The following is a 72,089-nucleotide window of genomic DNA, read 5'->3' as shown; positions in this document are numbered from 1 at the left end:
ATATAAACATATAACTGTGACAGGAAGAAAATAATTGTACTTGTGTATGGGTCTAAATTGATGTTTTCTCCTCTTTTTCAAGTTCTCTTGTCTGAATTTTTACTGTTGGGTATTTTGATTTAATGAAGCACCAGGACTAACTTGTGTTTTTCATTTTACCAGCCTCAGTCTAAGAGTGGTGTCAATAGCTTTGGTGGTCTTGGAGCAACATTAGTAGATTCTCTTGATACGTTATATATCATGGGTCTTCATGAACAGTTTCAGAAAGCAAGAGAGTGAGTTGATATTTTCATCTTTATTGTTTTGATGATCTCATTTAGATGCCTAGAATAGACATTCTGCATTCCACTTTTGGTGATAACACGATTATTTGGAAATGAGTTCTGCTCGCTGTAAGCTTCTTTCTTCATATAGTTGTATATATTTGCTCAAGTCAATCTTAATGTCCTCAACTTTGGTCCAATTTCAACTCTGGTTTCTGTGATTGTCATTTTATATTATTATTTTAATCTTCTTTTATGGTACTTTAATTCAAAAGTTTACATTTTATTTTACATGCTTGCGTGAAATGTTGATATTCTTTTCTTGTTTATCCATTTGATATCCAATTCATAATTATGTGATACTTTTTGCAGGTGGGTTGCAAATTCATTGGATTTTAACAAGAATTACGAGGCTAGTGTCTTTGAGACAACCATAAGGTTGCATTATAAGGTTTAAAATGTTGTTGGTCTTGATTGTTTTCTTCATGCGAATGAATTATCATTGGATCTTAGTTTTCTAAGGCTTTCAATAGTTATTGCAGAGACAACTTTAGATGCTCTTTCTGACATCTTTTTTATTTTTTTGGACTCTTTTCACCGAGATCCAGAGTTGTAGGTGGTCTTCTTAGTGCATATGATCTGTCCAACGATCAACTTTTCCTTGATAAGGCTAAAGACATTGCAGACAGGTTGCTGCCAGCATGGGATACGCCTAGTGGAATTCCTTACAACATTATCAACTTGGCTCAGGGAAGGCCACATAATCCGGGATGGACTGGGGTAAGTCGTTACATCTCCAATTACTTGAAGTTTGATCTTGTATTTTTGTTGAATTGATTTGTTAATATTTGATAGAGAAGTGCTTCATAGTAATATTGTCAATAGACCAAGTGAGTCGTGCTCTAAATATACTGATATCATTTAGCAATGTCTTTGTAGCTAATATATGTTTTGTACTTTATTTGTTTCCATTACTGGCAAAGACTTTTAAGAGTTCAATTAACAAACGATTATTGTTTGCTCTTAGGGTGAAAGTATCTTGGCAGATTCTGGCACAGAGCAGTTGGAATTCATTGCTCTTTCTCAAAGAACTGGAGATCCTAAGTACCAAGAAAAGGTTAATGCTTTTTCCCAATTCATTTACGGTTGTGAATAAATGGATGTGAGTAATGTGACAAAACATGTTTGTTAACTCGTTATGGTTGGTATCTAGCAAACTGTAACTTTGATGATGTTATAAGTTTAAAAATTGTTCTAGGAGTTTAGAGAACTAAGACCTCTGAAATATCTCTGGAAATCTATTTAATGACACCTAAATGATTAACAAATCTAACGGCATATAAATAAATTTGCTAATCCTAGCCTCGCTGAGTCCTAATTCAAATAAAAATGCAAATAGTACGATTAAGCACTGCAGATTATTTCTCCTTATTTATTTTCCTCTCGATGAGGATTCCTTATTCTCTCTATTGTAATTTATTTTTTCCTTTAACAAAAGCTTTTTGTTTCTAATGATGTGTGGGTGTGCGCTCATAGAACAGTGAGCTGAATTATGTCCATGTTACTTTTCCAGGTTGAGAATGTTATAACACAGATAAAAAAAATATTCCCTGATGATGGTTTGCTTCCCATCTATCTTGACCCACATAGAGGTACAACCGCGTACTCTACAATAACGTTTGGTGCTATGGGAGACAGGTACTGCAATTATTTAATTGATGTTTCATAATTTTCATTCAGATCCCTTTATCTAATAAACTTCTCTGTACTGAATTTGCTAACCTGTGCAGTACCTCTTTGTTTTTATTGACAAAAGATATTGTTTGCAGCTTTTATGAATATTTGCTCAAAGTTTGGATACAGGGGAATAAAACTCCAGCTGTAAAGCGATATAGGTAAGTAGCTCTTGCAAAATGTTCTGTTTATTTATCGGCTTAAAATAAATTATTGTATGTAACTTAATCTTGTGACGGAATCAGAATAGAACTTCTGTTTGCTTTGATTGTACTACTGCAAAGTGAATTTTGAATTATCACAATTTTCTTCTCATGTCAATGTTTTTATTTTTGGTTTATTTTTCATATATGATTTGTTTGGAAAAATGTTTGTAAAGAAAATAAAGAAAGATCAATTCTTTTATGTAAATCTGTAAATAGTACCAATATATTAAGTTAGAGGAGCAAGAATATGGCAATATGTCTTGCCATTTTGTGAAGTTTAAAGATGTTTGAACTGAAGAATTAATTTGTCTATGCTGATGTTACATCAATTTGACATTTTAGTCTTTATAAATAAGTTCGTTTTAGTTATTATTTTTACCATATTATATATATTTCTTTATTGGAGCTCTAGTTCGATGAATTTGTTTCGCGGGCTTCTGAAAACAGGGAAATGTGGGAGCAGTCAATGAAAGGTCTGTCGAGTTTAATTAGGAGGACAACACCATCATCTTTTACATATATTTGTGAGAAGAATGGAGAGTCTTTAAATGACAAGGTGTGTTTTAGTATACTACTTATAGTAGAAACTATGCCAGGATAACAGTAATACAATAATATTTAAACTTCCTTCTTTTTTTTTCTTCAACTAATTATTTGCAGATGGATGAGTTAGCATGCTTTGCGCCAGGAATGCTGGCTTTGGGATCAACCGGCTATGGTCCTGAAGAATCTCAAAAGATGCTATCACTTGCTGAAGAGGTGCTTAATCATACTATGAATGAGTTGATTTATTTATTTTTTACTTGCATATTTATGTCTCTGATTCCTTGACATTTGTATTAAAATGTTCATCAACTTAGGAGAGTTAATGAAAATCTAAGTTAAGGTTCGTAAAATTGATCTTGAGAAAGCATTTGATCATGAGTGTTGAGAATTCCTTGGTTTTCTTATACAAAAGATAGATTTTGCCAATAAGTGGATCAAAGCCTTGAGAGATCATTGGTTCATTGAGGCGTTTGAAGCGAGTGGTTCCTGTTTATGTTTTTCTTTTCCTTTTTAACTTCTGTTGTTAATCTTTTTTGGGGGGATGGTTTAGTAATCTGTAACGGTCAGTTTTAGATCACTCATTTGCAGTTTTTAATGATACTTCTATTTCAAAAGAAAATTACATAAATTCTTTTGTTCTAAAGATCATCTGTGATGTTGGATTAAGTACAAAAGAGGCTGTTTTACTAAGTTTTGTCACCAATTCGGGATTTTGTATTCACTCTTACTCTTTGAATTGTTTAAGCATATTCTATTGAAAGAGAAGCATTTAGATTTTTAGGAACCGGTTGAACTAACTATATGGCTTAGTCACTTAGAAAGGACTTGACCTAAATTCTCTAAGCTCAGACTTAGAAAACGATAAGACATCCTGTGAAGTGGTCAGGAGGGGTGCTGGTGATCATTTGGCTGCTCAGGATTTGGTTTGAATGTTGTAAAAAATCCAGCAAGGACACTTGACTTTTTATATCGAAATGGTTGTGGTCCTTTAGTCGAACCCAACCACTTGAGCTAGCCTTAAGTAGCTAGAGTGAGGCAAGTCCAGGGGGGTTTTATCGTCAATTTTCTAGGATGTTGGGTGGTTGATTCTGTTGTATTAGTTAATTATAAAGCTTGTACTTTTCTAGCAGTTCCTCTTATGGCAGTTTTGAATTACTGATGTTTCTTTCTTTCTTTCTTTTTTTTGGTCATTCAACAGCTTGCTTGGACATGCTATAATTTCTACCAGTCAACACCAACAAAGTTAGCCGGTGAAAATTATTTCTTTCATGCTGGGCAGGTTAGTTATCCCGTCTATTTATGTGTTTTATTTCTTTCTTTCTCTTCCATTGTTCGATTTTTATGTTTGATTATAAAATAAAATTCAGGACATGAGTGTGGGTACATCGTGGAACATATTGAGACCTGAAACTGTTGAATCACTCTTTTACTTATGGCGTATAACTGGTAACAAGACATACCAGGAATGGGGTTGGAACATATTCCAAGCATTTGAAAAGAACTCCCGCGTAGAATCAGGATACGTCGGACTGAAAGATGTATGTACCTCTTCACTCCCATCGCTAATCGCTCAAAATCCTTATTCAAGCTTTCTTTTGCTTTTATTTTGTGGTGAAGCCTCAGTCTCATTTCGATAACTTGTTCCGGTTTATTATCATCAGGTAAATTCTGGTGTGAAAGACAACATGATGCAGAGCTTCTTTCTTGCTGAGACCCTCAAGTATCTCTATCTTCTTTTCTCACCTTCTTCGGTCATACCCTTAGATCAATGGGTGTTCAACACCGAAGCTCATCCCTTAAAAATCGTTGCCAGACACGACGACAACAGTGGAAACGATCTTAAATCCTCCACAGGTGGGCAACAAAGGCCAAAGATTAAGTTACGTAGCAGGAAGGAGGGTCGACCGTGAGTATGAGCTAAGTAGGGGGGGCTTTATTCGAGTGCTTATTGTTTCAGGTTGAATCCGTTCGATTTCATGAAAGATTGGAAAATGATAGTGGCTCATGAAAATCGGATGTTTGAGCGATTCCCTTACGAAATAATGGGGGCTCGGGCTTTGGCTCTGGCGATTTCATTTCATTTTTCGTAACCGGGAAAGGTTGCATGGCATCCTTGTTCCTTTATAGTAAGTAAAGAAAGAAAAAAAGAAACATGTATGCTACTCTTGTTAACTCATTATGCATATGTAACATAGGTAATATTTCTCTTACTCATTAATTCTTTTTTCTTTGGCATCCTCTTTTGGGTATTTTGGTTTTTGGGGAAAAAAACATTTTTGTTTCCTATTTTGATACTTGTTTATTATGCCTTTTCTTTTTCCTTTCTATTTGTAATTTTTGGTTGGAATTTTGAACAAATGGAAAGAGCATACGAATTGAATTAATTATTATTATGTTATGGATTTGTTTTAACATCATATATTATATATATATATAGGAAATTTGTAGTTGAAATTAACAATGATTGTGGTAATTTTAGTTAATGCAAACCAAAAACTTAACAAACAATAGAATTGTACTATTACATTTTTTGGTTGTATGATTAAGCAGTGAATTTATATAATTTAAGAAAGATTTATAATTGTTAAAATGTATTATTAGTATTTAATATTTAATCTTATATAATTTTAAAAAAATAATTTTTAGAATATATAGCTAACTAATTGTTTAGTACTACTTATAAAAAAATATTGAGCATCACTAGTTCTCAATAGCAATGCTTCTTAAAAAAAATAATATTTTAAAAAATATTACTAATTAATCGTAGAGTACCACTTATAAAGAGTGTAGAGTTCGATTAGCCAATTATTTATTAATAATGTAAAATTGGTATCTTGGTGGCTTCTATTATTTGTCAATTCTCATCTTCTTCTTCTTTATTCAATGCCCTCTAAATCTAATTATATTCTTGGAAATATCTGGATTCTTCCAGAAATATCTATTGAGCATCTATGTTTAAAGATACCCTATATCTAATAAATGTGCTCACTTTAAATGGGATTTGGACCAACATATCCTTCACTCTCTAGATTCTAAATGATTTTTCTAAAATAATGAAAAGGGTAATATTACAATAAGAGTAATAATGCATGCACCAATCTAGATATTATATATTGTTAAATGTAGTCCTACTACATTATTGTGTATATTGTTTAAGAAATGCACCCTTCATTACTCAATTAATATTTATCTCAAATTTTCATCTAGTCTTAAAGTTAAAATAGAGCCCTTTTTTTAATGTTACTTTCTATTTTTTTAGTTAAAAAATTAAAATAGAAAATTATTTTTATTAAGGGTTTTTCATTTTTACACTTCAAAACAGTTTTTTTTTACATTTTTACGGAATTCTACGTAGAAATCTCTATTGCAACTAGCGCTACTGTAACGCCCGTATTTTAATAATAATAAACTCGGAAATTAACTTAAATAATTTATATATTAATAAACATATGGATCGGGATCCCGAGTATCAAAATTTAGGTTAAAAGTACTTTACTATTAATTATGCATATATATATATATATATTTTTTTAAAGTGTTGCGGACATGCATCATCAAAATACAGACTCCAAACTATTTATAAATCGAAACCCTTCAGGTTGCACTGCCGCAATATGTACAATCATGCCGAGTTCCACCTCACTGTTCTTCCAGCTTTGCTTTTCCTTTACCTACACAAGGTAGCAAACTGATGAGTCAACAAACTCAGTAAGATATGCAAGAAATAATAAGGTAGCACGGTGCCAGCTTTATGATCAAGCTGCCCTGAGCTTAACAACGAAGCTCACCAAATGATTAAGAACGTTCTTAAGGGTAGTACGACTACTATACCAAATGCACTAAAGTACCAACTCCGTACTTGTGTTGGTAGAGCCCTGATTGTACTCCCGAGAAATACTAAGTGTTGTACCACGAACACGACGTACCTTGGGTACTCGTGTTGGTAACACCGTACTTATAATAACATCCAAAACAAGCATAAACATTCATATATATAAATATTCTTACGCTATCTTACCTCGTTCCTTGCTCAAGTGTGCGTTGGCCACTGAGTGGAAGTGCAGCCTTTCGACGTTTTACTGTGGCCCTAAACCATAATATTCAAAATTCGATGAGAGACTCGCTAAAATACTTATCGGGGATTTAAAACGCAAACTAAGCTTAGCCCTATCGATGAAAAGGATGACAACACCCTAAAATACTTAAAAACGAAAAATTAGTGGTTCGGAAAACCCCAACCCAAGCAGTCGGCTCCCAACCGAAGTCCTGCTCCCGGGGACCAACCTGCCGATCGGTTGACGCAGTGCTCCCGTGAACCGAATCTTGCCTTCCGTCCGGGAACCAAAATTCCAACCCCCACAACTCAATTCATCCCCAAATTTTCCAATATTTTCCAGAACACCTGAATGCACTAAAATAGACCAGTTCCAAGCAACAAACCTCAGCAATTCATTAAATTTTCAAAAACACCATTAGAGGTCAAGGTTTGAGTTTTCAAACTCAAACCTTGTCAAAACCTTACTACAAGCAACAAGGACAGCAAGAAACAACTCAATTAAACTCACCTAATCTGGTAAATCGATTCAAACAACAACTAAAGCTACAGAACCAAAGATCCTAATTTAAACCTCAAAACCTAACCTTATACTAACTAGAAACAAAGAGAAGGAGACAAGGAAACCATACCTTAAGCAAATTCTCCTTCAAGAGATTAGGAAGTCAGAACAAACAGCAATCCACACCTTAATCTTGCTGGGTTTTCTAGGGTGCACGAAAGAGAGAGGGAGAAAGGATAATTCCCAAGCTTGATCATCAATTCTCACTTAATTCATTCTCCTTAATAGATTATTATTATTTATCTATGTATTACTTAACTAAAGGAAGCTTCTACTTCCACTAAAAGCCAAGACTCTAAGGTAAAAAGACCCATTTACCCTTCAATTAAAATATCACAACCAAACAACTTAAGGGCAATTTGGTCAACTACTAATCCCCGAAAATTCTAACGCCTCTACTAACAAACAATAATACCCCGATAATATTCTAAATTATAAAATGCAACTTTCTAGGCCCAACGTCGCTTTCCACAAACTGCCTTCCGAACACAATCGCAGAAATTAGGTAATTAAGCATAAAAGACATATGATATATAATATATTTCTAAAATATGCATTCCATAATTATTAATACATAATTCTTAAATAATTAATAATACAAAGTATTCTTTCATAGGCGGTCTTTACAATTATCCCCCCGTTAAAAAGATTTCGCCCCCGAAATCTACCTGAATAATTCAGGATACTGGGCCCTCATATCAGATTCCAATTCCCAAGTGGCTTCTTCCACTTTACTGTTTCTCCAAAGTACCTTGACCAATGATATGGTTTTGGTTCGAGAACCTTTTCCTTTTATCCGAATTTGCACTCGGTTGTTCGTCATATGATAAATCAACAGTTGCAATTCCAAGTTGCTTCGTAACTCGTAACATGCATTGGATCGTACACATACTTCCTCGCATGGAAACATGAAACACGCTATGCACGCCGATAAGGAAGGAGGTAAAGCTAACCTATAGGCAACTTGTCCAACTTTTTCCGTAATTTCAAAAGGTCCAATAAACCTAGTGGCTCGCTTTACCTTTCTTTCCAAAACGTCCGACTCCCTTCATCTAGGGGATACACGCAAAAAGACATGATCACCAAAGTTGGAATACAACATCCCGTCGCTTAGGATCCGCATAACTTTTCGCCTCGCTTCGAGAAGCAAGCATCCGAGCTTTAATCTTGTCTATTGCCTCATTTGTCTTTTGGACTAACTCAGGGCCCAAATATTTTTGTTCTCCCGTTTTGTCCCAATGAATTGGAGAGCGACATTTCCTGCCATAGAGTAGCTCATAAGGAGCCATTCCTATGGAACTTTGATAACTATTATTATAGGAGAATTCAATCAGAGGCAAATACTTACTCAATGAACCTCCAAAGTCCATGATACAAGCTCGTAACAAGTCTTCAAGTATCTGGATGGTTCGTTCGTATTGCCCATCTCGTTTCGAGGATGAAAGGCCGTGTCGAACTTCAAATTAGTTCCCATAGCCTTTTGCAAACTCATCCAAAACTTTGAGGTAAATTTAGGGTCCCTATCCGAAACGATTGACTTCTACCCCATGAAGACGGACAATTTCTTTTACATACAAATCAAAGATACCGATCCATCGAATAGGTTACCTTAACAGGTAAGAAATGTGTTGACTTTGTAAAGCGATCTATAATGACCCAAACTGAGTCGTACATCCCTGTGGTTCTGGGCAAACCGACCATAAAATCCATTGCAATGTCTTCCCCACTTCCATTCCGGAAGTGTTAATGGCCGAAGTAACCCCGTCGGTCGCCGATGTTCAAATTTGATTTGCCGATTGTGTTAAACATTTAAAGTGACATAGTCTACTACATCCCTCTTCATCCCATACTACTCGTAAATAGGGCTTCAAATCTTGATACATTTTGGTGGTTCCCGGATGTAATGAGTAAGGGGTAGCATGAGCTTCTTCCAAAATTTCTTTCTTAAGCTCATCGATATCGTGACACACACCCGTGCCTTAAACAACAACATTCCATCGTCGTAACAGAGAAGTCCTTAGCTTTGCCTCGCTAAGACATCTTCTCGGATTTTTACCAATTCAAGATCTTCTAATCGGTCATTCTCGATTCTTTTCTAACAAATCTCGACGGAAGTGTCGGATTAAATAATTCTCGCTCACCAACTCGATGTTTGCTCTAGTCATTTCCGAGGCTAATCGAGAGGAAATCATAACCATGTTGGATATCCGATCGTGTCCTTTTCTCGCTAAGGCATCACCACAACATTTGCCTTTCCAGATGATACAGATTTCACAACCATAGTCTTTCACCAATTCTAACCACCTTCTCTCGTCTCATATTCAAATCCTTCCGAGTGAAGAAATATTCGAGACTCTTTGTGGTCAGATAGATCTCACACCTTTCACCATACAAGTAATGTCGCCAAATTTTCAAAGCGAACACCACCGCCGCAAGTTCTAGGTCGTGAGTTGGGTAACGCCGGCTCATAATCTTTCGCCTGCCGAGAAGCATAAGCTATGACTTTATCTCATTGCATTAACACACAAACTAAACCCCGCCTTGAAGCCGTCACAATACACCACAAACTTTTCTTGATTAAGGCAAGGCTAGAACAAGTGAGCTCGTGATCAATCGTTGCTTCGGCCTCTTGAAAACTCTTTTCACACTTATCTGACCATATAAATCGCCGATTCTTCCTAGTTAACTCGTATAACGCATGGCAATTTTGGAAAATCCTTCCACAAAACGCCGATAATAACCCGCTAAACCGAGAAAACTTCGAATTTCAAAGGATCGTTTTAGGTCTAGGCCAATTCTTCACCGCTTCAATCTTTCCCGGATCAACCATAATTCCATCTTTTCCAACAATATGTCCTTAAAAGACACTTGTGATGTACCAAAACTCACACTTTTTGAACTTTGCATAGAGTTTATGATCTCTAAGTCGCCTAACCATTCGAAGATGTTGCTCATGTTCGCTCGACCGATAATACACAAGAATATCATCGATAAATACAATTACAAAATTATCGAGGAAATCCTTGAATACCCTATTCATGAGATCCATAAAAGCACGCCGAGCATTTGTTAACTCAAAAAGACATAACCAGAATTCATAGTGACCATAGCACTATTTCGAAAAGCCGTCTTCTGAATATCCTCTTCTCGAATTCTCAATTGATGATACCTGCACCTCAAGTCAATTTTTGAGAATACAAATTGCCTCCCCCGGAGTTGGTCGAACAAATCGTCAATTCTCGGGCAGGATATTTATTCTTAATGGTTAACTTATTCACTCCCGTAATCGATACACATAATGGAGTGGTTCCATCTTTCTTCTTCACAAACAACACAGGGGGCTCCCCAAGGTGACACACTAGGCCGAGTGAACCCTAGATCCAACATCCCTGGAGTTGTATCTTCGCTTCTTTTAATTCAAGAAAGCCATTCGATATAGTGCCTTTGAAACAGTGTTCGCTCTGTGAATTAAATCAATAATGAAATCTATCTCCCGCCGAGGTGGTAATCCCTGAATTCCTTCCGGAAACACATCCAGAATTCCTTAACCACATTAACCTCTTCGGGCCAAATAACACAGTTTACTCGGAATCCACTACCATCGCGAGAAACCCAACACATCCTTCTCGTAATAAATCCCTAGCTTTCAATGCCGAGATTCTAGTGGACACGAGAACCTTGAACCGAACCAACAAAAACAAAAGGTTCCTCATTTTCCGGCTCAAAAGTCACCATTTTCCGTTTACAATCAATACTAGCAGAGTATTTAGACAAAAAGTCCATACCAAGTATAATGTCAAATTCGGCCAATGGCAACTCCACGAGATCAAAGATTCAATTCTCTATCTTCAATTCTAATTATTACCGACCTAATCCACTTTCTTGAAATAATTAATTCCCCATTAGGCAAATGTGGTTCCAAACCCCGTCTCAAGAATATCACTAGGTCTATCAAACCGATCAAGAAGTCTTGATGACACATAAGACCGAGTAGCACCCGAATCAAATAAAACAAGATAAGCAAAACCATTGATTAAGCCGACTCGCAACCACCGAAGGACCGGGCAAAGAAGACCGCCCGAGTTATAGCAAAAACACGAGCAGAGCAGTATACGTGCTCGAATTTCTAAGCCGGCTCCTCTTCTTCAATCGAGGGCGTCTTTCCCGAGATGTCCCACCGAACCACACCGAAAATGTGCTCTCCGTTACAAGCCCCGGATGATGCTTTTGCAACGCGGCACTCGTGATAAGAATAAGTCCGACGTCCCTCTATTCGGTTTCCTCGAAACCTTTTCCTTGCCCCGAACTTCCCGAAGATGGAAAAGTTCTTTTCCTCTCGTTCAAGGGTGTAACCCCCACTCTCCTTTCAGACCTCGACAAAGGGAGAATAGTAACCCCACCAACACCAAGACTCCTGCTCTTTGTAAAAATTTCCCCACTCGCCCCTTCGCTCGAAGAGCCTTATCAACCATTTCGCATAAGTCGTTGTATCGCTTGTTGTAATAACCAGTCATGTCCGATTTTGGCATTCACCAACAAATACTTTTTCTTTCTTGCCGAAATCCGTTGGTACAATTCCGAGGCTAATTTAGCCAAACATCAAACTTGGTGGTATACCTGCCATCGACATACCCTCACTTTGTACCAACTCAATAAATTCCTTCCGCTTTGCACCGCGGACCGCCTCGTTGTAATACTTGGCATTGAACAATTCCCGAACTCCTCCTGTGTCATTCTCGGTCACATCCCTAGGTGGATACCATTTCCCACCAAATCGTGGCATCCTCCCGAAATTGGAACGTGGCACATGCCACCCTATCATTTCACCACTCCCATAAAGTTCGCATTTCTCTCAACAATACCTAACCACCGCTCGCCTTTAAGAACATCGTGGCCTCCCGTAACATCGGAGGCGCTTGCTTTTCGAACCTTTCATACAAAGGCTCCATGCGTTACCAAGAACATATTGCTCACCGGCACCGCAGTGGGGTCAGCAGTGGATTGCAATGGCTATGCGGGAGGCTCAACAGTGGCATCCCGTTGCTCGAGTCGCCGATCTCTTCCTCTGTTGCTCAATTCTAGTTTGCATCTCAAAGCAAACCTTTGTTCCCAATCAACAGGGCCCGAGGTGGATTCTCCCGTCCACCTCTCGGACTCGACCGCGGCCTCTACCGCGTCCACGGGGTTTTTGGGGATTTCTGAAGACTCGACCACCTCCGGCCTCAACCAATTCACCCCCGCCTTCTAACGTTTCTCCTGTCGTCCATTATTTAGGACTTAGCTCGCGAACCCACAAGGCACGTAGGTCGATACAAGGTCAAAATACTTTCAAGACCGCAATTAATATTTATTTAATCATATATACAACACCACATATCTTAAAACAAGCTAAAAAAAGTAAAGCTTACGGAACCGTGAGTTGAACTCGACACCGGCCTTGATTGTACATATCTTGACGACGTCTTCGTGACAACCCAAAGGGCTTCGATACCAAACCGTAACGCCCGTATTTTAATAATAATAAACTCGAAATTAACTTAAATAATTTATATATTAATAAACATATGGACGGATCCCGAGTATCAAAATTTAGGTTAAAAGTACTTTACTATTAATTATGCATATATATATATATATATATATTTTTAAAGTGTCGTTGACATGCATCATCAAAATACGTACTCCAAACTATTTATAAATCGAAACCCTCCAGTGCCAGCATCGCCGCAATATGTACAATCATGCCGAGTTCCACCTCACCGTTCTTCCAAACTTTGCTTTTCCTTTACTACACAAGGTACAAGAACCGATGAGTCAACAAACTCAAGAAGATATGCAAGAAATAATAAGGTAGCACGGCACTTTATGATCGTTCGCCCCGAGCTTAACAACGAAGCTCACCAAATGATTAAGAACGTTCTAAGGGTAGTACGGCTACTATACCAAATGCACTAAAGTACCAACTCCGTACTGTGTTGGTAGAGTTCCCCGATTGTACTCCCGAGAAATACTAAGTTGTTGTACCACGAACACGACGTACCTCGGGGTACTCGTGTCAACACCGTACTTATAATAACATCCAAAACAAGCATAAACATTCATATATATAAATATTCTTACGCTTATCTTACCTCGTTCCGCCTGCAAATGTGCACACAGTTGGAAGTGCTCGACGTTTAAGGTCTTCTAAACCATAATATTCAAAATTCGATGAGAGACTCGCTAAAATACTTATCGTGGATTTAAAACGCAAACTAAGCTTAAATTATCTATCGATGAAAAGGATGACAACACCCTAAAATACTTAAAAACGGAAAAATTAGTGGTTCGGAAAACCCCAACGGCAGCGTTCCCAACCGGAAGTCCTGCTCGGGACCAACCGGCCGACCAAGTTGACGCAGTCTCCCGTGAACCGACCGTTCCTGTCCGGGAACCAAAATTCCAACCCCCACAACTCAATTCATCCCCAAATTTTCCAATATTTTCCTTAACACGAATGCACTAAAATAGACAGCCTCCAAGCAACAAACCTCAGCAATTCATTAAATTTTCAAAAACACCATTAGAGGTCAAGGTTTGAGTTTTCAAACTCAAACCTTGTCAAAACCTTACTACAAGCAACAAGGACAGCAAGAAACAACTCAATTAAACTCACCTAATCAGCAGAAATCAGATTCAAACAACAACTAAAGCTACAGAACCAAAGATCCTAATTTAAACCTCAAAACCTAACCTTATACTAACTAGAAACAAAGAGAAGGAGACAAGGAAACCATACCTTAAGCAAATTCTCCTTCAAGAGATTAGGAAGTCAGAACAAACAGCAATCCACACCTTAATCTCAATGGTTTTCTAAGTGCACGAAAGAGAGAGGGAGAAAGGATAATTCCCAAGCTTGATCATCAATTCTCACTTAATTCATTCTCCTTAATAGATTATTATTATTTATCTATGTATTACTTAACTAAAGGAAGCTTCTACTTCCACTAAAAGCCAAGACTCTAAGGTAAAAAGACCTATTTACCCTTCAATTAAAATATCACAACCAAACAACTTAAGGGCAATTTGGTCAACTACTAATCCCCGAAAATTCTAACGCCTCTACTAATAAAGAATAATACCCCGATAATATTCTAAATTATAAAATGCAACTTTCTAGGCCCAACGTCGCTTTCCACAGCTTCCGAACACAATCAGAGAAATTAGGTAATTAAGCATAAAACACATATGATATATAATATATTTCTAAAATATGCATTCCATAATTATTAATACATAATTCTTAAATAATTAATAATACAAAGTATTCTTTCATAGGCGGTCTTTACAGCTACAACCTAAATTATAACAAAAAATCGTATAGAAACCGTTATTGCAACTAGCACTGCAACCACTTTTAAAACCCAAACGGTAAATTTAAAAAAAAAAGTTAGAAAAATAATATATGGGATAATTTCCCTTTTTATTATTATTGCTCCAACCATATTCTCTAATATAGTTAATGTTTGATTATTAATATATTTATAATTTAAATTTATCAAATATAAATTAATTCATAAAATAATGAAAAAATAATAGTACTTTTAATTAAAATATTATTTAAAAAAAAAAAAAAAAAAAAAAAAAAAAAAAACTCTCTACATATAGAGAGTCGATTGTAGTTCACTTTTTAACTATTTTAACTAACTGAGTGTGCTTAGACAACATAATTAGAAATGCTCTAACTAAATGTTAAATTCAAACTCGACTTATTTATTATAATTAGTATTACTTGTTTATGACCATCTTAATTAACTTTTGGTCTATTTTGGTAGGGGTGAAATTGTAATTTGAGAAAATGATGGATAATTGGACCCTTCAATAAATGGGCTTAACAGAAAAGTAGTGGGCCCAATTAAGTAAAAAGAGGGCCCATTCTCATTAGAGCTTCTTCCTTTTGCAGTGGCAATGCAAGACTCAAAAAAGAGTGTTTGTTTGTTTTAATGGTTAATGCCTTCTTCTTCTTCCTTCTTCTTCTTCTTCATAATCTCCAAACCCTAATCCCCAAATTCACACACAGAAGAACCCAAATGGAATAATACAATACAATCATAGCATTTGCTACTATGCAGAGGAAAGCCACCCACCGCATTCTTCTTCCTTTCCTCTCCCGGACTCCGGCTCCGGCTCCGACTTATAGCCACCACCGCTTTTCTTCTCTCATTCATTCTTCTCGCCCAATCCTACTCTTCCATTTCTCCGACCACCATACTCCGTCGCGAGATCGCCAGAAAGGACCTCCACAGGCACCGGCCTCGTTTGCTTCTGTTGATTGTTCAAGACGCTTCCTTTTGCTTGAATTTCTTTCCTCTAATGGTTACTCCCATAACCAACGGCAACGGCATCGGCATCATCTCTCTTTTCATCGCAGTAGGTTTTATCTCATTGTTCTCTTTTGTTTATTTGTTTGATGAAAAGAATTGATATTTTTGTGTTTTGTAGATTTTTTCACCAGAGCTAAACAAGTTCAGAGGATTGAATTCAATGATCAACACAGGTACAAATTTGTTAGCTTTGGCATTTGTTGAGTGAATATTGGTGCTGAGAATTGAATAATTAAATAAAAAAGAAGCCAATTTTGCTGAGAGTAATGTTGATTTACCGTTTTGATTTTTGGTAGGCAGAAATTTGATAAGTGCTTGGATTGTTGACCAATTTGAGGTTGGATTTTTTCCACATTTCTAATTTTTTGTTGGTTATGTGGGTTGTATCTAATATGTACCAGTCAAAGGGCAGTCACAACTGCCTTGTGGTGCAACTTTCTTGTGTTTTCACTCAAGTTTGGGGTCTGGTTAGCTACCTCAAGTCATGTTATGTTGGCTGAAGTAATTCACTCAGTTGCAGATTTTGCAAATCAGGTATTTTCGCTTAATTGTGTTTATTTTATATTAGTTGAACTTAATGGGATTAAATGTGGAGAAACTAATTTGCGTTGACATTGTAGGCACTCCTTGCTTATGGTCTGAGTAGCTCGAGGCGTGCACCAGATGCTATCCATCCGTAAGTGGTTCATATCATGAAATACCTTCTTTTTTTTACAAATGTAGTATTTTCTTATTGTTATGGTGTATCAAGTTGGTTATATTTGTTAGAATTTGAATTGTATTTATGTTCAAAAGAGAATTTTATGAGGGATGAGTTTGTAAACTATAGGTGAAATTATTAGTAATTGACTAATTGTACTCGTAAAATTATCTCTTGAGTTCTATTGATTTTTCAACATGGGTAGTGAGCACCCAAGAGCATTTAAGAAATCAGTCCCAGTTTAGATTTAGGACGACATATATATTTCTTTTATTTTAGTGACATGCTGAATTGACACTTTTGGCATTGTACAGTTATGGCTATTCCAAGGAAAGATTTGTTTGGTCTTTGATATCGGCTGTTGGCATATTTTGTCTTGGTTCTGGGGCTACTATTGTTCACGGATTTCAGAACTTGTGGACTTCACATGTAACGTTTTCACTCATTCTCGTGTTTGTAAATTCTTCTTTCTTGTCCAATATATTTGTATCCACAATATTTTAATTTCTTATCTCTATGGATGTCATCAGCCCCCTGGAAACATTAAGTACGCAGCTCTAGTGATTGCTGGTTCTTTTATTATTGAAGGTATAATTCATTATTTTAAATGATTAGCTGTCCATTTTCATGTTTTATATTTCCCCTTTCTAAATTTTTGCATCCATTTCTCAGGTGCTTCTCTTATTGTTGCTATCCAAGCTGTCAAGAAAGGTGCAGCTGCTGAGGGAATGAAAGTAAGAGACTACGTTTGGCGTGGTCATGATCCCACATCTGTTGCAGTCATGACAGAGGTACTTTTCCTAACCTTTCTTTACTTCCAGTTATTAGGACAAGTTTCAACCTCTTCTAGGTATTCATTCACATAGAAGAGTATGAATGGAAGTCGAAAGCTAATACGGAGAATAGCAGGTGAAAAGAAAATAAGGAATGATAGTCAGAATGAAAAGTTATAATATGTAGCTACACTAACTAGCTGCTTGTTGGGCCTTTTGGCTTGAAAGAAAAAGTAGGAATTTTATGGACACATAAGATAAAAACCCAATAGGGGTAGCTGACTCGAGTGGTCAGGCATGTGGGAGAAGTAATGGAATAAGGAAATGAAGGATAAAAAATGATGGTTGTGACAAAAAATTACGAAATTCAAAGAGGCACAACAATCCAAACGGTAGCAATGTTTCATCGAGAGGACTCAGCATTTCATGCCTAGTTTACATGTGGTTTGAATTTAACAATTTCTCGAGAATGATTTGAACATTCCTCAAGGCAGTCATATCTTAAAAATGGGAATTTTCATTACTAATTAGAAGTTATGAAGTCGGATAATTTTTGAGTACTAGTGTTTTTGCTTGAAATGCTTGATCGCTAAGTTTGTACAAGTCTCCCAAATAGTCCCCTGGGAGATGATCTTAGTAATCCTCACTAATTAAGTTGATGTCTACATTGTCACTATATTGAAGACTTAGAAAAGAAATGCACTGTGTTTGGTTTAAAGAATATTGTGGTGGTTTCTGAGTGTAGCTGTTTTCCTTTGGGTTGATCATGACTTGTCAATCCTAGTTGATCTGAATTAGTATTTAGAAAAGTGTTGCAGAGGTGTTTAATGTGTGGAATTTTACTATGTAGATGAGATTTTTTATTTGCTGTAGAATCTTGGTCTTCTCTAGGTCTTTTGTGTACTTCATTTTTCTGACATATTTTAAGTAACATCTGAAGGTGTGTTTCAAGTGCTTATAGGGTTTATATGTCTTTATTTATAAGTGTTTATAATATTTTTTATTTAGACATGATTTAACAGGATTTAGTTTGATGCAGTAACAAAATGGTTTTATAGGGTATATGCTTAAAGGTTGTGATTGACGTTTGTTCTTGTACTTTGTTTACTGTATCTGACAGTAATATTATAATTTTCTTGAAAAAAATAAAAATACTTAAATATGCAGGATGGAGCTGCTGTTGCTGGTCTTGTTATTGCCGGAGCATCACTGGTTGCAGTAAACATTACAGGGAATGGAATTTATGATCCCATAGGCTCGATTATTGTTGGCAACTTACTTGGAATGGTATGTGATGTTTCTTGTTCGTTTAATCTTTTTCATTAAATGTTTCAAGCTGTTTTATAATTTTATTTTCCGAAAACAAATTTAAGAAACAATATAATAATGTAAAAGATGACAACTTATCATCTTAGATTAGAACCGAAGGTGTCAATTATTATTCAGTATCAAAATAGAAGAAGCTTAAATCCCTAGTTTAAAGGACCGAAATAGCCACCCAACTTGTAATTCTTTCCCAAATGAATGTAAGACCGTCTTCCACATCACAGATTTCTTTGGGGAGGTTTCCAAAAATGATTCTGAATTTTCATTGACAGATAATTTTGTGCTACTCATGTTTATGTTAATTTTTCAAATAATTTTTTGCCTCCCCATATGAAAAAGGAAATTGTATTCTGTATATGTTGTTATTGATTGGTGGAGTTATGAAGAGCAGTTGGAAAACTATTGATTGGAAATTACAACCTATAACAGACTACGTAGTGGCTTCTTTATACTTTATATTAGCTTTACTTTGTAACAATTCTGATGATAATAGTTCGATGTTTTAGTGGTTTTTGTATACTAATAGACATGGAATGATTTGGATGTTTTGAAGTTGAATAGAATATAAATAGTTCATAACATATATGAATGTATGTATATCTATATCCGGTGATGTTTCCCCATAATAAAAAGGCTTAATGAATGTTGTTGACCAGGAAGAGAGTAGTAGTAAAAATTTTTACCAGAGTGATAGAAGAAAAAAAATAGTTTGCAAACCATACTGCAATTTGTTTTGCTTTTTAAAGTATATGAACCGAATTATTTTGCAGGTTGCTATATTTCTGATCCAAAGGAATCGGCATGCTTTAATTGGTAGAGCAATGGATGATCACGATACAGAGAAGGTCCTCCATTTCTTAAAAAATGATCCGGTATGCCAGATTGTGGGATTGTGCTTTATTTTCTTGATTCATGTTCATGTTTCTTAACATTTAGACTGTAAACTGTTTTGTTATAGGTTGTTGATTCTATATACGACTGCAAGAGTGAGGTTATTGGGCCTGGGTTCTTTCGGTTTAAGGCTGAAATAGGTGATTTTTTTCTTTTCTTGTTTAGTTTTATCTTTCACAGAGGCAGAAATACCGTGCTTATCATTTTATTGGCGATATATTAAATGATAATCGACAATATAATCCGGTAGAAAGAAAACAATTGTAATTCCAAACCTTTACGGAGACATACAAATTAACAGATGAATTAACATTGTTCTTCTCTGCAACAGATTTCAATGGGGTGGTACTTGTGCAAAATTATCTAAAAAGGACCGGTCGGGAAGAATGGGGAAGACAGGTTAGTCATCACATACAATATATAAATATGAATATGTATATATGTATGCATAAATACTTTTTTTTTGTTTTTTCTGGATTGATAAAAAAAAATTTCTTCGTGAGCTTTTAACATTTGATGCTCATGCAATTCCTTTTCACCAATTCTCTATTCGTGCTTATATCAATTTCCTCATAAGAAATTCTTTGTCATGCTTCAACATAACTGAAATTCATTCCTATTAGAAGTTTGGGTTTGCGTAATCAAGTCAATCATATTTTCTTACTGAGTAAAATTAAGTCAATGATGAGTTGACTTCAGTTTTGTAAAATGATAATATGCATCTAAAGGTTTCTCTTTGCTCTGAAGCTTGACAAAGTAGTGCCTATCATTCTCTTCTGTTAAATTAATTATAGCATGAATACCATGCTGAATATAATTTTTCACATAACAGTTCCGCGAAGCAGCTATGGAGAAAGACGATGATCAACTCCTCAAGATCATGTCAAGTTACGGTAAGATGAAATTCCACGAAATCTCTGTACTCTTCTATTTTTGATGGCTGAGTAAGTCAAGTCAACCAGTTTTCTTTATGATCGTTGCTAAGAACGACAAGTTTGTGATTGCAGGTGAAGAAGTGGTTACAGCTTTAGGAAGTGAAGTTGATAGGCTTGAAAAGGAGATCCAATATCTGGTTCCGGGCATACGACATGTTGATATCGAGGCTCACAATCCAACTGATCTATTACCATGAATAATAGACATTTTTCTGGATAGCATCGGTATGCATTTCGGTTATTATTTTTGCATTCTTTTTTTTTTTTTCTTCTAATTATAGTGAAAACGAAGATTGCCCAATAGTTAATAATAATTAAGGAGATTGTTGGTGAGCTTCGTTTGATTATTTTCTTAGTAGTAAAGCATGTGAGGCCATTGTAGATTGTATATAGAAGGGGAATTTTCCATTCCTGAGATTAAGAAAACATTCATTCATTGCATTCTATTGTAATGATTTTCCTAATTCTTAAACACAAAAACAAATTGCTTTTTTCTCTTCTTTTGTTCAACTTGGACTTAGTCCCATGTTCCATGTTTTTGTGTACAGAGAGAGACTTGTATTATTTTCTTCAAAGATTTTTCTAGGTATATTGCAATGAGAGTTGAATGCTTTTTTATTATTATCATTAGAGTAATTTGCGGCATGAGTTTAATTTTTGGAAGACAAAGTGTCAAGTAAAATGTCTTGTGTCAAGTTTGATTGGATCGTATCATTAAATTTTTATTTTTTATTTAAAAATTAATTTAAATATACTAATAACTTAGATATTTAACTGCAAATTATTTTTATTATTGTTATTATTTAAATTAATAAATAAGAAAAATAGTAGCACCCTCTTACATATCAATATTGTTATTGGTTTAACTAAGTATTGAGTATTATATAATTTAATATAATAATTTTTAAAGAGTATCGCTAACTAATTGCAAGGTGACGTCTAGAAGATATTAGACACCACTAGTGCAATGCTCAATAAATAAATGTTAGTGGATTCAATCAAATTCATAGCTTGTTTGACTTTTGTGGCATATTAGAGTGAGTTCATATGGGGTTTTCTCTTTGGAACTTTCCTGTAATTTTCCACAATACAAAAAAGTCAAGTGTTTACATTTCTATGATTATTATTTTGTATAATCATTCAAAGCATGTTTCCCAATTCAACATTTGTTGCTTTGTTTAATAGGAACACTTTTCAGTTACAACCTCGAAATTCATTGCCAGCCTCTGTGTCATGCAACTTTCTTGTCATTTTCCAATGACCCAAAATTTGGTATACCTAAAACTTGTCTAGCAATGATACATAAATCTTGCTCTGGAATTTTCAGAGTATAATAATTGAATCGACAGAATTAAAATTCAATGAATTTTACAAAGATCTTAGTGTGAACACTTTCAAGTTTGGTCATTGTTTTTGTGAGTAGTACATAACTACTATATATATAAAGGACTTGTTTTGGTGACCCAAATGAATCAAAATAGAGAGAAGAATGGGAGGATTGCAAGTGTTTAATTTGAGAGAAAATGTTTTGGGTAAAAAAGGAGTTGGAGTAGTTTGCCCTTATTGTGGAGGACCTGTCTTAGCATGGAATTTTGATACCCATTTATTGCTTTGTTGTATTCCAATTCATCATAAACTTAAAACCAAATTTTATTGCACCATTTGCTCCACACGATTGATTATTTCTTCTTCCAATTTATAAATTGCACTAAAACTTTATGTTTATTATTTTTATTATTGGTCTTTTCAGCTCAAGAATTTGATCATTCTCCATGTCCAAACACATAATTACTATATTTATTTTAGTGTGAGTTTTCCTATTTTATTTTGTATGTGTAATAGAACATTCTATTTGTGTAATAATGTTGACATTTGTTCTTAATTCTTGTTTGGAATTAAACCTATGAAACAATAAATATAATATATATTTATGTATATATATATTTGAAAAATAGCTTTAGAGAACACCACCTAAAGAAGCATTGCTCTTTAAAAGGGCCAAGGACTACAAATGAATATCATGAAAAGAGGCATCAACTACATAAGGACTAAGAGTTTTATTAACTATTACATGAAATTAACAAATCATACTATAAGATAGCTAGTTATTCCTTTAGTTACTCTAAAGATAGCTATTCTTATTTGAATTTTTCCCCATTTTTTTGTTAACTTTACCATGAAAAGCCATGAAAATGAAAATGAATAAGCTGAAGAATATCTCTTTTTTGTATCTATTAATAAAAAATACTCTTATATTATATTTTATTAAATTCTACTCACTTTTATGAGTGGGTTGCCTAATATATCCTTACTTTCTATTTTTTTTTTTTTCTGAAATGAAATAGCAACTTCATTGAATTAAAAGCATTTTGAATACAATAGAGCCTTCTAATCAGGCCAGACATTATACTCAAAAATGCTACAACTAGAGGAAATTCGAGCATGTCTAGCAATAGCATGAACAACTCGATTTGCTGATCGTTTAATAAAATGTAACTTAACTTCAATTAGAGACAACAATAACTCATGACAATCTTTAGTGATTAAACCAAAGGTGGAGAACATATCTTGGTTAGTTCTAATAAGTTGAAAATACTTTTTGTTTGTATCTATTAATCAAAAATACTCTCATATTATATTTTTATTAAAATATACTCACTTTTTTGAGTGGAATGCCTAATATACCCTCATTTTCTACTTAAATGTAGCATATAATTTACATAACCTAAGGCGTCTTATGGGAACATCATCCATAAAAGTGGGTATATCTAAAAAAATATGAAAATAGAGGTAAAAATTGAAATAAATAAAGTAAAGTGGGTATACAATGTAATTTCCTCAAGGGCTTAAGGTGAATTTAGGCAGCCCACAGTCTTTATCTAAATGGGCCTCCACAATTAATAGTTCGGGGGATTTTCATTTTTATAGTTTTTAAACTATAAGTTTGTAAATTATGATATTTTTTCCAAAATTTTATTTTATGAGATTTTTTTTAAAAAAAAAAAGTGAAAAAAATATGGGAAAAACCAACACAAAAGAAATTGGTTATCCTCTTATAATAATTGGTTACTTGTCTAGTTATTGTAAAAGTACTTGATTATCCTTACCTAATTTTCCCTTATTTTTAATTTTAGAATTTTTATACCACATACTAAAATTTTAATTTTTTTTTTTATTGTGGAGTGGAATTTTTTAAAAAAATATTATATATTTTTTTTCAAAAAATACTGTATATTTTTCATACTGTGTATTATGTTAAGTTTTCACTATTGTTTTATGGTTATTTTTTAGTTGTTTCACTATTATTTTAATTGTTCTGTTTTGTTGTTTTACGGACGTTTTATAAAAAAAATTGTATTTTTGTAAAAATTCTATGTGATAGTAAAATTGTAAACTTTTACAAATATATATCTATATATATTTTTTTTTTTTTTGGGTAAAACACCCTTCAATTTTTCATCAATTTTCCCACATTCTCTTCATCTAAATGGGCCTCCACAATCAATAGTTCAGGTCCAGCCCATCAAACTTCTTCTTCATCTGTTTTTTTTTTTTTTGGATAATGGTTCCCCTTCAAAAAAAAAGGAAGCATTTTTGTTATCTAGGGTTTCACCTCCATTAATTTAATACCCAACCATTCCGCCTCAGTATTGTCCACCACAAATTTCTTTGTTATTCCAAAAGCTTAGACTGATCTCAATTCTCAATGGAGTTGATTCAGTAGAAGAAGAAGAAGAAGAAGAAGAAGAAGAAGAAGAAGGAGGCATATTTCAGGTTTGTGTGTGAATCTAAAGCATTCTCAATCACTCTCACCAATTTCAATTTGGGGATTTTGTATTAGTGTGCATTAGATTCACGCACAAACTCGTAATCTTCCTTTTTCAATTATTGATTTTTTGAAATTTCAATGGAGCTGTAGATGAACAAGATTGCAACTTTGATCTATACATATATATTTATATATATATATATATATATTATTATGCATAATCTTTGTTTAATCTTTTATGATATCACACAATATATCTTCAGTGTTTGAAGGATGTGAAGAACAAGAGAGAAGGGAGAATCAAAATCTATATTTATATATAATTTTTATCAATTAGTTTTTTATTTTATTTTTCTTTTGAATTTGATTGCAATGACACAATATTTTGATATGATATTAGGAAATTTTCTTATAAGTTAATAACCCAACTGAGATTCATTCCTATTAGATGTTTGGTTTTAACATGTGATGTTGTTGCATTCCCATTTTACCAATTTTTCTATTTATGCTTTTATGAATTCTCTCATAAGAAATTCTTTGTCAAGCTTTTCAACATTAGATGAGATTCATTCCTACCTATTAGAAGTTTGGTACACTTTTTGGTTTTCTTTTTTATTCTAATCAAGTCAAAATCATATTCTCTTAGGGTCCTTTTGGTCCTATATTAAATTGTATTATGTGTTATGTTTCTATATAGTCCTGTGTTTGGTTTTGATTTGTATGTGTATATACAAAGTATTATTTAAAATTATGAAATGATATACAACACAATTCATTCCTATTAGATGATTGGCCACTAATATAGTAAAGATTGTTCTTTTTTAGCTAGTGTTGTCCAAAGGTTTCTTCTCTAAGTTCTCTTGTGTTAGTTATGAGCATGAATATCTTTCTGAGTATAATTTTTCAATCAACAGTTCCCCGAATCAGCTATGGAGAAAGAAGTAAGTTCTCTACAATCGTTGCTAAGAACAAGAAGTTTTGTTTTTGATTGCAGGTGAGGAAGTGAAGTTGATAGGTTGGAGAAGGAGATCCAATATCTTGTTCCATTACTAAGTAGTAATGTTTATGTGGTGCCATTGTACATACTACATTGTGTTTATATATATATGGTGAATTTCCATTCCAAGGTTAGAAAAACATTCATTGCTTTCAATTCATACTGTATATTGTAATGATTAGGAAACTCACTTTCCTAATTCTGAGAAAAATCCATTAAACACAAAAACAAAGAACTTAGTGCCATGTTCCATGTTTTTCTTCAATGATTTTTCTAGGTATTACAATGAGGATTGGCAATGTCTTTTCGTATTATTATTATTCTAAGCTTGAATTATAAGAATCTTGAGAAATGTTAGTGGATTCAATAAAATTCATAGCTATTATTTTGATTTTTGAGGCATATTATAGTGTTGAGTTCTTAATGGGGCAATGGACCAATTCAACATTTGTTGCTGTCTTTAACAATAACATTTATGTCTTGCAACTTTCTTGTGATTTTCCAATGGACCCACAATTTGGTATACCAAAAACTTGTAAAGCAACAACTCAGAAATCTTGTTCTGAAATTTTCAGAGTATAATAAATGAATTTCCTATTTAAACACTCTTCCACTTTGGTCTTTGTTTTGTGTGTATATAAAAGAATTGTTTTGGTGACTCAAATGAATCAAAATAGAGAAAGATAAAGAAAATGGGAGTTTTGAAAGTGTTTAATTTGAGAGAAAATGTTTTGGGTAAAAAAGGAGTTGGAGTAGCTTGCCCTTATTGTGGAGGACCTGTCTTAGCATGGAATTTTGATACCCATTTATTACTTTGTTGTATTCCAATTTATCACAAACTTAAAACCAAATTTTATTGCACCATTTGCTCCACTAGACTTGTTTTTTCTTCTTCCAATTTATAAATAGTACTAAAAAATTTATGTTTATTATTTATATACTATGAAAGGAGAAAATTTCCTCAAAAAGAGACAATTACTATATTTTTCTTAAGGGTGATTTTCCTATTTTAGTGTGTATTTATTTATCCTTTGTGTAATTGTAATGTAGACATTTGTTATTAAATTTGTTTTGGAATTAAATTATTATTATTATTATTATTTTATGTAAAATTAGACATTAAATTATAAGAAAATTTTACAATACTCATACTAATGTACTCATATTTGGTTTTGTATTTAAAATAATTTTTTAGTAAATTTTTTTTTCTCATAATCATATACATGTTAGTATTTAAATATTGTATTGCACACATGATTATTCTATCTTATATGCGGGTGAACTAGACTGTTTGAACACTGCTTCTATGTTGTAAATTATTTCAACTTTTTAAAATTTTGTTTGATGTCTTAAATAATTATAATGTACACAAATGTAAAAAAAAAATAGATTAAAAAAATTTTTCGATCTAGAAACAGGTAGAGAGTGCATTACTACATTCTTTTCACTTAAATATTGCTAACATTACTATTAGATACTGTCGTATCCAAAATCACTAGAGGTGACGTTTTAATAACAATTAACAGTTATTTATAATTATTATATTAAAATATAAAATAGATACTAATTTGTTCCATCATACAAATTGTGTTCAAATTTATTAAAATTATTAGAGTAAATAGTATTATTTGATACCCTAAATTGCAATGATTAATTACATGTTAAATAATTAAATTTGAATTAGATGGTTTGTCTTTTTTTGATCATTTCGAATTAGATTGCGAGTCCAATTGAGTAGGAAGAAGTTGAAGAATACTTTCAAATTAAATTTAATTCATAAATATCTCTTTTTATGAGTATTATATTTAAATTATTCTTACACAGTCACATGATTAAGATATAATTTCATATACAATAAATTTGTATTATTTGAAGATGGATGTGTAGGTTTGTGGGAAAATTAAAGTAAAATTTTGATTATAGATGAATGAAAATTATCGTAAAGTGATAAGGGTAAAACTAGTACAATAATTAAAAAAAGAGGTAAATATAATAGATTTTAAAGGAGAGGGTAAAAATTAGAGACACCAAATTAAAAGAGGTATATAGTGTAATTTATTCAATTGAGTCTGGGTTTCTCAGATAGTTGGGCACACTCCTCCAACAATAGGACTGGCTCTAGCCTAAGGGGGGTTAGGCCCGCGCTTAGAGTCTACTCATTTTAGGGGTCCAATTTTAACTCTGGCGATCCTATTTGATAAGTTAGTAGCATTTGAAGTTCGCTAGACTTTGAAGTGATTAAAAAAAACTAAAATTTATTTGATATTTGGTGTCACATAAAGAAAAAGAAGACAAAGAAATATATGAAAGATAAGGGAATAAAGGGGTATGAAAATATAGTTTACATAGTGGGTAGGAGAGAAAATAGTATATAGCAGCATATACTTTCCTTTTTATATAAATATAATTTATGCTAATTATTCTTATTCATATTCTTTTTACTTTTTTTTTTTTATTTATTATTTTGAGGGATTATTCTTTTTACTTTGATGTTATTTACTTATTTATGCTTGACTTTTGGGTTAAGGTAAGCGATATGTTATGGCCTCGGATATTAAAATGGGCCTTCTACAATTAATACTTCAGCCCAGCCCAGCCCAGCCCAGCCCATCGAACTCTAGAGTCTTCATATTTCTCTTCATCTATTTTCATTATATATATCTATATTTATATTTTCATGGTTTCAATATACATTGATGATTATAACCATTTGAGAAAAGACAAAAAAACAAAAGAGTCAAGACCGACTTGGAGAGCAAGCAAATTTATATCTATCAACACAAAGTTAAGTTAAGGAAAATAACAAAAATGAAGTTTTGAGTAATTTTGCAGCAATTTTTAAGTATTTAGTAGTAATAAACTAAACAAAATTGAGTGTTTATATGGCAAAATTCCCTTTATCTAATAAGTAAACAAAATTATGTCTAATAATTAATAATTAAAAAATAAAATTAGTACGAGGTGATGTCGGTTGAAAGTGAAGTGTGTCTTGTCTTTTTTGTTTTGATTGTTATGTATCCAAATCAATAACACTATCATGCAACTAATTCCCCACATGTATATGCATCAATTATTTAATATTACAATTTATTGCGTAGTGTTGTAATTTGTTATTACGGGCCGACGTTTTTGACACAATATGAAACTAACATGAGTTCGGAAGATATAAGTACGATTAGGCACGAAAAAAATATAGATTTGAGTATGACACGATACGATACTATAAATTAGCACAACACGACATGAAAAATGTGTTCTTAAGCACGACACGTTACGAGAAGTACAAAAGGCACAACATGTAAGCACGCAGCCTGAAAAGCACGACACGCAATAAGAGTTCGAAACGCACCACAACTCCTTTTAAAAAGGATTATGCTTGGCCCATCTGAAGGCTAACTTGTTGTAGGTGATATTATTTGAGAAAATTACACTCTATACCCTTTTTATATTATTCTCTTTTATTTTTACCTTCTTTTTTAAAATCTATCATTTTTACCTCTTTTTTTAAACATTGTACCAATTTTACCCCTGTCACTTTAAGATACTCTCTATGTGATTCTCTTATGTAAGGGTATTTTGGGTACAATACATATAAAAAGAGGTATGTTTCAAATAAATATAAAATTAGAAGTAAATTTGATTAATTGATGAATAAAAGAGGGTATTTTTCAACTTACCCCATATTATTTTGAATGGAAAGCCTCGAGATATTATCAATGATCTAAATTCGGATCTGTTTAAGGATGGGGCTGCATGGGCACACGGCTAAAGCCATTCCATCCAAATTCTAGACCTTAAAAGTCATTTAATAAAAAGACTCCAAATTTATTTTTTAAAAACATCATATTTTGTATTTTTATTATTATTTACTAAAAAATATAAATATTTTATAAAAAAATACTTAATTTATTTTTTAAAATACTGCATTTAATATTTTATGAAAAAAACAGTCTTATTATATTTTGAAAATACTATATTTTAAATTTTTACAATTATATATACAAAAAACCATAAAAAATTTTCTTATAAAAAAAGCCCAATTAGAGTGTTCAGCCTAATAGGCCTAATTAGCTTGAGACAGAGTCTGTCCAATCAAAAGATAGGTTAAGGTATAAAGCACTTATATTAAGTAACATCTTGTTCTTGAAATTATAGAAAGATTGAAGAAGTAAGAAAGAAATGCACCACCCAACACATTCGACACGTGATTCCTTTTTGTTCAAAAAACATGTGACAAACACCAAACTTAATATTAGCTACTACTACTAGTGATCAACACGTAGTAGTACTTCTTTCTTCTTTATTTGACAAAAACAAAAGAAAAAAAAAAGTGATCACAAAAAGATTTGATCTCTTATTGTTATGGACCCCCAATAATAATATATATAATATATTCTAAGCGTCTTGCTCTTTGGTTCTGGTGACGAGGCTTAAAGTTTATTGTCATTGAAAGTGATTCGAAGGTAGTGATCAACGCTTTTAATGGGAAGGAGTCCTGCTGGGGAGCTTAAGAACTATGTCTCATTTTGTGTTAGATTGTATTTTCAAACATATTAGTAGACATTATAATTTTGCAGCCCATAACGTAGCTAAGTGGGCGTTTTTCCACCAAAAATTTGGCTTACCGATGTCCTCTATCCCCGACAAATTCTTTTGTAACGATCGCGAAATCTAACTGTTTTTATATATATATATATATATGAACGTTTTTTTTAAAAAAAATATTCTCATAAAGTTTGAAGATATATATATATATATATATATAAATGTGAGTACTTGTTATATATGTATATATTTTACAAATTTGATATTTATATAAAATAGAAGAAAATATATATTTTTTCTGAAACAAAAATAAAAATTGACTAGCACTCAAGAAAAGCCAAATAATTAGTAACTTTTTGGTTATAATTTTCTTTAAATTGCCGGATTCTTAGGTTATAAGGATCTAATATATTAATTACAACAATAATATGATTATAATAATTGACTAATTAATAACCTAAAACAAACCAGAATTCTAAATGGTGATATGACAACCACTCATTGGTTAATTATGTCCAAATTTCTAAAAAAAATAATGTATTTTTTTTTAATTATCACAATTCTACAAATAAATTAAGGGATTATTTTAAAAATACTCAATAACAACTAAATATTTATATTTTTATAAAATTTGAGTTTTTTTTTACTTTATTACGAATTTTTTTTCTTATTATTTACATAATTTAAAAAAAAAATTATTGTTTTTATGTTATGAAAATATAATATAACTTTGCTACAAATAAAAATAACATTGAAATAAACACAAAACCATACAATTGTAAATAAAAAAAAATGATTATTTTTAAGTGTATTATTTAAATTTTCTATAATTAAATTCTTTCGTGTGGATTATTAATACATAGACTCAGATCATATATATATATATAATATTCGATTGATGAAAAAATATATTCCGATTAATATTATTCAAAGAAAATATTATGTATTCCACACAAATATATAAATTTTTATATATAAAAAATAATATTTATTCATGAACGTACTAAATTTAGTTAAAATTAAATTTTCATTATTTAATTATAATCTGGTATATATATAACTGTAACACACACATTAAAACATTAGTAATATTTATTCGATGAATTTTTTTTTTGTAGCAATTTATTCCATGATTTTTATTTCTTAAGCGTAGGGGCATATTTTTTTCTTATTAAATTACAAATAAAAATTCCTTTTCAAAAAAAAAAAAATTACAAATAAAAATAAAAATTAATATTCTTGTATATGATCATGAGTCATACAATAATTTAACAAATATAAATCATGCTTTTGTTGGTGGACGGTGCAGAATGGCATCTACTTTGATATGATGTATAAATATAGACAAAAATATATAAATTATAACATTATATAAAATAAAATAGTAGAGTTATATACATCAACACCTTTTACACGTACTATGTTTCATCTTGTTTAATTTGTTTATTTATTTTTATATAAATATTCATTACTTTATTCAAAAAATTATGACAATTAGTCTACATAATATTAATTATTTAAATATTATAAAAATAATTAAAAATTAAAAATATTACAAAAATTTCTTCTTCCAACAAGCTCCATGCTTCTCTTTCTACAAAATTCCTAAGTTTGAAAACTCAAAAAACCTTTGATCATGAGATTTCACCTTATGCCACTCTTTTAGAAAATTGATCAAATCTAATTTCGAAAGATTCCAAACCTCAATCAACAAAAACATGATCGGATTCCGTCTAAGAAATTATATAAAAAAAAAACAAATGAAGCAGTGAGATCTTGAAGAGAAAATTGATAATTAGATGTTTATTTCAGTGGAATTGCCACGGGCTCTCCAAACAGGACGGACCTTGAGTTAAAATGAGTCATAGGAAAATAAATATTTTTGGGCCCTTAATATAAAAATAAATAGTATTTTTAAAAATTACTAAAAAGATCGATATGTATATTTTTTGGGACCCCTAAAATGAGTGAACTCTAGGCGCGAGTCTAATCTGCCCATACCTAGGGTCAACCCTGTCTCTAAAGATGATCTTCTATTGAGACCATCTACCTATATGCATCAATAGTACTTAGTATAATCTATAAGTAATATATTGTAAATATAGTTATAAATGATATTTCTTAATAGAGAAATGTTAAAGGGCATCAGTGGTGTCTAGCATCCTCCTATGTGTTAACATCGCTATTGGTCCAACTAAGTATCGGGTCCTATATAATTTAATATAATAACTTTTAGGGAGAATCGTATCGTTAGCTAATCGCAACGCGACATGTCGCAAAAATACTAAATATCACTGGTACTTAATAGTAATACTCTTCTTAATAGTTACTCCATATTTAATTATACTAATTAGGACACTTCACATTTAGTATATGGGTAGGGAACTAGTATAAGGAGATGTGTAGGATGTGGAAAAGCATTAATTCTTGAGTGCAGACTTGGTCGACATGCTCTGCCGACCTAACTATTTGGTTTAGAAATTAAGCACTTATAGACTTATAGTTGACTTGATGATCAATAAGAAATGCTAAAATATACTTAGTATTAGTACAATTAAATATTGAGTACCAGAAAAAAAAATTAAATATTGAGTCTCATATAATTTAATATAATAATTTTTACAAAGTATTATTAAAGTAACACATCTAAAAAAAATATTAAATACTATTGGTGCCCAATAAAAATTTTCTTTCATAAATTCTTAAATTAATATTAATCTTCTAATTTCACAACTCAGAGGTCATAATTTTATTAAGAGTGCTTATATTATTATAAATTATATTAGAGGTGTCTAGAACCACTTAAAAGTGACTATTTACTATTAATTAGTGATATTTTATGATAAAGTTTAGTATTTCTCTATTAGTTAACTTAACTAATTATGATTCTTCAAATTTGCCAAAATTTTGGTTTAATAGAACATCTAGCTTAACTTGTATATACTTGATTTATTTTAATTTGATTATAAACTCAAATATATATTATATATATTGATTATGATGAGTCCCATGAAACAAGGCAGGAATTAATCCGGTAATTAATTAAACTATTTATATGTACATGATATGCACGTTATATTAATTTATTTGAAAGTGTATGTATGCTGTCAAATTAATTACTATTTAATTATTTATACTTATATATATATATGTAATGTATGTATCATGACTCATGACTCATATGGCTGTAATATATATTGAACAGTGGCATGCATTAATGTGCTAAATATATATATATTTGTTAATTATTCAACTTAATTTATATATGAATATAGCTGTTACATTCCATTTACAGTATTAGAATAAAATTGAAAAAAAAAATTATAAATTTTAATTAATTACGACATATACATAATATTAAATTATAGGGAAAAAAACAAAAAATTACAAAAATACTTTGGGCCGGCCCATTAAACATTTATACATGTCCACATACAAATATTTACAAAAATACCACATGTACTAAGCCTTCAGCTGTACAGAGCAAACCATGAAGATGAAAATACGCGCTCGTTTCAAAACCGCAAAACAACCAAAATGAAACCAAAACGAGAAAAATACAACTATTAATTCTGGCAAAATCAACTGGAAAAGAATACCTGCAATGATCTAAACTGAAAATGACGAAAAAAAAAATCAGAAAAACTGTGAAGAAACTGAAATTACACATTTGTTTTCTATTTTATTCAATCAAAATAACTCCCCCTAATATCGAAATCTATATTCATGAAATGTAGATCTGTAACAAACAGATCTGGAGCTCCCACTAAATCCAAAACAATGTATGATGTGAAAATTTTAAAAAAAAAACCTCATGAATAATACATCTACGTTATATACAGTTGCATTTTGATTTATTTTTTGTTTTGGTTGCCTTATAGTTGCATTATCGTTTTATGATAGTTTATATATTATGCAAGAATTTAATTTGATGGGGACTAAGAAATAGTAGTTATACATAGTAAGTTTTGTGCAAATAGTTGCATATTAATTTTATAGTGAAATAACATATGCAAGTAGCAAAACTATAACAAAACTACAAAATAATTGTATGCAAGTGCAAATAGTTGCCTTATAGTTGCATTATCGTTTTATGATAGTTTATATATTATGCAAGAATTTAATTTGATGGGGACTAAGAAATAGTAGTTATACATAGTAAGTTTTGTGCAAATAGTTGCATATTAATTTTACAGTGAAATAACATATGCAAGTAGCAAAACTATAATAAAACTACAAAACAACTGTATGCAAGTGCAAATAGTTGCCTTATAGTTGCATTATCGTTTTATGATAGTTTATATATTATGCAAGAATTTAATTTGATGGGGACTAAGAAATAGTAGTTATACATAGTAAGTTTTGTGCAAATAGTTGCATATGAATTTTATAGTGAAATAACATATGCAAGTAGCAAAACTATAATAAAACTACAAAACAACTGTATACAAAGTAAAATACAGGAAAAACTCTTTGAACATCAACATCCATGATAAATCTCATTGTTACCCATTGATGATATAAAAATGGGACTGACCAGGTTAATCTAATCTATTAGCTTTGCCACCTTCACTCATAAATCTTAATCATGTTTGTCCTAATACTTTTCTAATATTAATTTTATAACTCTGCTCACGTCAATACTACTATAAGCATGAATTAGATCGTTTTCTTTTCAAGTATAGAATATCATCGGTAATTGTTTCTTATTATTTTATTTTGTTATCTAATTATTTCGACGTGGCTTTGAGCTAGTCCGGCGAGAATGAAAATGACATTAAAATTGTACGAATTTATTTGTACATGCTTATATCAGTTGAATGGCCTAGTCAAAGTCTTCTCTTTTGTCATGAAAGTATTTCAGAAGTTGTAAAGTTAAACTAATAAGTTAAAAAGATTTAATTAAAAACTGAAATAAAATTAAAAATAAAAAGGAAAGAAGAAAAAAAGAGAGTGAAATGATGGATTGATTGATAGAAGTCAATCCTAGACCTAAGCAACAATATATAAGAAACTAGCTTTACAATTAAAAATTAAAAATAAAAATAAAAGAAGAATTGTTATGGAAAAAAAATTAAAAATTAAAAACTGAAAATAAAAAATTAAAAACTGAAATAAAATTAAAAATTAAAAATTAAAAGCTGAAATAAAATTAAAAATAAAAAGAAAAGAAGAAAAAAAGAGAGTGAAATGATGGATTGATGGATAGAAAATGAAAAAAGAGAGGGAAGAAAGTAGGATTTGATTGATGATGGATGGAATGATGACTAAGTGGTATATGTGTAATAAAACAAACTTTGTAAGTAAAAAAGTAGGTATAAGCGTGTATGAGTAATTTTGTAATAAATTGTGTAAAATGGATTTTTCATGTAAAAATTTCTAAATTATATTACATATATAATATGTTAATGATTTAAATTAATTGAACAAAGAACATTTTTTTTTAAATTTACTTTTGCCTCTCTATTTAAATTTTGAGATTATGACTTTGAGATTTTCAGAAAACAACAAAAATAATTGATAAACGATAACTAACTTTTAGGTTCTAATAGTTTTGGTTAGATATTTTGAAGAATAATAAAGTAAAAAGAAATTTATGTAAGTGCATCAAATCCAATTGGTTCAAAATCTTTCTTTCTTTTCTTTTTTTCTCACACCAAATGTAGGTAAAGCAAAATTGATGTGAGTGTACCAAATCCAATGGTTTGGAATCTTTCTTTCTTTCTTTCTTTCTTCTTCTTCTTTTTTTTTTTTTTTTTTTAAGTATTTTATAACATAAATATAAATACCTAACTTTCGACTGTAAATAAATACTTAATTTTAATTAATTTTAAACAATAATAATACTTGAATTATATTTTTCGAAACTTTTATAGTATTACTTAATCGTTAAATGTTATGTCAATAACCACGTGACAGTCTCTGATTAGTCTAGTCACTAAATTTTTTATTCAAAAATTAATTTAAATATACCAATAAGATCAAAATGACATTTGGATAATGACTCGAAATTTAACCGATTAATTATATATATACTGAAATTTATTATTATTGTCAAAAATTAAACTTAAATAAATTAATGTAATTTTAACCAAAAAAATAATTTTATTTACACCTTAAATTACTCTTTTCCTTTCATTATTTGTTCTTCTGCACGAAATGTACAAGCGTATTTTATGAAAAGAAAGAAAAAAGGAAAATGTGGCAGTAACTTTAAGCATTTTCCAAAACTTAAATATACTTTTTTTCTATGTGCATGCCTTTGGCCTCCCATATGTACTTATAAATTTATATTTATAAAAAGACTAATTAATTAGTAGACTTTTCGCACTTAATTTTGACATGTATTAAATTATATTTTTTTAAATTTTTAGCTGTTAAAAATTTTCTTGAACTGTATATTGATATTGTTAGATTTAAGGATTTTATCCAATTTCATTCAATTTTAATAATTTAGTCATTGTACTTATACTAAATCACACTCTCAAAATTTGATATTTATGTAATTATGTCCCTCAAACTTTAAAATGTATGAAATCAAACCTCCTACATTTTATTTATGTTAGATTTTTCTTATTTATAAAATTAGATCAGGGGCCGGCCCTAATTTTTAGTGGGCCATAGAAAAAAAATTTATTTTGGACCCTTATTTAGAAAAAAAATATGGTATTTTTCAAAATCAGTAAAAAAAGATTGTATAATTTTAAAAGGGAAATATTTTTTTAGGCCTCTGGGCTAGGTGGGCCCTAGGCACAGGCCTAGCTCGCCTATGCCCAAGGCCGGGCCTGAATTAGATAAAAGTCTTTAAATTTAACAGTCTCAATAATTTAAAGAAATTTTTAAGAATCTTCAAAATTCAAAGAGCATAATACACATTAAATTTTGGGGAATAAAATTTTTAATTAACTATATAAAAAAGAATTTAAATATTCAAATTTTAAAGTATATATATTGACGTTGACCGCCGATAATTAATTTAGGTGGGAATAAATATTTGAGAGATTATTAATTATTATTTAAAAAAGTACGTGCGTGTAGTATGAGTGAAATCACATGCAGTGCATGCACGTATGTACGTACTTGCATTATTATTAATTAATACTATAGTCATCAATATATTTCACGAGATCGATAGAAAGAACACACAATCCATACATTTTAATAACCTGACTCACTTATATTCTTATCTCTCATTTGTCAATTCATACATTAATTTGTCATTTTGATAAAATTATAAGGGGGTGTACTAATAGTAATGTATCCCTATTTATTTCCGTATCACAAATAATTTTTCAGTCTAATTTTTTTTGTGAGGAAATTAGAAGATTTATATTTTTTTATATGTATTGTCCTCTTTTATTTTTACTTTCTTTTTTAAAGTCTAATATTATTCTTACATCTTTTCTTAAATATTGTACCAATTTTGTCTCTGTCACTTCAATATATATTCTCTATGTGACTCACTTATGTCAGGGTATTTTGAGTACATTACATACCAAAAAAATTATAAGTAAATTTAGTTAATTGATTAATAAAAGAAGTATTTTTTAACTAATTACCTCTCCTTTTTTCATAGTCTTAGGTAGGCCTGGCCATTTCAAGTTAATTAAGAGTCTTGAGTTAAAAAATTTAATTAGGCTTTTTTATTTTTATATGAAACTTTTTATGTTTTTTTATGTATATAATATTTTGGGAATGTAATTGGATTTTTTAATTCTTAATAAAATATTAATATTAAATGTAGTATTTTAAGAGCAGCTTCAACACGCGTTGTTATGCGATGGAGTTGGAGAGGTTCTGATGAGCACCTCTTGTTGCTACACAGCAACAACTAGCTATAATTTCGATTTTTGTTTATATTTTATTTTCTAAAAAGAAAGTAAAAATTAAAATTGAAAACAATAAGGGTATGAATTTAAAATAATGTTATATTAAATAATATTGTGTTAGGTATGGTGGCAACTTTTAAAGTTTTAGTGTATTGGAGTATTATTTTTTTTTAGAAGAGGTTGAAATTATGTGGATTAGAGATGCTTTAAAAAATAAATTACATATATTGTTTTTAGAAAATAATTATGATTTTTACTAAATAATAATAAAAATATAAAATATGATATTTTAAAAAGTAAATTTGAGACATTTTTATTAAAGAAGTATTTAAGTTTAGGCAGAGGGCTTTGAGCATGGACCTAAGCTGTTCCACCCTTAAACCGGCCATGATTATTAATTCGTATTATAATTTTGAATAATAATCCTATACAAATAAATATTAATTATAGATATAAATATTGTAAATTAATTGTTATACAATTACCAGTTTACCAAGGGATTGACTTGACCCAAGACCAATTTAATTAATTATTTTGATAAAACTTTACAATAATATGCATGTACGTACGTACGAAATTTCAAAAAAGTAAAGTCTTTTAAATATATATATATTTTTGATAATAATAAGTTTGTTTAATTTGTTTTTTTTTATTACATATATGTTATCTCATATGTACTACGTAAGAGTGTACTGTCATAATGCATGACTAATAAAAAGTATATTAATTTCACTTTATTTAATCACAAAAGTGGTTTTCACTTTAAATTTAGGCTTAATTAAATAATAGTCCAATTACCTAATATTTCTTTGTGAATTATTACAAAATTTAATTAATATTAAATAAATTAGAAAGGTATGTACATTATTTTTTTATAAATTTATTAATAAAATAAAACTGGTGAAATAAATAATTTGGTAAAGAATATTTTTAATCAATCATTTGGTAAAGAATAATTTGGTAAATAATTTGGTGAAATGCATAATATTATTTATAAACTCTCGTCAGTTTAATTTTAACTGATGATTATTTAGAACAATATTAGCTATATATAATTTAACTTAATTTATCATTATATTATCTATTTCATCATGTTTTGTAGGTGCCGAATTTATGAACAAACAATAATAATTTATAGTGCCTATAAATTTATATATATATATATATATATGTATTTCTGAACCTACTGATCAACATTAATAATTTAATTAATTTTAATTAGGTAGTAATTAAGTAACTCAAAACTAATTACACGATTATTATTAATATGACTCTTGTCAAAAGAGTACTCATTTTATTTATTTATAAGATTAATTAGTAATTAATCACCTACCAACTATAGATTAGATCGAGTCATGAAGTCAAAGTTATATAACAAGATAAACATTTGTATATATATATAAGTCATAGTGTATAATTATATATGTTTACCAAAAAAATCATAATATATAACAATACCAAAAAGCCATGCAATAATATATATTGTAACATGAAAAATATTAATGATGTTGTACTGCTAACTACTAACGTAACGTTATAATTATAAGTTTTATTATACAAAGACCCGATTTATTAATTATAATTAATTCCCTTCTAAAATCAAGATTAAAACAAAAATATGTAATAATTATAGAAATATTTTTAACAACGTACATATATTGAAAGTATCTCACAAAAAGAAATAACATAATAATAATTTTACATATGGTGCTGATACAATTAATTTGAATATGACAATTTATAAATTTTATAATATATAATTAATATATGGACTTTAATTTTAAATTAAGTCAATCATTATATATAAATTAATTGCATCATGATATGTTCAGCATTTTTACGTCACATATATAACCACACTCTTTTAATTTATTAATTATTGACAACTTTATATATAGTCCACGACAAGTTTATTTTTTATTTATTTTAATTTTATTAAAATATATATATATATGCTACTTTTTTACTTTTTTTTTTTTTTTAAACGGTCCCAGCCCACCATCAAAGAGAAAATTTCTATGAGCAAGAAGAACACACAAAATTTAAACTCATTTGTTACTTGCTTCGTGTAATAGTTGAGTCACTGTATATATTTTACTAATATTTTACTAACAGTACCAAATAAAGTATACTTAACCAAAGTACGAGCGATTATATATAGCCACACTAAAATTATTTAAAGACAAAATAAAATTGTTCAAAACAAATCCTAAAAAAGATTCTAACAACAAAATGATTATTAAATTTGAACACCAAATTAAAATAATATTATTAAATTCAAAGCATTCGTATTTTTTTTATCAAGAAAGAACAAATTTCATTAATCACAAACTATAACACAACAACTACAACAAATAGCTCGGCTATAAACCATCTATTACATAAAAATTCTCTCTATGTATCTCTTCTCATGAACTTTTAAATTTCTTTTCTTGGCTATTTGTAATCTGTAATACACTATATTTTTAATTTTTTGTGTAATCTTTGTTGCTGTACTCAATTGTTGAAGATGCAATTGTTCTTATTGCTCCAAATAAGGCTAGCTGTAAATCATGGCTACCAGAATCGAAACATGAATCTGGTGCTTCTTATCCTTGCTCTTCTGTAGCAGCCACTCTGCCAGCTATGAAAACCAGTTTGCCATCTCTTAATTCCCAACCAATTACTAACTTGATCCATAACCTGTTGTGAGAGATAGTAGTCGAAAAAAAAAATGAGAGTTACTCTCAGCTACTGCATCACACACCGGACAGTTGATGATGTCAAGGGTAATCTGAAATTGAGCAAACTTATCTCAAGTTAAAAGCTGAGACTTGATTGCTTAATTGCCTGAAAATGAATCTATGCTTCGGCATGTTTATGGAGCTCCATACATACTTGCTAAAATCGAACTGAGTTTGGGGAATGCAGCTGTTGTATAACAGATTTATTTTAAACCGATTCACACCAGCCCCTGCCTTCACAATGTCTGCCCGAGTGAACTTGTCCCTTAGATGACAAAGTTTCCTCCAATACCAACTATAGTATTATTATTAAGATCATAGTTCTAAAAAGACTTGTTCTTGAGATAAATATTATTGACCCATTTCACTTAAAAAATATCTCTTTTAGATGAAACAACCCAAATATATTTAGCAAAGAATGGCTTGTTTCTATTTAATTCCATTTAAGGCACACTTTTTCCCAACAAGTCACGTGAAGTTTACTTCTACTCCCATTCCAGCCCCACAATAACCCTCTACACATCATCCGTATTTTTAATAGTCAAAACTTCAACGATTTCAGATAAGAAACCTTCATCCACAAACCTAGATGCCAAAGCCAATACCAAACACATTTATTAGTCAAGTCTCCAATTTTTTTACTTTTAGTGCTTTATTATATATTTTTTTTTCTCAAAAATTTTTAGTGCAATTATAAATTAGTCTTTTTATTTTCTATTAAAGTGACTGGAATTTTCAGTGAAAAATCATATTAATTAGAGATAATAATATATAGTGCCATTTAAATTATGTATATCATTTATAAACTATATTCATTTTTAGTATATACTACTTTTCAATAATGAAAAAATAAAATATATAAATAAAAAATAGGAGGGCCATAATTTAAATTTTCACAAATAGTAATTTTTCCCCAAAATGTATCTTTATATATTAAAAGTGCCTATCTAACGACATTTCTTGGTTTAACAGAATATACTTAAAAATCAAAGAATATTCTGTTAAATTTAACGATTAGCTTTGATCTCCCGTTAACAAATAAACCCAATAATTAAACCCAAAACATTAAACAATCTTTTAAATATTAATAATCTCTTTTTAAATTAAAAAAATCATCTTAGCCACATATCTCTCTAACTAACTTATCTTGGGAGAATATTAATATTTTTTTTTTTTAAAAAAAAAAAAGAAAAATATAGATATTTACCTTATATGTTTGTGATTATTTTTAGTTTTATTTTTAATTTTACCACCAAGAGGAGAAGGTTGAAAAATATTAGAATATGAAAATATTATTGGTGCTTATTAGTAATTTGCAAAGAACGTGAAAGTCTATAAATATATAGTTGTGTAGCTATTATTAGATATGAAATGAGATAATAAAACTTTTTTCAATTAGAAGATTAATGTACATTTTACTATTAATAATATATATTATTATAACACAATTATGTTTTACTTATTAAATATACTGATACATATTTTATTTTTTTAAAACAAATCGTTCAAATAATTATACTATTTTAATTATTAATTAAAATAAAAAAATTAAAATATTAAATAAAACTAACAGTACGTGGCTTGGCACGTAACGATCACCTAGTTGTTATAAAATGTAGCAAAAATAATAGGATACTCATTGGCCGTTAAGTCTAAAAAATATATAAATAATTTATAAATCATTAATTATTTAGGTTTATAATAACATAAATAAAAATATAGTTTTTTAAATATCTTTATATATTAAAAGTGCCTATCGGCATTTCTTGGTAATATACTTAAAAATAAAATAATATTCTGTTAAATTTAACGATTAGGTTTGATCTCCCGTTAACAAATAAACCCAATAATTAAACCAAAAAAATTAAACAATCTTTTAAATATTAATATTCTCTTTTTAAATTAAAAAAATCATCTTAGCCACATATCTCTCTAACAAACCTATCTTGGGAGAATATTAATAATTCTTTTTATTTATTTTTTTAAAAAGAAAAATATAGATAAAATGTATAGATAAATATATATATGTGAGACTGTATATGTAAGAGAATTTAATTAAAAAAAATAATATAAATAATTACAGAAGGAGCAACTCATTGATATTCGGGAAAAAAAAGATTGATTGTGTTGGTTTAGAGATTTTTGGGCTTGGGCTTAAAAAAATAAAAAGAAGATAAAATAGGCTGTAATTAGTATTTACCTTATATGTTTGTGCATTTTTTTAGTTTTATTTTTAATTTTACCACCAAGAGGAGAATGTTGAAAAATATTAGAATATGAAAATATTATTGGTGCTTATTAGTAATTTGCAAAAAATGTGAAAGTCTATAAATATATAATTGTGTAGCTATTATTAGATATGAAATGAGATAATAAAACTTTTTTCAATTAGAAGATTAATGTACATTTTACTATTAATAACATACATTATTATAACACAACTATAGAATATACTGACACATATTTTATTTTTATAAAATAAATCGTTCAAATAATTATACTATTTTAATTATTAATTAAAATAAAAACTAAAATATTAAATAAAACTAACACTACGTGGCTTGACACGTAACAATTACCTATTATATTATAAAGCTTAAAGGGGAGGCTCATGACTTGTTAGTTTGCCAGCTTTTTTAGTTATGGTGATAAATTTAATATATAGTTTTGCATTTTTAAATAAATTCATTCATACATATTATTTTTTATTCATATAATTAATAACTTGATGAATTTACAAAATTATATATATTTTTTATTACCACACTGAGTAATGGTCGCCCACTAAGCATTTTAAAAGTCTTCAATATATATCTTATAATTATATAATTAATTTTTAAAATTCTACAGAATATATTCCTTATAAAAAAATAAAATTCCACAACGATCGATATGGAATATTATTATTAGTCTATGTGTATAGTACTATATATGTCACAAGTCTTCTAAAAAGAAATATAAATGAAATTACTATGACTTTCCATTACAATTTAAATTGACTCTTTTTTGAGTTATGAAGCTTTAATTTTTGCACAAAACTATAGAACTAGTCAAATAATATATATAACATTATTTCAATTTTCATCTGTTTATGAGCTGTTTTTTCTTTTTAAATCCTACTAATAATAAATGAGTTAATGAAAAGAAAACTTCAATTCTATACAATACATTGGTTTTTTCTTTAAAAAAAAAATAAATAAAAATCTAAAGAAAGTAATTAGACATCTATTTAGGATCAAATTAATTTTTTGTTATGCTAAACGGAAACAATCAATAATTTACGATATAATATACTTGATCAACAAATACACAATACAATCAAAAACAATATATCAAGAGATGTCTAGAACCAAGTAATGATTTAAAATGGTAAAATAGAGAAGAATAATACTAGGTTTAACGAGTTCTGTGCAATGCTCTATATCTCGGTCAGAATAACAATAGTACTCATATCTTTATTGATATCAGTGTTTATTAAGGTTACAAGAATCCTTACAAACTCTCAAAGATTACGAGAAAGTATCTCTGTCTAGTTTAGACTTTCTCTATCAACCTTACACTATCATGATTTTTGTTCAAGCAATTATAGTTTAAATCACTCACTTGATTACAAAAGATTTGATAGCTATTCATAAATTTGCATTGTTTCCTAAATTAGCTCCAAAACTATCGTGACACATTTACACTGTCTTAAATGTTTTAGCTCATCACTAGCAATAATAATCCACGTAAGCTTGAGAACATGCATGCTTTCAGTAGATAATCTGGAAGCTTTAATACGGACAAGCTATCTGATACGTAAAAGCACTCCTTCCGGATGAACATATCCTTGACTAATAGTAAGCTATCCAAAATTGTGTGTCCAGATTAATGACAAGCTATTCAGAAGACTTTACATTTACGGAAGACAAGCTTCACAGAAGAACCATCCAAGTTGGCCACATGTATAATGCCTTTATGACATATACAAACATTTATAATCTATTAATAATGCCATAAATTAACTTTAAATAAGTCATTAACGGATTAATTTCGAGTTTAAAGTCAACTCAAACATGATCCATTTATTAAACAGGTCAACATGAAAATTGACTCGAACTCGTTTAAGGTAAACCAAAACCCGCTAACTTTCATGCAGATTTCAAGTCATATTATTATAATAATAAGATCAAAAACTACTCTTGTACCAAGTTTTTTTGAAATATTTAATAAATATTATAAAGTATTAGAAAATTTTAATTCACTTCCTAAAAATGATACATCGATGCACTTTTATCTATTTTGGCAATAGAGAAATTTTTTTAGTCTAGTTTTTTTGTGGTCATGTATATTATAATTATTTAAGACATCCTATAAAATTATGAGAAAATAAAAAAAAACTAACGCACTGAAAATAAGGTTCAAACTGTCTGTTGCATGCATGATTATTTTTTTTATACGTGCGGGAAATAAACTATTTAAACATTCTATATTATAAATTATTTCGAATTTATCAAAATTTTACAAAATATCTTAAACAATTATAATAAACACGACTATAAAAAAATTTAAGTAAAATTTTGTTCTAAATGCCAAAATAGATACATGTGTATCGATATACCCATTTTAGGGATGCTAAGCACCTTAGGGCTCGTTTGGTACGCATGACTGGATTGGATTAGACAGGTTAATTTGTCCAATCCAGTGTTTGGGCATGACAAAAGTTTGGATAATTAATCCAGCTAATATCATCTGTCTGAGATTATTTATCCCATCTAGTAGGGTGAGATAAATAATCCTATGCAGATGAGATTTTTTTTAAAATTTTTTGATTGTATTGATATAGTTTAAATTTAATAAGAATTTAAATAAAATTTATTTATTAATTTTTTATATCAAAAACTTATTCATTAAAATTAGTAAAAATGTATACATTTAAATTATTATACATAAGTTTTCAAAATTTAAAATATTGTTAATAAAACAATAATTACTTAAATTGATTATAAGAGAAACAATATGACAATAAAATTATATATTATTTTTAAATGACTAGAAAATTTATATAAATATTTTAAAAAATTAATATTTATATTAAATTAGTGATTAAATTAGTGTTTAACATAAACAATTTTATATTATTCAAGTATTTTTATTTTACTATTTTAATTATTTATTTAATAAAAAATATGCTAAACTATTTTATTATATATTTATGATATATATTTGATTATATAAGATATATTATTTTATTTAATTTTATAATTTAATTATTTTTTACATTTGTTTTTTTTGTTGTGAATTATTTATTTATTATTATATATTTTAATTTTAATTTAATATTATATATTTTTATTTTAATTTAAGTTTTTTTTTCTAAAAAGAAATAAATAAAATAGTCCAGTCTATTCTTAAATCAAACACAAAATTACTTTCAGCATAATCTAATATTGTTGAGTCTAATCCAATCTAGGTCAATCATGCGTACTAAATAGGCCCTTAAGGGCTCGTTTGTAACGCCGTATTATGTCGTATTGTATTGTATTGTATTATATTGAATTGGATTATATATCATATTTTTATATAATACTATGTTAAACTTTAATTTATACTAAAATATTATATATTTAGGTGTCCATAAAAGTTATTATCACATATAGTTTTACATAAAAATATTGCATAAAATATAATTCAATATAATACAATACAATACAATACGACCTAATACGGCATTCCAAACGAGCCTAAAAGTATTAATAATAAAAAAAGTGATTTTAACATTTATGATTTGTTTAGAGTTTGAGACGGTATTTAAGAAGAATATACAGCAAATACAATAATAATTAATTAATAAATAAATAAATAAAAGTTGTAAGTTAATAGGGCCCATTAAAGCCCAAACGAAGTTTCTTGGAAAATTCCTAAGCGAGAATGCTATTCATCTACATCTCCAACTTCTTTCTTTTCCAATTATTATAATTAATATTTTTTTAAAATAATTTAAATAAAAAAAAGTTGTATGCCTCGTTGTTTTTGAAGAACAAAATAAAATAAAAGAGAAGAGAAGAGAAGAGATCATCCAATTCATTTTCGCCGTGAGTTTCTCCTTTTATTACTCTTTAAACAATCAATTTTTATTATTTATTTAATTAAAAAACACTTATTATTAATTTATTTTTAATATTTATAAATATGAAGGAGAACGAGAAGTTGTACTGCTACTACTACCATTGATTTTCAAATCTCGTTTTCCAGAATAAACTATTTTTAGAAACAATCGAAAACGGTATTTACCCCTATACTCTCTCTTCTCTCCTCGCTTCCTCCGCCTTAAAGTTTTGAAAAATTGGTTTTGAATACTATTTTGATTCTTTGTTTATTTTTTTCGGGTGTAGGTGATTACAGGGTGTGAGTGAGAGAGCGGAGGTGGTGGTGGGCCCCCGTACAAGGCAGGGTGTTGCCATCTCTCTTGCGACAATATTATTCTACTTCGCCACAAATACTCCTTATTCTACATCCATTTTCTCTATTCTATTTTTGTATATATAAAGAGAGAGAGAGAGAGAGAGAGAGAGAGAGAGAGAGAGAGGAATTTGCTGGTCGAGAAATGACATCGAAGGGTTCGACTTCTCCTGTCAATGGAATGTTACCGCCGGGAGATACACCGCCGGACTTGGAGGCGGCGACGGCAACCGCGGATAATGATAATAAGGAGAGGAATTCAGAGTTTGATAATGAAGACGATGATGTTGTTGGTTCCTCTGCTGATCCATTTGACATTGCTAACACCAAGAATGCTCCTCCGGAGACGCTCAAGCGTTGGAGGGTACAGTTTTCTTTATTATTATTGTTATTGCTATTATTGATATGATTATTTGTTGAAATGTGGTAAGGTTAAGGTATGGTGTGTTTGTTTTTGATGTAATGAAATTGGACCAAAGCATTGGGTAGATTCGTTTCCGTGAGAATGAACGAATGAACGAATGAATGAATGAATTGACCAAATACGTGAAGATTTTATATGAATGGAGATTTGAATTGTTTGGCATTTGATCAGAATTTAGACACACAATGCTTACCATAAACGGATTGGAAATGGAGTTTTGAGTCCTCAATTGGAAATGACCGAGTTTTGTTTGTCTAGTAAAGATTGGAGGGTTCGAAATATGAGTAAAACAGAGAAAATGTTGTGATGTGAGAATGAGAAAAACTCTTGAAGAGGTTTGGTCATTTCATGAAACATGTTTCATTGGAACAAATTATCATGCCCTTTCTCAGAACTTCTCAGTATAAGAAACTTCATTGAAGAATTTTGGAGGTTGCAAAGCAGAATGGTTTCTCAATTCAACATTAACTTTTAATTGCTTATTCATTTATAAATTTGAGCAATGTCATTGTTTGTACTCTTCTTTTATGTTTGAATCATTCTTTATTCAAGAAAAACATGTTGTACTTTTCTGTTGAATAAAAAGGTCTGGTTCTTTGCAGCAAGCTGCTCTCGTATTAAATGCTTCCCGTCGCTTTCGCTATACTTTGGATTTGAAAAAGGAAGAAGATAAAGAGAATAGAAGAAGGATGATTAGATCCCACGCACAAGTTATAAGAGTAATGCTTTTAGTCCTAAAATTCATTAACACTCACACATTTATGTGTCTATATATATCAATTCTAATTGATGATTATTTTTCGACATATATAGGCAGCATTACTTTTCAAAATGGCAGGCGAACGACAAATTGGTATGACATTAGTATTTTATTTTGATTTGAATGGTTACCTTCATGTTTGTTTTTCTACTTTACATGGTCTTGGTAAATTTTTGTATTTAGTTTTGCCTTTTTATCCTCTTAGGAGGTGATTCCAATGAATGTTTTTATACATTTTGCATTATGTTAAGGTTATTATATACACTTGATTATCCCTACGAAATGTCATAAATTGAAATTACTAGGTTAGGTGCATACGGTCTAATCCTATTATATTTGGGGACTAGAAAACTACAATTGCTATGCGAGTGTCTAGGAGAGACTCAAACCTCAGACCATGTGGGAGCAAACCACATGCCAAACTAATCAAGTTACGTTTCTTGAGTGTTATGTGCATTATTTTAAGATGACCTTAGTTAGAATAATTGAGCATGACATGCGTTAAACCACATAATATAGAAAATGATCTAGGGTCCTTTACAAATTCTAAGAACGAGTGATTGGTTAGGTCATTTGAAGAGGAAGAGATCAAAAGGGTTGTGTTTTAGTGTGAAGGTAACAAAGCTCCGTGCCCAAATGACTTTATGTTGAAATTTTATTAGCATAATTTGGCAATTCGAGATTGATTATGCAAGTCTTTCAAGAATTTCACCAGAATGCATTGTGAATTCACTAACAAGACTTATACCAATTCCAGCAAGGTTAGTGATTTTGACCTATTCTATTCACTAGGATTAAAGTGCTTTGACAAAGATGACTTTAGAAGTTGAAGGAGCTTCATGAAGGAAGACAAATCTTAGATATACTTTTGATGACTAATGATTTAGTTGAATATTTTGCCCTGAGCCAACAATTGACTTCAAAAAATCTACGACATTGTTGAATGTTTTTCATTGATTTTGCTCAAGAAAGGAAAGGCTTCAACTTAAAATGAAGATCTTAGATCAGGGGGATGAGGTTTTGAGCCTCTTAGTTATGATTTTAATGGGAGATCAAGGCGGAGGTTCAAAGGGGATAGATGGTTGAGGCGAGGACACTCGATACAATCGTTATCACCCTTCTTGTGTATGTTGGTGGTTGATGCCTTGGGTTGATTGGTGGATAAAGCTAATTCACTTAATTAGGTTTAACATTGTTATAGATTGAAATTTCTCATCTCTAGTTTGTTGATTACATGTTTTCTTCTCTAAGAAGAATACAACTAATTTGTCTCGTCGTCTCATTCTTAGTTTGAACACTCTAGCAAGTGGTATGGGGTGTAAGCTATGGGGCCTGGGTTAGTGTCTTGTCCTATTAGGGCAAGTTTTTGGGATGTTGGGAGGATGATTAACCTTACTTTATTTTTGTTTTGCAAGCTCTCAACTTACTTCATTTTTTTAGCATTCTTAAAAAGGTGGGAGATTGAGGGACATGAAAATTTTCCTTTGGAAAGGTAGCGGTTATAAATGTGGATCGCTTAATCAATTTTGAAGATGTTTGATCGAAGGAGATAGGATGGTAGTTGGGAACATTTTAAAGCAGGAATAAGGGTTTTGCTATGAAATGACTCTGAGGATTTCCCTTAGAATTTGATTCCCTTTGGCGTGAGATCATCATTAAGAGCAAGAACGCAGTGCACTCCGTTGGATGGGTCGCAAGAGCCACTTTTAGAATCCATTGGAAGTTTATTGCTTCGATTTAAAGAAATTCCACATTTTTGTTTCCTATAGGACTGGCAATGGAGAAAGAGTTAACTTTTAAGAAGACGCGTAAGAGATGATTGTCTAGCAACTAGATTCATACTCCTTTTTAGGCTAACCTACACTTTTAACACTAACATAGCTTATTTACAAGGGTAATTGAGATTTTTGAAAATTGTAGTGCTCTTGCTAAATTTTCATTTCTTTAGAAAGATAATCGATTTAGATTTGATTATGTTTCTTCAATTGTACTCCTTTAGACATGCTATCAGGGATTGTAGAATGTGGAGGATAGATAATTACAAATTTTTACTTCTACCAGTTTCTTTTTATTTGGAAAGCAGTTGCTCTGTATTAGATTTAAGGTTTTCAATTGATTTTTGTTGTTGGAAAAGTAAAATGCTTGTGATAACCTTCAAAAAAGACTCCTATTTTATGCTTTCCCCATATTGGTGCATTCTTGGTATGACGAGGATCATCTCTTCCTTTATTGTTTGATGTCGCATTCCCTTTAGTTTATGCTATTGAAAGCTTTTGGAATTCATTGGGTTTGGCCTCATCGTTGTCTTGATATTTTGTTGTTGTGTGGATGTTTAGGGTCTCGGTCCATCATAAGAGAGAAACTTCGGAATGTCGCTATACAAGCATTTTGTTGGGCACTTTGGTTAGAAAACAAAACCAATTTGGATGTTTCATCTTTGGGAGAAACTTAAACTTTCTATATCTATTTGTATTTTTTAAAATTATGAATTTCATAGATTTATCCTCTTTTTCTTACTTAGAGATTGTAATGATTTTTGTTGGTTTGTAAATCTAGAATGTCTAAAGGTGATCCATAAGGGGATAGTTTCTTTTACAATATAGTTGTAAATACATAAGGGTGGGATATTAGACCATGTGACACATTATCATTATTGATGACAACCATGGCCATTGTAAAAGTTGGTCTTATCATTATGCCTAGGGATGGAGCAAAGAGTTCATATCTTGGAGTTATTGTATGGTCGCTTCGTGCCTGTAGAAAATAGTGACTTGAATTGTGTGTTGATTTCATAGAATAATACATATTTATATACAGAGTTAGGAGACTAAATATGTACTAAATATCTACTAAATATCTAACTCTCTTACAGCTAATATACACCTAATATCTAACACTCCCCCTGTTTGGAGCATAGATGTTAATCATGCCCGGCTTATTCTGAAAATAATCCAACCGCACCCCGATTCCAAAGCCTTTGTAAAAATATCTCCTAGTTGTTCTCCGGTCTTCACATATCCTGTGGAGATCAGACCTTGTTGAATTTTCTCACGAACAAAATGACAATCAATCTCAATGTGCTTAGTTCGCTCGTGGAATACGGGATTCGAGGCAATATGAAGAGCAGCTTGATTATCACACCATAATTTTGCTGGAATAGAAGTCTTAAACCCAAATTCGGTCAAAAGGCTGATAAATCCATATTACCTCACACACGAGTGGGCCATAGCTCTACGTATTCGATTCGACGGATACAGATACAACATTTTGTTTCTTACTCTTCCCGAGAGACCAGTTGCCCCCGACAAATACACTGATATCTGAAGTGGATCGTACATCTACCTTGGAGCATGATACGCATCAGAGAAAACACTCGATACGGGTATGTCCATGATCCTTGTAAACTATACCTCGTCTGGTGCTCCTTTTAAATAACATAAAATTTGTTCTAATGCGCGATGATGAATTCTTGGAGAAGACATGGGCGGCGATAACCTTGTAGGGAATGCAATATACGGGACGAGTCACAGTTAAATAATTCAACTTTCCAACTAACCTGCGATATTTCTCAGGATCTTCAAATGGTTTCCCATCACGTGTAAGATGCACGAAATTTGGATTCATTGGAGCATTGCGGGGGTTTTGATCCCGATTTCCCTATCTCGGTTAGCAAATCAAGTACATACTTTCTTTGAGACGAGAAGAATACCTTGTTTACTTTCAGGAGTAACTTCAATCCCAAGAAATACTTGAGCTCCCCAAATCTTTCGTGTTAAGCTTGGGTGTGAATGAAAGACTTAAGGGATGAGATGCCTTCGGTATCACTTCCGGTAATAACGATGTCATCAACATACACCCTTAACAAAATGATACCAACGAGTTGATCTTTTATAAAACACGGAATGATCGACTTACTTTTCAACAAACCAAACTTCTAACGACGACTAAATTTACCAAACCGAAGCACGAGGGCTTTGTTTCAATCCATATAAAGATTTGCGAAGATGACAAACTCGCCACTAACTCCCCGAGCAACAAACCCGGGAGGTTGCTCCATATATACTTCTTCCAAGAATCTCCATGAAGAAAAGCATTTTTAATATCAAGGCGGTACGAGCCAATGATGAGTAGGTTTGCCATGGAAATGAACGGTCGAACGGATGTGAGTTTAGCAACGGGAGAAAAAGTATCACAATAGTCCACTCCATAGGTTTGAGCATAACCCTTGGCAACAGACGGGCCTTTAAGCGAGCAAGCGTGCGAGTACGGATTGAATTTAGTGAACACCCATTTACACTAGATGACACATTTGTTTTACGGAAGGTAAATCAACCAAGACCAAGTACCATTCGCAACCAAAGCATTCATCTCTTACTATCATTGCGAAGCCAACCGGGATGAGACATCGCTTCTCGAACGAGTTTTGGAACGATGATAGAATCGAAGAAGATAAAAGAACAAGAAGAAGAGGAGAGATGATTATAAGACACAAAAGAAGTAATAGGAAAAGTACATTGGCGTTTACCTTTACGTAGTGCAATGGGAAGATCATACGAGATTTCGGATACGATGACGAAGATGCGGGTGCGGGACATGAAACGGGAGGTGGAGGAGGGGGCGCACAGTGGTGTGTATAGGAGGCGGGGAGTGGTGGAGGTGGTGGAGGTGGTGGAGGTGTAGACAACGTGGGGGTGACGGCCAGAGGCGAGGTGAAGGAACTAGAGAGACCGCGAGAACATGTAGCGAGGCGCATAGGATGTGACGGGAATAAACCAACAAATCATCATCCTCCCACGACTAGTAGAAGTAGTGGAAGATGAAAAATAAGGTGTATTTTCTACAAAAGTAACATCGATAGAAACAAGATATTTGTTGAGATCGGGACGATAACACACATACCGCACTACGAAGACGAGAATAACGAGAAAGACACCTTTGTAGTGCCTTAGGGTCTAATTTGGTGACGGATGGACGGACATCGCGAGCAGAAACAAACACTTTACCACGAACACTCGCGGAGCAATGGAAATAATGACTTATTAGGAAAAAGAATTTTAAATGGAATTGCACCATTAAGAACGAGAGGATGGCATGCGATTAATAAGAAAGCATGCGTGGAAAGCTACATCGACGAAAAGGTTTAGGGACTTTCATTTGAAACGAGAGAGCACGTGCGGTTTCAAGAAGATGTACGTTTTTACGTTACGCAACACCATTACGAGTCTTAGTATCAACACGAAAGTTTCATGAAGCATGCCATTAGAGGTCATATAAGATTGAAATTGAGCGGACATGTACTCTTTGGCATTATCAACTTACCAAAGTACGAATAGATACATTAAATTGAGTTTGAATCTCGGCACAAAAGCACGGAATATAGAAAACAACTCGAACGATTTTTCATTAAATATAACCAAGTTACACGAGAATAATCATCCACAAAGTAACAAAATACCGAATCCGGAGTTGAGACAAAATAGGAGAAGGACCCCGAAACATCGGAATGAACTAACTCAAAGGAACAACGCACGTTTATTGACACGTGGACTCGAACTAACACGATGATGTTTGGCGAAGCCGGCATGACTCACAATCTAACGAAGATAAACTACTATATTGGGGACACGGTTTCTTGAGCAAAGGAAGGGATGGATGACACAACGACAATGAGCCTCGAAAGCGGAAGCAACACTTTCGAACAGCGATAGAGGTTGGCGGAAGTGGGTCGAGAACATACAAGCCACCGGACTCATGTCCTTTACCAATAATCTTCTTCGTCTGAGATCTGAGAAACAAACGATGATCGGGGAAAGAATGAGATGCAACAATTTAGATTACGAGTGAGTTGACTAACGAGAAGCAAATTAAAGGACAAATCGGGTAAATGTAAGGCTGATGACAAAGATAGCATAGGTGTAGGAACAATAGTGCCGGATCCGAAGGAAGGCATTGACCCATCGGTAATGGTGACAACGAGAAGTGGGGCTATGAAGTGAAAAGTGGAAAGAGACGGGGAATTACTGTCATATGATACTGTGGCAACGGAATCAATGACCCATTTTGAGGATTTGGAAAGAAGGCATGCATTAGAGTTACTTTGATTCGGCAATGATGACGAGAAGAAGATGAAGACTTAAGTGTTTCACGATACCTTGAGAACTTGGCAAATTCATCGGCGAAATAAGGCCAGGTTGTCGGATGCATCAACAGTGCTTGCGATATTGGCGAGTGTTGTTGTCGATTCTTAAATTGTAACTTCACACTCGAACTTGGTGTGGCACAGTTTCTTACAATAATTGCACATGATGCTCCCGAGAATTTGGTGTGCGGTTATCGGTCCTTGTGAATTACCTCCTTTAAATCCACTTGGAGTAGAGTTTCTTTAGGTGCGGAATTATGACGACTCACGAGGCGGCATTCGGAGGAGTTGAAGAGGTAGTCTACGTGCGAAGAACACGAGTAAACACATCTTGTAAAGAGGAGACATCGGAACCCGGAGAGAACTTGTGACTTTGCGAGTCAAATTCGGATGAGAGTCTGAAAACTCGTAATAGCCATCTGTTCTCGTTGGCGGTTGTTGAACTTTTACATCGGGACTAAACGGTAATAGCACATTAAGTTCTTCATATGTTTTCTTGAAAGCCATAAAATAATTCATAAGAGACTTATCTTGTTTCTCATAGCGCGATAAAAAGCTTTACGAAACATCATATATGCGAGATATGTTGTCTTTGCCGAATACAAAAACTCCGAGTAACCCATTAGGTTCTTTAACCAATTCCATGATGATTAATCAAACTAATTACCTCATTATCGATAGAATTTCGAATTTGAAGGAACGAGCGAGCATCCTCACGGAGCCATATTTTCCTTGAATCGTTTGTTTCTTCGGGGAGGATCGTCGATCAGTGATCATCTTCGTCAATACTCCTCGGAAATACGATCGAATCGTCTTATTCCATTCCAAATAATTCGAACCAATCAACTTATGATCGTGATTTTAGACATCACGGGAACAACATCGAAACAACAGCGGATTTTGAATCAATCTTATCTCTGCCATAATCTCGAAAACAAACCTGAGGACGGAGAAAAAGAACAAAAGAACACGGGAATGAACACCCGAACACGAAGAAGACAAACAAATGCGAATTACAACACAGAACGGATGCGAGTGGGCTTAGAAGAACCCGAGTGAAGAATCGGCAACGAAGCCGTCGAAGGCGCGCGTCACACGCGCCTCCACGCGCCGGCGCGTGAGCCCCGCGCGAAGCTTCGGGCGGCGCGTGGGCCCCACGCGCGAGGAATCGGCCGGCCGGACTTCGGGGGTTTGTAGATCGTCGGGCTGGGCGGTCCTCATGTGGGCGGTGAGAAAAGATGTTCAGCTCGAATAGGATTTTCGAAAACAATACAAGCTCGAGCCACTAAATTTTTTTTTTTTTTTTTTTTCCAGAACCCTAATTTCGAATTTCGAATTTTGAATCACAATGCTCTGATACCATGTAGAAAATAGTGACTTGAATTGTGTGTTGATTTCATAGAATAATACATATTTATATACAGAGTTAGGAGACTAAATATCTACTAAATATCTACTAAATATCTAACTCTCTTACAGCTAATATACACCTAATATCTAACAGTGCCCAACAACGTTTAGTCTGTGATAAATGTTGAGATCTGATTCCATTTAGTATAGAGAAATAGGAAGAAATAAAAGTTTAATCTTTATCTAGGATTTTGGAGTTTATAGAATAAGAAATTTAGTATAGATTTTGAGCTCTGATACCATTTAGTATAGAGAAATAGTAAGAAATAAAGTTTATTCTTTATCTAGGATTTTGGATTTTTATAGAATAAGAAATTTATGGTCAGCTTGATCTTCGTTCAATATCATGTTTCTTTTAAATCAAATTTTATGTTTACTTTGAAGAAAAGTGATGTTTATTCTATCGTTTCAATTTTTACCTTCTAGTACTGGGCCCAACTGTTGCTCCCCCATCTCCAACTGGTGACTATGCAATTGGACTAGAACAACTTGCTACATTGACTAGGGATCACAACGTTTCTGCTTTACAACAATATGGAGGGGTTAGTTATTGGGAGTCTTGTTTTTTCGTATGTACATTTATTTTTTTGTGCTCATGGATGATAATCACCAGGTTAAGGGCTTATCACCTATGTTAAAAACAAATCTTGAGAAGGGAATTGATGGGGATGAGAATGATTTGTTCAAGCGAAGGAATGCATTTGGATCAAATACATATCCTCGTAAAAAGGGGCGGAGTTTCTTGGTATTTATCTTCTTTATTAGGTGTATTTCTGCTGTAAAACGTTTATTTTACTAAAAAATAATTTTCCATGGATGCTATTAAATCTCATGCTTTGTCCTTGCAGAGGTTCCTTTGGGAAGCTTGGCAAGATTTAACCCTCATAATTTTAATCATAGCTGCAGTTGTGTCATTGGTACTTGGAATAAAAACTGAGGTAAGTCCTTTAATGTTGATCTATGTATTTTTAGGTATTTCCTCAAACAAGACTTTTTGATATATGGAATGTTGAGTTTATAAAACCTAGTACTACAGGAGTTATGTCTAATGGTCAACCCATGATTTGCTCCCTTGTGGTTTGATTCCAGCCATGGACATCCTAGCAATTTGATAGACCTACCGAGTAATGTAAGGCTTAGAAAAGGAAAGTATTTTAGGGGGAAAAAGTCACCTTTATGTTAAGATTACAAAGCTTACTATGTAAAGTATAATTTTCTCTCTAGATGTGAGTGGCCTCAACCATAGGTCAATGTAAATATTGTGGTGCATCAAGGCCTTTTGAGCACCTGTTTTTTGGGTATTCTCTGTTCGCTTTGTTTAACTTTCCTCCTGTTTTTTTGGGTTTCTCTATTCGCTTTGTTTAATTTTCATCTATCACTCTTCAGTCCTCAAAGTTGGTTTCTGTTTCTATTTTCTCTCTGATATTCCTCAGGGTCTTGAGGAAGGATGGTATGATGGGGGAAGCATTACCTTTGCTGTTCTTCTTGTTATATTTGTGACAGGTAAATGATAAACCTCTCTGATGCTTTTCAGTACATCATGTCCATATAAGAGTTTGTGCTTGTAGAAAACTGCCATTATACTTTGCTATATTTTGAGTTTGTATGCGATTTGGCTTTTGTTTTTTTTCCATGACAGTACATTATTTTTTATGATCTTTTAACTTTGTTTTTTATTTCTTGTTTTTACAGCTGTAAGTGATTATAGACAATCACTTCAATTTCAGAATTTAAATGAGGAGAAGCAAAACATACAGTTGGAGGTATGAAATATTACATCTTGTGATTTTTTCACCAGAAATAAGTGGTGATGCTGAGTATGTGCCCTTTGAAAATTTTGACAGGTTATGAGGGGTGGAAGAATGGTAAAGATATCGATATTTGATATTGTTGTTGGTGATGTTATACCTCTTAAAATAGGTGATCAGGTAAATTTCCTAATTGTTCTATCTGTTCAATTGCCTCATTTTATTTATGTATTGATCAATCCAATATTCTTATGCTGCTTAGGTTCCTGCTGATGGAATCTTAATTACTGGTCATTCTCTTGCCATTGATGAATCAAGCATGACTGGCGAAAGCAAAATTGTGAGCTTTTACACCTCTTAGAATTTTTTATCATCGAATCATATTTTATTTATTGGTCTTATAAATCCAATGTTTTGCAGGTTCACAAGGATCAGAAATCACCCTTCCTAATGTCTGGTTGCAAAGTAGCTGATGGTGTTGGTACTATGCTGGTAAAGTAATTTGTTTATATATATACTAGTTGTTCATTGCCTTACAGTTAGATTATCTTTTTCTTTGCTATCTCATATTTATTATTCATACCGTTGTGCTTTTTGTGTAAACTGTGGGTTACAGATCCCTAGCGACTAGTGTAACACGTCCTCATCTCATATTTTAGTTTTACTCTCTAGATTTTCTTCGTTGCTATATAACAATTTTTACTAAAACCATCATGAAGTTTGACCTTTCTTTAGCTCTCTGTAGGTAACTGGTGTTGGAATTAATACTGAATGGGGATTATTAATGGCAAGTATATCAGAAGATACTGGTGAAGAAACACCTCTCCAGGTTTAATTCTTCTACTTAATTGTTGTGGCTTATATAGTGGTTGATGCTGCTTAAATGTTCACATATTAACTTTTGGTATGCGATAGGTGCGCTTGAATGGAGTTGCAACTTTTATAGGTATAGTTGGGCTCTCAGTGGCTCTTCTTGTGCTTGCTGTTCTCTTGGGAAGGTAGGCCTTTGCAACTGAATGTTTTTACCTTCTTATTCAGTTCTTCTATAATTATTTATCGATAATAAATTGTTTTGGATGCTTAGATACTTCACTGGAAATACAAAAGATCCAGATGGAACCGTTCAGTTCATCAAGGGCAAAACTAGTATTAGTAATGCTATAGATGGAGTCATCAAAATTTTTACAATCGCAGTAAGAGAGATATCTTGGTGTTTCTTAAATTTTTTTATTTGGTTACTTTTTATTACCTAATGTTAAAACCATTCAGGTCACAATTGTGGTTGTTGCAGTACCAGAAGGACTCCCTTTGGCAGTTACTTTGACGTAAGTGCAAGCCTTTTGGTTTCAATGCAACAAAGTATTAGGGTGCTTACTTCTTATTCTAGTGTATTAATTGAATTTGTGATTACTTATTTCATCAAATTTGTCTGTATCGTTCTATGACAGTCTAGCCTACTCAATGAGGAAAATGATGGCAGATAAAGCATTGGCAAGTATTACTTTACATTTCATTATCTTTGCTTATTTACTTTGAACAATTTTTTTCAGTTTTAGATTTTCCCCTTGTCGCACTTGTATCTTTCGTAATTTTTCATAACCAATTTTTAATAGATGATTATAAATGTGTACAGGTGCGAAGGCTGTCTGCGTGTGAGACAATGGGCTCTGCAACAACGATTTGTAGTGATAAGACTGGAACACTAACTTTAAATCAGGTGAAGTACCTATATTCAAAATTAAATATTTGCTCTTGATAGAAGGTTATTTTTTTAGGCTTTTTACAAAGGTTCTTGAGTAGTAACTAAAGCATTTCAATCATTTAGAATTTTACTGTAAAGAGTACTGTCTTTATACACTAACACAAAAAACATTACTACATTAGATGACCGTCGTTGAGGCATATGTTGGCAAAAAGAAGATGACTCCACCATATGAGCCTTCACAGTTGTCATCAATTACTTCTGCAATACTGATTGAGGGTATAGCACAGAATTCAACAGGAAATGTTTTTGTGCCCAAGGTAAGCCTCTCCTTTTTCTCAACTTGACAATTTTACCCATATCCCATTTTTATGTTGGAAGACATGTATAGGAAGATATATTATTGTATTATAACAAATTATCAATACATAAATGAAATTTTTAAGTTTCTTTTCTACCTAGGGAAAGAAAACATTGTTTCTCATTTGTTTATATATGAATCTATATTATCTTCTCTAGACTTTAGTTTCTCTAATTATGCTGTTTACTTACATCAATTAGTATAGTAGGTATATATACACTATCTCAATTTGTACAGAAGTAGAACGGATAGGTTCGTGGTGGTTTCCACAGGTGTATGGTTTGAGTAGTAGTTAATGGTGTGAAAAAGACTTTAGACCAACAAGCTTAATATCAAGACATTATAAGTAGGTTCTTGCAAAGACAATTTCAGAGACTGGAGGGCTTTTTAGGAGGGTAGGCAAATTTTTCGATTTGATTCTTGTGGCAATTGAGTTGTGGTGGATTATAGGAACAGTAGAAGGAAAGGAATGGGGTGTTCAAAATTGAGAGAAAGCTTAGAATTTGTAATCAAAGTTACTATAACTTAAATTTCTTGTCGAAAATGAATTGAGGTTTTATGTGGCTCATCATTCAACTTATATGAATGTATTTGTATTCTTCTACTGTGGAACTGTTGGATGCTGGCAGTTTTATGTTTTACCGCTTATCAGTTACTTCTTCTGTCTTATGTGAAACTGTCTTTAACTGCATTTCATTTTGACAGGGTAGTGAAGAGGCAGAGGTCACTGGCTCTCCTACAGAAAAGGCTATCCTTACTTGGGCATTGATGGTACCCTCTTTTTAAAATGTATCCGATTTGTAAAATAAAATGTTTACTTTTTGGGACAAATTTTAATGTACTACATATGTGTTGTAGTTGGGGATGAAGTTTGACGTAATCAGATCAGAGACTACCATTCTCCATGTTTTCCCTTTCAACTCAGAGAAAAAGCGAGGGGGTGTTGCTTTGAAACAGGTACGTGATTTACTTGTTTGTTGAGTTATGCAGATATCACAACTTTGGAACATTCCTTGAGTTGTTTTTATTTTCATGTAGGCGGACTCAAAAGTGCATATACATTGGAAGGGGGCAGCAGAGATAGTCTTGGCCTCATGCTCAGGGTATCTTGATGCAAATGGTTGTGTGCAACCCATTGATGAAGATAAGGTTAGGAATGGTGATATTATAAATGAAAAAGGATGTATTGATATGTGAAATTGAAAAGGAACAACAGAATTTGTGGATACCAATAAAAAACATGTTGACGAAGCTATGGAAAGAACTCCGTTAGGTCAATAATTAGGATATTAAGTCAGAACGTTTTGGGTTAGTGTAAATGTGTAAGAAGGTTAAATCACAAACTTGCCATAAATTAAAGTTCATAATGGATATATCATATTTGGTAGTTCAGTGATTATTTTGATTTGACGTGTTATTACTTATTAGATCAGTTACAAATATTTTGAGGAATCAAAATTGGAAATTAAACAAAATGCAAAATTAAATCAATTTGTACATCATAAATTTGTCTCCAATCATTTTGGATCAATTTTCTCTTCATGTTCTGATTGCAGGAATTTTTCAAGACAGCTATTGATAACATGGCTGCAAGTAGTCTGCGATGCGTTGCCATTGCATACAGGTCCTACGAGTTGGACCAAGTTCCTTCAGATGAAGAAGATTTGAGTCATTGGACTTTGCCTGAAGAGGAACTTACCTTGCTTGCTATTGTTGGTATAAAAGTATGCACAAAACCCAGTTTTTTATTTAACTGCACCCACTTCTTTTGTTTCTTATTTCTGAATTTATGTGAAAAGAGTTATATTGTTTGTGGTATGTGATCATTACTGAGTTTGAAAATGGTGCAGCAATAACCAGGTCAATGTGATTGCTTGAATGAGAGTTAAATATGAGAAATTTACTTAAATATCAAATGCAAGCTTTTGCTCCATCTTTGAAATGGACAAAGTTGTGTTTGATTAGATTTCATAATAAAAAAAATGTACAATTTCTAGCTCTAGGATTGGATTTCTGTGCTAACCTTCAAATTTGAATGTTTATGTAATCTAATACCTTGTCTGTATGTAGGATCCTTGTCGTCCTGGTGTCAGCGATGCGGTGAAAACATGCACGGCTGCTGGTGTTAAGGTAGTTTATTGCATATTCTCAACAATAGCTTCGCCAACTTTATTGATATATGTATTGTGTCATTTTCTTTTTGTTGATGACTTGATCTAAATAAGAATACTGGAAATGTAAACAAATTACTAAAGAGATTTATTCCAATGCTATTACACAAATTTATGATTTGATTATAAAGTTTAATGGAAATCATATGTTTGTCACTCTCTAGGTACGCATGGTTACAGGAGACAATCTTCAAACAGCTAAGGCGATTGCTTTGGAGTGTGGGATACTTAGTTCGATGGAAGATGCTACTCATCCTACAATCATTGAAGGAAAAGATTTCCGTGCGTTATCTGAAAGGGAGCGGGAACAAATTGCTAAGAAAATAACGGTATGGTTTCAAAAATAAGGAAAACCTAAGCTTTATAACTATGCATCTTCAGAGATTACTAATCAGTGATTTAATAAATACAAGAAAATGTGGAAAATAACACAGATTATTAACAGTGATTAACTGTGAGGAAATCATGCACAGGTAATGGGAAGGTCTTCCCCAAATGACAAGCTTTTGCTTGTCCAAGCATTACGGAAGGGAGGAGAAGTTGTTGCTGTAACTGGAGATGGCACTAATGATGCTCCTGCACTTCACGAGGTTTGTTATCTTTATGCAAAATGAAGTTTTCTGTATATTCTTAAATAGGATATTTAGTGGTTGTTCTTTCCGGGATATGAAATGTCTTCACAATGCAATTATTAGGGGATACCATTGTTTGTTTCTTGTTTCCATTATTCTCATGTTTCCTGGTAATAGTTAATTGCATTTATACCAATTTTGTATTTTAGGCAGATATTGGACTTTCTATGGGAATTCAAGGAACCGAAGTTGCAAAAGAAAGTTCAGATATCATTATTTTGGACGATAACTTTGCCTCTGTTGTCAAGGTGAGTATGCACTTTTTGCATTAGTTTGGAAGTGTTGATTTAGTGGAATTTTCTCTCGTTTATTTTCTCTTATATGTTTGCCTTAACAAACCACTAAATGTTTCTTCATATTACTTTTTTTTTTAATGTTTGTAGGTTGTTCGTTGGGGACGCTCTGTATATGCAAATATTCAGAAATTTATTCAGTTCCAGCTCACTGTTAATGTTGCTGCACTTGTAATAAATGTTGTGGCTGCTGTGTCCTCTGGTGATGTCCCTCTAAATGCAGTGCAGGTTGATCCTCTTTTCTCGTATATTACCATACAGTAATTGCTTGGTATTTTGGTCGATTACCCAATTGCTCTGATTTAACCATGGTGAAATATATTGAAAGTTTAAGGCAAAACAAAACTAATCGAAAATATGAGATTATAAATCTTATCAGACCTACATGTAGAAATATATTTCTCTTACAAGAAATATTATTCAATTTCATGAAATTTGACAACATACTTTTACCGGATTTATTATAATACAGAAGGTTTAGGATTATGCTGTTCATCAAATTAGCAAGTTACAATGTCAATGTATCGAACTAATGACTTTTCTTTCACAGCTTTTATGGGTTAACCTTATAATGGATACTCTTGGAGCACTTGCTTTGGCTACTGAACCACCTACAGACCACCTCATGGATAGAACGCCTGTTGGCCGGAGGTTCGAAACATCGTGCTTAGTCAATTTCAGTATTTTCCATGCTGTAATTGTTGTAATTTAGGGCTGCTGTGATATTTTTTTGTTACAATTTTGTCTTATGTTGATTAATTGCATTTTTTCTAGTAGATTTCATCAATTATTTTTTCATTCATTTTTTTTTCTAAAATAAAAACACTATGTTTTCACTATACCTAAAAACATTTTCTTTATGATGTTTCTTGACAGAGTATTTTTTTTCCTATTAAAATAGACAATAAAAAAATTGTGTACAAGTTTAAAAATTCCAGTTATTTTTAATCCTTTTGTGTTGAAAAAGAAGAAAACATTTATACATTGCTTATGCATCTGATCCTGTCAGTGATGTTGATCTCATTTCTCCATAATAATAATATTTTATGTAAATATTGATTTGTGGCATTCACTAAATTTAAATATGCCAACATTTATGTCATGTGTGAATGCGCATTCCCTTTTAAAGTAGGAAAATGAAACATAAAGTCATGTCTGTTTAAATGTGTTTAAATCCTGATTCTGATATGGGGATTTCCCCCCTTATTAAAATAACAAGTAATCTAAGACCCGAGTTGCATTTATTGTGAGGTTATTTGAGACAATATTCTCTCTCCTTCTCTTATTTTCTTTTTCTTATTTAATGCAGAGAACCTCTTATAACAAACATTATGTGGAGGAACTTACTCATACAGGTACCGAAATCACACTTACTATTCCTTTAATGTATTTTGTTTTTGAAATGAAATGTAATAAATAACTAATAATAACAATAAAATCTACTCATGTAGGCTTTGTATCAAGTTACTGTGCTTTTGGTCTTAAATTTTTCGGGGAAGAGCGTTCTTCGGTTGAATGGTGACACCAACAAAGCGCACGCTGAAGATGTGAAGAACACTGTTATATTCAATGCATTTGTACTCTGTCAAGTGAGTATTTCTTTATGCTGAGAAACGACTACAATCTCACAAAGCAAATTAGATTTGTTTATTACCACACTGTGTGACATATATGCTTTGTTAAAATTTCAGATATTCAATGAATTCAATGCTCGAAAGCCTGACGAAATGAACGTATTCAGCGGGGTAACAAAAAACCGCCTCTTTGTTGGAATTATTGCTGTTACTTTCGTCCTTCAGGTAAAGACCAGTGTGGTTATTATTTACATTATGCCTATCATTATTATTAAAGGGATCTATTCCTTCTAACTGTAGACTCCTTCCTCTAACTAATCTGCAGATAATCATCATCGAATTCCTCGGAAAGTTCACCTCGACAGTTCATCTGAATTGGTCACAATGGCTTATCTGTTTCGGTATTGCTATCATTGGGTAAGTTCAAAACTTAATTTCCAAAGAGTTTGGGCAATATTGAGCATTACCTAACATGATATCTAAATTATGTTTTTCAGGTGGCCTCTTGCTGTTGTTGGAAAGCTGATTCCAGTTCCGAAGACCCCATTAAGTGAGTACTTCCGTCGACCAATTCGTCGCTACAGAAATGCTCGTACCACATAATATTTTTTCCCCTTCTCCTTTGATTCATCCATCGAAGAACAAATAACTACTACTATTACTACTACTACTACTACTACTACAACTAAAAGGCTACTGCAAAAGCAAAACAAAACAAAAGAAAAAGAATTATATAAAAAATATATATATATATACTGCAACAAAGTACTAGCCAAAGATTTATTTTTACATTGTATTATTATTACTACTGAATTACTGTTTTTCTTTTGTTTGCTTTGCTTAAAGCTTCGGGTATAATATAATATATATATATATATATTATATTATATATATACGTTGAAAGGATAGTGTGTAAAAAATAAAATTTGTTAGTTTTCCACTTTGGCTTTTTTCACCTCCCTTGTGAATTACATCCGAATTTTGGCTTTTTACTGGATTTTGTCACTACAATTGTACACTATGATATGATAAAGAGGATATATCATATATATTATTATGTTATTATAATTTGGAGTTGCTCAATAAATTCATTAATTCCATTTTAATTGAAAGTCAATGTCTTTTTATAGAATAAAAGAACCAAAATAATAGAAGAGTGATAGTATGGTTTGGTATTTGTTAATTTTGGTTGATGCCAAAGCCAAATATTTATTAATCTTTGTCCTTGGCTTTTTTCTGAGTTTTCTGCTCTGACACTTTTTCTTAAAAAAATCAAAAAAATAAAATCAATTTAGATTAAGAGCTTTATTTACAAATAAGAATGTAAAAGAAAACCAAACAATTGTATTTACTTAAACACAACCAAGGTATTTCATTCGTTATACTTATACTTATTATTCATTTTACATGTCTTTGGAACTAAACTTGATATTTTACGATTTAAGAATAAGTTTAATTTTGAAAACAACTTTTTCTATATATATATATTATATTTATTTATATAGGGATGCATATTATGATGCAATAAATGAGTAATAATGAAATTTAACAATTGGGATTTTCATGTCCCATTTGTTTTTGTTTGAAATGTTTAAGAAAGAGTTATCATTGCTTCACGAGAGTTAGATGAGATGTAAGAATAACGATAAAATTCAATATTAATTACACTAATAATAATGTTACACTATAGAAAGTGCTAAGCAACACTTTGTCTTTTAACATTTCTCATTTAATTTAATTGATAGAGAGAATTTGACATATTATGCATCTCGGGTTGCCACCACCACAAACTATAATCTTGTTTTAAACAAAATTGAAAGCCAACTAAAGACATTACAAAGAATAAACCTAAAAAATAAGAGTAAGAAAAAAAAAAGGGTCTTGAAATGTATTAAACAATATATGAACCATGATAAGAAAGAGTTTGATGGATGAATGGATGGGATGGCAACTTCTTCCATCAAAATGCAGTCTCTAACAAAACAATCACCTTCACTTCACATAGTAACTTAGCTTTTTATACGTTTCTCCAAAAACCAAATCATAACAACATTATACACCTTTGACCTTTGACCTTTGACCTTTGACCTTTCCTTTCTATCTTCTCTTCTCTTCTCAGCTGCCATGTTTTTTTTTTGTTACTTAAGCTATCTTTGCTAATAATCCATATTCCAATTCAACTCTCTTTTAGCAGAAGCATGAGTATGCCAAATGGTTCTTCTTTGTCACATAGTGAGTGATGAAATCCCCGAAAGAGGCAGACGATTTTGGTATATCGGCGGGAACAATTATCTGTGTCTTGCCCGATGCAATTCTCTTACCGGCAACATTTGAATAGAACAGACCCGAGATTGCAGGAACAAATACATCGCTTTGAGAACACACGTAGAAGTCAACAACCTTCTCGAATTCAGTAGTGTCCGAATCCAAGATCTTTGATTTTTTATCCGCAGGTATAATCCCATCCTGCAATAGTTCAAAGATTAAAGCTTTTGGGCATTTTACAAATTTTGAAGTAAGAACATAATAAAATGCAAATGAATCAAGCAAAGATTTTAGTCAAACCGATAACAAAGACGCTAAAGATAAGATATTTATGTGAAGATTTCTCACCTGCAATAGTTCTAAGATTAAACCTTTTTCCAAAAGTTACACTTTTGAAAAGGATATTATACAAATTTTAAGTAAAAACATAATGCAGATGAATAAAAGGGAAGATTTTAGTCAAACCGAAACAAAGAAAATAAGATAAGATTTTGTGTATGGATTTCTCACCTTAATATAAGTTTTTGGGAAGACATCTTTTAAGTAGTCTAAGCTGCTGTCCCACTTAGATTCAGTCAAATAAATTGTGGTATCTTTGCTAAACCCGAGTTTTGTCAAAAAGGTACCTATCTCGTCTGCGCTATAACAACTTTTTGTACCAGAATCAGCATCTCCTAGGCAACCCTTATGCTCCAACATCTCAAGCCGCAAGTCCACTGCAACAAATTGCCCATCTGACTTTCGACTCAGTGTTCTTAGACGCTCAACCATCGAGTCAACTACTTCTTGAATCTCGGGTTGCAACTCTAAAGTTCCAAACATTGCCAAACATGCAACTGAATCACTAGGACTCTCTTTGTCCGCCTTTTTCATGTTTACCGAAGGGAAGTAAGTAACCAACTTAATAGTTCCTTTATTTCGATAAATTGGTTCAATATGCTCCGCGATATAATCTTCTGTAACCCTATTAGGGACTTTCACAACAGCAAGATTCCTTGTTGATAGCTTAGCAGGAGGATTCTTTGTCACTCTCACCACTCCTTCAAGGCTCTTCACAAACTTCTCGACATCATAAATTTCTTCGAAACTCCTGTGCATATTTTCAAGAAAGTTAGTTTAATATCAATTGCTTTCTCATAAGAAAAGAACCTATTCTTTCTTTTTCTTCTTTTCATTGCAAATACAAAAGTAACTTGTCATAATTATTGATTGGAATATTGAGTAACAATGTGAATAACACTCCTTTTCGAGTAATACAGAAGTAACAAGGACAGTCTTTTCTTCGGTTAATGTATTTTAGTTCTAGTTACTAACCTCTGGTCACCGGGTTTGTTTCCTCTAATGTCGGGAACTACAAGGGTTGCTCCTAGAGATCTTGCTACTACCACCGCATCAGCAATCTGCAAAAATATTCAGGAAAACATAACAAAGTTAGAGAATAAGGGAAATTTTTATATGATCAAAAGATGACAAAGAGATGCATCTGTATCACATAAACAAACAACCACTTCAATGTTCCTAGTGAAAGGAAAAAGAATCGATGAAATCATAGACACCAAAAAGCAAACAACATGAAGGGAATTCATATATTGAAGGAATGAATTGGCTGATGTGATGAAAGGAACTATGAACATGAGATATCATAAAGCAATACATATGACTGAATGTAGTCATTATCAAGCTATCGAAATTCAAAACATTCAACTCGATGATAACTAATAATTGAGGGCTTAGCTTGGCCTCCCTGATTCCAAGATATTGTTTCAGCTTGCTTTCAAAATAAAATAAATCAGAAAGTGTGAACAAAAATGTTATAAAACTAAGCTAATCAATAGCAGAACTCTGCAACAAAAAGCTGAGAAAAGTTGATCTAACAACAATTACAAACAAATATATTATATTAGAACAAAGCAAAACCCAATGAACTAATTGAGTAGTTGATTTGGATACCTGAGAAACATGATATTCAGGGCCATTTGTTAAAGAGAATATGACAAATCCATTTGTCTGCTCTACACCATCTGCTAACAGAAAAACACTTAACAATTGTTAATACCATGAAAATAACAGCATAATGAAGCAAAATTATCATGTAACTATATACATACCTAAACCTGGTTTAGCCCAACATGCTTTCAGTTCTTGATTGTTATCTTTCCATGGCACTACACTCTTTTCTGGAAAACTAACAACTTGCTTTGCAATCTTGGCATTATCCAAATTTACATGTCTATCTCCTGGGAATGTTTCCTGTAAATTAAAAACAAACAAAATACAAAGCTTAATTATAAATCTTCATTGATAGATTAGACTCTAATTGAACTCTCCACCAACTCAATTTTTCTCTCAGATTCAAGTGAGAGCATAAAACAATTTATTTTGTTTGTTTGCCAAATTAAAAAACAATATTGGGATTTCTGCCAATTTCAAAGCTAATTAGAGCAAATCAAACAAAACCCATCACAGAAAAACAAATCTAACAACAGAAAGAAAAAAAAAAGTAGCTCAATTTAAAGAGATAATTGAGTGTGAGTGAGTGAGAAAGAGAGAGAGTGTGTGTGTATTCATAGGCATTAAATTAAAAACTTACACCAACAGCAGAATCAAAATGGTCTCTTTTAATCATATTCCCAAGCATCACAAACATTGTCAATGTGAGTATTCCAGCCACCACTTGCCTTAAATCAACACCCATCTCTTCTATCTTCTTTTCTTTCCCAAAAATGTTTTCTTTTTCTTTCTCAGATCTTTTCCCAGGAAACAAACAGATACCCAATATTAGAAAAACAGAAAAGATTAATGGGTCAGAACCCAAATGGGGAGAAATGAAAAAACAAAATCAATGGATCTCTATTTCCCTAGTTCTAAATATAAAACACAAGGTGACCCTTATAACCCAATAAATAAGAGAGAGAATAAAGGTTAAAGCTTTACAAAGACAAAACTATGTAACAGCTTATTCTATACCCACAAAGATTAATAATACAACCAAAGAGAGATATTTCAGTTTCATAATTTTCTTTTTTCTTTTTTCAAATAAATAAATCAATAAAAAAAATCCTGTTTTTTTCTTCTCCAATTACAGCACCGACACTTTCATGGAAAATGACGGCTTGCCTAAATCTACTTTTACGTTTTTTTTTCCTAATGTATTATTTCTGATCTAAAACAAAAAAAATATGGGATTTGAATGTAAAAATCAGAACTTTATTTTGTTTAGCTGAATAAAAATAAGAACTTTATTAATGGAGATAAGTAACTATCCAGAAAAAGAAAAGAAAAAAACAAACTTAGAAAATATAGAAAGATAATTTTCTATTTTCTTATATTAGATATGTTATTATTTTTTAAAGGTCAATTTGTGAATTTTTTTTTATATTTTAATTTTTATATATTTTATTTTTTAATTTTTTAGTAGCAAAACTGTTTTAAGTTTATTTTTTTTTATAAATTTAAGGCATTAGTTAATTATTACTATTAAATACTAATCGGATTATTATTGTATATACCTGTGTATATGTGACAATAAAACTTCAAAGTTAATACAGTGAATTATTTAGTTGGTATTTATTGTTAATATTTAAAAAAAAAAAAAAAACTTAAAAAAAGTTTTGTTGCCAAAAATAAAAAATTAAGTGGGTAAAATCAAAATGTTAAAGGAAATTTCGCGGCTAATAATCATTTTTTAAAATAAAATGAAATTTATTATATTTACTATTGGGGATTTTTTTTTAACTGTGTGTGTCACATGCTTTTGCTGTAAATTAAATTGGTCATATTAGTTGTAGGCTAGGATAACAAGAAATTAATAAATGAATCTGACAAAAATGAATAAATAAATCTACACATTTACACATGGTGTATATAAAAAAAAAAGGCCCACTAAGCACTAACATTAAGCATTAAAGGTTGTAATAATTTAATTGGAAATGACAAAGATTAATGCCAAATAAAACTAGTGCTTATTTATCAGGTATAAATTATTTAAGTATGGCCCACAAACAAGAGTAAATGAAATGAAAATACAAGATTAGTTAATTAATTAACTGATATTATTTTTATTTATTTATTTGGTAAAAAAAAGTACAAAAAGTTATATTCTATTTCAATTTAATTATTTAAAATTTTTTAAAAAAATCTTTGATAATTTGGGCCCATGTAGCTTTATTCGTTCTAAGCTTGTGAGAAAAACAATACATTTATGTTTCTTAATTATTATACATGATAATAATTTATTTCTCTTTTTTTGATAAAATAAATGTTAATAATTTTAATGTTAATGTGATTCGTCACTTTGTTTCTTTTTTGTTGTTGTTTTATGTAAGATTGTTTTGAGTGAGTGAGCCACTTAAAAAAGGAAATTAAGGATTGTACATGTTTAAATATTTTTTCATTAATTATTAGGGTAAAAAAGTAAAAAAGAAAAATAAATAAATAAATAAATAGAATTCAGTTCAATTTCCACATATACCTACCAATAAGAATATGTTCTTCAAATTATTCTTTTATTCTGTTGGTCCACATTTGAACATTTCTTTTATCCTAAGCTTTTTAATACATTTACCTCAAAAGAAAATGAATAAGAAGAAATAATCATATATCTTTCTGCACAAGCAAAAATATGAATTTTCAGAAAAAAGAAACAAAAAATATGAAATTAATAATGATATATGAGTAATGCTAGATATATATTTAAATTGTATACAATGATATAATACATATTAACCATTTATATTTTTAAGTAAGATCATATCACTTTTAATTATATGATTAAGATCAATTACACATTATTGCCTTAAATTTATCCAAACAAAATTTCTCCATAAAAATTGAGAAAATACTAGCTTTTAAGTGCTTTGAACTAAGGGAATTTGATTACATTTGGGAATTGATTTTGTTATCTTGTTCTCTTAATTATATGTATTTATATATAATTAATTAGGAAATTAATGTAATAAAAATTAAACTAATTAAAGTAAAGACTTTTTATTATGTACTTAAAATAAGAAGAAGAACAAGAACAAGTGTCAATATCTTAAGTGGACCTATAAATCTGCCTCATACTATGGGTTTTAATTTAAGTCAAACATTAACATTTCCCTATTAATATATAGACCTTGGTTTTAACTTTTTTTTATAATTAAATTAAATACATTGGGATATGATGACTTAACTTTAAAGCAAAAACATTTTGAAAAATATATAATTATAATTAATAATCTCTTTTATTTTATTATATTACAATACAAGTTGTTGTTTTAATTGTTTGCATAATATAATTAATTTAAGTAATATGATCACTTTTTAGATTATTTTATTATAATATTATTGCTTTATTATATTAATTTTTTAAAAAGAAAATGTTAACACAGCCACCCTTTTTGGGATTTCATCAATTAAAGAAAATATATTAATGGATTCGGTAGCCATTATATATTGACCATAAATAGTAGAATAATCAAGGTTGATTATGACATCCTAATGGAAGAACAAACACAACAATTTTTATTTATTTATTTAATATTTGTATATAAATAAATAAGAAAATAATATAATAGCATAATGCAAAAGAAAATAATAAGACACAAATCAATTATTCAATAAATAAATAAGACACAAATCAAAACTGTGAAAATGGATTTGTTTTGTGCTATTTTTATAGTTAGATGGTTTAAGTATACACTTTGACAAATTAAATTATGATCTTTCTCACTATTTTGAGGCTTTTAATTAGGTTCTATTTTAAGAAATTTATACAAAATATTATTTTTGATAAAAAAAATAATTTAAATTTTTATGTTCAAATATATATATATTTTTTTTAATCTTTTTACGTTATTTAAAAGCAACACAAAATTATTAAGAAAACCACATAAAATTAATAGAGAAATAATATCCAAAATGCATAAAAATAATATACAAATAATAAAAAAGCAACAACAAAATAATAAGA

General features: G+C 31.2%; 4 protein-coding genes across 10 annotated transcripts in view; 3 read left to right on the top strand and 1 right to left on the bottom strand.

Annotated features, from left to right (window-relative positions):
- Positions 1-5,166, top strand: part of LOC115712816 (mannosyl-oligosaccharide 1,2-alpha-mannosidase MNS1) — a 6,889-nt gene extending 1,723 nt beyond the window's left edge. The window contains exons 4-14 of the mRNA XM_030641195.2: positions 163-275; positions 636-701; positions 872-1,043; positions 1,291-1,380; positions 1,837-1,961; positions 2,093-2,158; positions 2,651-2,759; positions 2,864-2,962; positions 3,948-4,028; positions 4,117-4,287; positions 4,411-5,166. Coding sequence (XP_030497055.1) covers positions 163-275; positions 636-701; positions 872-1,043; positions 1,291-1,380; positions 1,837-1,961; positions 2,093-2,158; positions 2,651-2,759; positions 2,864-2,962; positions 3,948-4,028; positions 4,117-4,287; positions 4,411-4,659 — 1,341 coding nt within the window. The 3' untranslated portion in view covers positions 4,660-5,166. The remainder of the gene's footprint in view (positions 1-162; positions 276-635; positions 702-871; positions 1,044-1,290; positions 1,381-1,836; positions 1,962-2,092; positions 2,159-2,650; positions 2,760-2,863; positions 2,963-3,947; positions 4,029-4,116; positions 4,288-4,410) is intronic.
- A 10,142-nt stretch (positions 5,167-15,308) lies between these two features.
- LOC115714044 (metal tolerance protein C4) lies at positions 15,309-25,586 on the top strand. 5 transcript variants are annotated; one of them, XR_004011020.2, is made up of 15 exons: positions 15,310-15,774; positions 15,847-15,901; positions 16,130-16,262; positions 16,349-16,404; positions 16,743-16,857; positions 16,959-17,016; positions 17,101-17,219; positions 18,369-18,488; positions 19,298-19,399; positions 19,486-19,558; positions 19,750-19,817; positions 20,251-20,311; positions 20,426-20,578; positions 21,539-21,625; positions 22,104-22,235. XR_004011020.2 is itself a non-coding variant. In XM_030642565.2 (14 exons), exons 1-13 carry the CDS (start codon positions 15,471-15,473, stop codon positions 20,548-20,550), a joined length of 1,389 nt encoding a protein of 462 aa, XP_030498425.2. In that variant the 5' UTR covers positions 15,315-15,470; the 3' UTR covers positions 20,551-20,578; positions 25,117-25,586. The 5 variants fall into 5 exon arrangements, 4 of the variants coding, with proteins under 4 accessions (XP_030498422.2, XP_030498425.2, XP_030498424.2 ...); XM_030642565.2 differs by lacking the exons at positions 21,539-21,625; positions 22,104-22,235 and adding an exon at positions 25,117-25,586 and having other exon boundaries at positions 15,315-15,774; XM_030642564.2 differs by lacking the exon at positions 21,539-21,625 and having other exon boundaries at positions 15,315-15,774.
- A 20,524-nt stretch (positions 25,587-46,110) lies between these two features.
- LOC115714931 (calcium-transporting ATPase 9, plasma membrane-type) lies at positions 46,111-64,826 on the top strand. Of its 3 annotated transcripts, XM_030643692.2 has the most exons (35): positions 46,156-46,290; positions 46,394-46,481; positions 46,591-47,021; positions 47,684-47,800; positions 47,895-47,934; positions 55,817-55,932; positions 56,004-56,135; positions 56,239-56,328; positions 56,824-56,893; positions 57,083-57,153; positions 57,235-57,318; positions 57,401-57,478; positions 57,559-57,630; positions 57,884-57,967; positions 58,054-58,136; positions 58,223-58,331; positions 58,408-58,463; positions 58,587-58,629; positions 58,772-58,855; positions 59,023-59,160; positions 59,907-59,972; positions 60,060-60,158; positions 60,240-60,350; positions 60,758-60,925; positions 61,272-61,331; positions 61,537-61,701; positions 61,846-61,962; positions 62,154-62,252; positions 62,388-62,525; positions 62,848-62,948; positions 63,607-63,652; positions 63,749-63,886; positions 63,989-64,096; positions 64,197-64,288; positions 64,369-64,826. In XM_030643692.2, exons 3-35 carry the CDS (start codon positions 46,803-46,805, stop codon positions 64,472-64,474), a joined length of 3,300 nt encoding a protein of 1,099 aa, XP_030499552.2. In that variant the 5' UTR covers positions 46,156-46,290; positions 46,394-46,481; positions 46,591-46,802; the 3' UTR covers positions 64,475-64,826. The 3 variants fall into 3 exon arrangements, 2 of the variants coding, with proteins under 2 accessions (XP_060970756.1, XP_030499552.2); XM_061114773.1 differs by lacking the exon at positions 46,394-46,481 and having other exon boundaries at positions 46,111-46,290; XR_009687555.1 differs by lacking the exons at positions 63,607-63,652; positions 63,749-63,886; positions 63,989-64,096; positions 64,197-64,288; positions 64,369-64,826 and having other exon boundaries at positions 46,154-46,290; positions 62,158-62,252.
- Positions 64,827-65,565: 739 nt separating this feature from the next.
- Positions 65,566-69,157, bottom strand: LOC115712405 (protein MANNAN SYNTHESIS-RELATED 1). The gene is made up of 6 exons (XM_030640672.2): positions 68,727-69,157; positions 68,245-68,386; positions 68,087-68,157; positions 67,451-67,536; positions 66,647-67,226; positions 65,566-66,337 (listed from the first exon to the last, which is right to left on the bottom strand). The coding sequence occupies exons 1-6, from the start codon at positions 68,829-68,831 to the stop codon at positions 66,059-66,061; spliced, it is 1,263 nt and encodes a 420-aa protein (XP_030496532.2). The 5' UTR covers positions 68,832-69,157; the 3' UTR covers positions 65,566-66,058.
- Positions 69,158-72,089: the final 2,932 nt, after the last annotated feature.

Source organism: Cannabis sativa, chromosome 4 (assembly GCF_029168945.1).
Source record: "Cannabis sativa cultivar Pink pepper isolate KNU-18-1 chromosome 4, ASM2916894v1, whole genome shotgun sequence".
Lineage (NCBI taxonomy): Eukaryota > Viridiplantae > Streptophyta > Magnoliopsida > Rosales > Cannabaceae > Cannabis > Cannabis sativa.
This window is presented reverse-complemented; position numbering and strand designations above follow the sequence as displayed.

Excerpts from the sequence above, each read along its gene's own strand:
- LOC115714044 (XM_030642565.2), top strand. The coding sequence starts at position 15,471 with ATGCAGAGGAAAGCCACCCACCGCATTCTTCTTCCTTTCCTCTCCCGG. Across the intron at positions 15,775-15,846 it reads TCATCTCTCTTTTCATCGCA|ATTTTTTCACCAGAGCTAAA; the intron begins GTAGGTTTTATC and ends TGTGTTTTGTAG. Across the intron at positions 15,902-16,129 it reads GAATTCAATGATCAACACAG|TCAAAGGGCAGTCACAACTG; the intron begins GTACAAATTTGT and ends AATATGTACCAG.
- LOC115714931 (XM_061114773.1), top strand. The coding sequence starts at position 46,803 with ATGACATCGAAGGGTTCGACTTCTCCTGTCAATGGAATGTTACCGCCG. Across the intron at positions 56,894-57,082 it reads TCTTGTTATATTTGTGACAG|CTGTAAGTGATTATAGACAA; the intron begins GTAAATGATAAA and ends TTGTTTTTACAG. Across the intron at positions 60,159-60,239 it reads GGGGTGTTGCTTTGAAACAG|GCGGACTCAAAAGTGCATAT; the intron begins GTACGTGATTTA and ends ATTTTCATGTAG.
- LOC115712405 (XM_030640672.2), bottom strand. The coding sequence starts at position 68,831 with ATGGGTGTTGATTTAAGGCAAGTGGTGGCTGGAATACTCACATTGACA. Across the intron at positions 67,227-67,450 it reads AACAAACCCGGTGACCAGAG|GAGTTTCGAAGAAATTTATG; the intron begins GTTAGTAACTAG and ends AAATATGCACAG. Across the intron at positions 66,338-66,646 it reads TCCCAAAAACTTATATTAAG|GATGGGATTATACCTGCGGA; the intron begins GTGAGAAATCCA and ends GAACTATTGCAG.